Below are 72,089 nucleotides of genomic sequence, written 5' to 3' on the forward strand. Positions count from 1 at the left end.
CATAGAGTGTTCTGCCTGTGTTTTCCTCTAAGAGTTTGATAGTGTCTGGCCTTACATTTAGGTCTTTAATCCATTTTGAGTTTAGTTTTGTGTATGGTGTTAGGGAGTGTTCTAATTTCATTCTTTTACATGTAGCTGTCCAGTTTTCCCAGCACCACTTATTGAAGAGGCTGTCTTTTCTCCACTGTATATTCTTGCCTCCTTTATCAAAGATAAGGTGACCATATGTGCATGGGTTTATCTCTGGGCTTTCTATCCTGTTCCATTGATCTATATTTCTGTTTTTGTGCCAGTATCATACTGTCTTGATTACTGTAGCTTTTTTTTTTTTTTTTGGCGGTACGCGGGCCTCTCACTGCCACGGCCTCCCCCGCTGCGGAGCACAGTCCCCGGACGCACAGGCCCAGCGGCCACGGCCCACGGGCCCAGCCGCTCCACGGCATGCGGGACCCCCCCAGACCGGGTCACGAACCCGCGTCCCCCGCATCGGCAGGCGGACTCCCAACCACTGCACCACCAGGGAAGCCCCCTACTGTAGCTTTGTAGTATAGTCTGAAGTCAGGGAGCCTGATTCCTCCAGCTCCGTTTTTCTTTCTCAAGATTGCTTTGGCTATTCTGGGTCTTCTGTGTTTCCATACAAATTGTGAATTTTTTTGTTCTAGTTCTGTGAAAAATGCCAGTGGTAGTTTGATAGGGATTGCATTGAATCTGTAGATTGCTTTGGGTAGTATAGTCATTTTCACAATGTTGATTCTTCCAATCCAAGAACGTGGTAATCTCTCCATCTGTTTGTATCATCTTTAATTTCTTTCATCAGTGTCTTATAAGTTTCTGCATACAGGTCTTTTTGTCTCCTTGGGTAGGTTTATTCCTCGATATTTTATTCTTTTTGTTGCAGTGGTAAATGGGAGTGTTTTCTTAATTTCACTTTCAGATTTTTCATCATTAGTATATAGGAATGCAAGAGATTTCTGTGTATTAATTTTGTATCCTGCTACTTTACCAGATTCATTGATTAGCTCTAGTAGTTTTCTGGTAGCATCTTTAGGATTCTCTAAGTATAGTATGTCATCTGCAAACAGTGACAGCTTTACTTCTTCTTTTCCAATTTGGATTCTTTTTATTTCTTTTTATTCTCTGATTGCTGTGGCTAAAACTTCCAAAACTGTGTTGAATAAGAGTGGTGAGAGTGGGCAGTCTTGTCTTGTTCTTGATCTTAGTGGAAATGGTTTCAGTTTTTCACCATTGAGGACGATGTTGGCTGTGGGTTTGTCATATATGGCCTTTATTATGTTGAGGAAAGTTCCCTCTGTGCCTACTTTCTGGAGGGTTTTTATCATAAATGGGTGTTGAATTTTGTCGAAAGCTTTCTCTGCATCGATTGAGATGATCATATGGTTTTTCTCCTTCAATTTGTTAATATGGTGTATCCCATTGATTGATTTGCATATATTGAAGAATCCTTGCATTCCTGGAATAAACCCCACTTGATCATGGTGTATGATCCTTCTAATGTGCTGTTGGATTCTGTTTGCTAGTGTTTTGTTGAGGATTTTTGCATCTATGTTCATCAGTGATATTGGCCTGTAGTTTTCTTTTTTTTTTGGTAACATCTTTGTCTGGTTTTGGTATCATGGTGATGGTGGCCTCACAGAATGACTTTGGGAGTGTTCCTCCCTCTGCTATATCTTGGAAGAGTTTGAGAAGGATGGGTGTTAGCTCTGCTCTAAATGTTTGATAGAATTCGCCTATGAAGCCATCTGGTCCTGGGCTTTTGTTTGTTGGAAGATTTTTAATCACAGTTTCAATTTTAGTGCTTGTGATTGGTCTGTTCATATTTTCTATTTCTTCCTGGTTCAGTCTCAGAAGGTTGTGCATTTCTAAGAAATTGTCCATTTCTTCGAGGTTGTCCATTTTATTGGCATATAGTTGCTTGTTGTTCAATTATTTTTGAATCACTCTATATTTTACTTTGTTTCTTAAATTTTACATAAATGTTTTAATATTGTACCTTTATAAATATTTTATATCTAACTCATTAATTTATATACAATATTATGTTTTAAGAATATACTACAGTTTAAAAATTCCATTTATTTATGGACATTTAAGATTTTCTCATTTTTCCTCATTTTAAACAATGCTGCTACAAACATCATTGGGCACTTGAGGAAAAGTTTCTCTAAGGTATATATCTAAAAGTAGAATTGCTGATTTATAGAATGTGTGTGTGTCTTAACTGGGTATTGCCATATTGCTCTCCAAAGCTGTAACAGTTTACTTCATTGCAGTAAAGATCTCTGTATCTCCAAATCCTCACCAACACTTGGTATTGCCTGATTTAAAAATTTTTGCCAATCTGATGGTTGTGAAATGGTATCTCATTAATTCATTTTGCATTTCCTTGACTATGTTTCTTACCAATTCAGTAGACTTTTAGATGTCCTCTTTATTTAAATGCTTGTTCATCTCTTTTGCCCACTGTTTTTAAAATAGCATTTGTCTCTTACTGATTTGCAGTAGTCTTTATATATTCTAGATATTAATCTCTTAATGATTATATGTGTCGCTGATATCTTTCTAGTCAGTGAATTTATCTTTTAACCATGATTTTGATGATTTGTCTAGAGATTAACATTTTTAATGTCATCACATTTGTCAAAGGTCCCCTTATGGTTTGTATATTTTATATCTTGATCAAGAAAAACTTGAGATTATAAAGGTATTCCATGCTTTCATCCAAAAATTTCAAAGTTTTGCTCTTTACATTTAGGTCTCTTATCTGCAATTGATTTTTGTGGAGGTAGAAATCTAATTTTTTTCCCATTTGAAAAGTCATTTGTCCCAACACTATTTATTCACTAATCCATTCTTTTTCTTTTGTCACTCAATTTCCTTTATTTATATATGCATATATTTCTTGTCTCTCTATTCTGTATAATCTGTCTCTTCTTACACCAATGCCCTATTGTTTTTAACGTCTTGATATATCTGGTAAAAATATCCCCCCTTCTTCAAAATTCTTTTTTCTTCCTTCAGAATTATCTTGACTCTTCTTAATCCTTTACTGCTCTTTGTGAATTTTAGGGTCAGCTTGTTCATTCCATAAGAAACATATAACAATAAAAAAACTGTCTCAAGATTTTGTTTCAGATTGTAATGAATTTATAGATTAATTTGGAAAGAAGTGGCATTAAATGGCTTTGAGTCTTACTGTCTATATGTATTTCTTTGTTTAGGTCCTTTTTATGTCCTTCAGTAAAGTTTTATACTTTTCTCCCTAAAAGTTCTTTTCTTAAAACAGTTTATTGAGGTATAATTTACATACCATAAACTTCACCCCACTCTAAAATTCTTGCATATGTGTTGTTAGATTTATTACTAGGTACCTTTTAGTTTTTATCATGAGGTACCTTACAGTTATTGTGAATAGCATCTTCGCTTTCTAAAATTTTTGTAACTGGACTTTATTTTTAAAGGATTGGGGACTTTTTATTTTCTATCACAAAATAGGATAGGAGGTAACCTTCATTGCAACATATGATGGTAATGAAAAGGAGATCTATAAGCCCAGTCCCAGGAGTCTGAAGCAGATAAAAGGGTGACAAGGAACCCTCCAAATCTGAGACTTGTTTCTAAGTGTTCACACCAGCAGAAAGGAGGCCTGTTTTTAACCCCTCCCTTCACATTCAGTTTATAGTTAACACCACTCTATTCGTACATTCAAGCATTCATTCACTTATTCATATTCTTTTAAATTAAAATATGGGGTTCTTGCTGTATACTAAGATCTGTGCTAGGCATTTGGGATTAAATTTTTTAACTTGTAAAATGAGATTTTACAAAAGAGTGTTGTGAGAAGGACACAAAAAAGGCTAGTTGGCTAACTTCTCAACTAGGCTATCCAAAAAATGTAGCACTTTACAAAACTCTTTCACATATATTTTTATATTTAGTCATCATAGCAATCCTTAATCATTTTTATAGATAGTGAAGGTTAAGTAACTTTGAGTGGTATGGTTTTTGACAAAAAATAAGATTTAACTATAAAATGACATGATTAAGTTTTTATTGCTTATAAATTGCCTCTGATTTTTATTCCTTTTGTATACAGCTCATAATCATTTATTTTTGTTTTGTTTTGGTTTTGGTTTTTTTTTTTTTACAGAAACATTTAGTTAAAGACAATATAGAGTAAACATAATGTCTTAAGATCATAATCATTTATATTTAGTCTTCTTTGAGCACTGTATAGAAGGGCATTGTATAAAGAGATACCTGTCTCCATATTTTACAAAAGAATACTGTGTGAAAACCACTAAGAAGGCAGTGACTAAACTCCAAATGTGTATTTCCTCTTCCTAACACCAAGACAGCCATCTTAGTTTGTAGGTAGCCCGTGTGCATTGTTACTTGTTAATGATAAGTGAAAGCTTCTGATAGGCAAACTCTGAGAAATTTATATGGGACAAAAATTGAAGACATAAAGGAAATCTGCAGTGATTAACTCAACAGTGACTTAAATTTTTACTCTTAGAATTACTTTTCATTTCAGTTTCAAAGACATTCTCTTCAAGATTCTGGTCACTTGGTCTTACTTTTTACATCCTTCCCAGACACACTGGAATGTATTAGAAGGTTATGGCATCTATACAAGTTTAATAATCTGAAGCTTTTCTTCAGTTTGTAGTCTAGGATTTGGAATATGATCCTCATGAAAGCCAGAAAACACTTTCTCTTCACTAGAAAAGTTTCAGAGAGGAAATATTACTCAAACTAAACAGATTTAGTAAATAAAGCTGAAATTGGCATTTCTCCCATGTTTGAATAAAAAAGTCATTTAATTTTTTTCATTTTATTTTAGTCACTGTATATATGCCTTGTTTCCTGGGTCCACGGGAAGTATGAGCCTGTTGGGACTTGGGACAAGAAGAAAACAAGACATCTTCACAAGGAAAACCAGACACTAACAAAAAGTATCCCAAAGTCTGAAGAGATAAAACGCAAACATGACCGACAGAGGACTTAGGGATCCTCCAGAGGGTAAGACTAGTTTGTACAGCACTAGGTTTGTACTGTAGGAAACTAGGGCTGTGCTAGAGAGAAAGTCTCTGGTGACTAAAACTGAAGTTTGGAAGTAAAAAAGAAATTAACTTAATTGCTTAATTTGTTATGATTCTTATTCTTTGATATTTACTGAATTTTACCATAATACCAGACCCTAATTATGAAAAAGAGTTATATTTTAGAGACTCCCATAGTAGGAACCTATAGCGTTGGAAAAATTACAATGCATCTTAAAAAAAGATGGTAGACAGATCTTTAGAGTTACATTTTTAAAAATCAAGTAAGCTATATGCTATATATTTAGAGGGGGATCTTTCAGTTATAAGGAAAGATGAAATTTAAATTCTTCATCGTACTTACGTGTGTGTGTGTATATATATATGATATAAAATAGGCAAAATATGAAGTAGGTTTTTCAGAAGAGAAGGGCATATTTAAATATTTTATTAAGGATATTTTTAAATATATGAAAGTAGAACAGTATAATGAAGTCCCATGTACTCAAAATCTAACTTCTACTTTTACCTACATAATGGTTCTCTTGTTGCCTGCCTTGGAATATTTAAATGCAAATCCAAGACATTATATCATTTTATTTGTCAATACTTTAGTTTACATCTCTTAAAGATAGATTTAAAAAATAAAAAAAGAACCAAAATAGCATTATCACACCTAAAAAGTAAATTAGTAGTTATTCCATTCTGTCATCATATATACAGCCAGTATTCACATTTCCCCCATTGTCTCATAATTTTTTTTTCTTCACTGTTGGGTTTTTTAATTCTTTTTTCTTTACATTTGGGCCACATACTGCATTTGATTAATATATCTTTTTGTTTGCTTTTTGTTTTTTAAGCTTTATTATGGAAAATTTCAAACATATATAAAAGTAGAGAGAGGAAATGAATCCCATGTACCCATCAAATGGCTTCATCTGCTGTCAACATATGGTTAATGTGGTTTCATTTATACTCCCTTACTTCTCCTTACCCCCATATCATTGAATTGAAGCAAATTCTAGGTGTCACATAATTTTAGCCATAGATACTTGAACACTTGTCTCTAAATGATAAGGATTTCTTTGTAAAAATATTATCACAATACCTTTATCATAACTAGAAGATGAACAATAATTCCTGAGTCTCATCAAATATCTGGTGTTCAAATTTTTCTGATTATCTCATAAATATTTCTTTAACAACTGGTTTGCAGGACAGTGAATCTAAAGTGTGGTCCACACATTGTTGATGTATTCAAGTACCTCTTAATCAATAGGTTACTCCTTTTTTTTTCCTTGCCATTTATTTTTATTTCCTGCTGTTATTAAATAAACAAAGTCTTTTGTCCCTTAGAATTTCCCTCATTGTGGGTTTTGCTGATTACATTCCTGAGACATAATTTAATGTATCCCTCTATCCCTGTGTTTCCTGGAAACTGGTAGTTAGCTCTAGAAGCTTGATCAGATTCAGATTCAGTTTGGCAAGAATACTTCATAAGTGGTATGGTGTACTTCCTATTGCATTGAATTCGGGAGGTTAGTAATGTCTGGTTTTCCTTCTTTTTGTGGTGTTAAGATTGATCAGTGGGTTCAGCAGTTGTCAGTCTCATTCATCTCGTTCATAAAATTCCTCATCAGCCTTTTGCATAATGGTTTTAGTTGCTATTGATGATTATTGCCTAGGTCTGTTATTTCATTAAGGAAGAGGATGTATTTAATACTACCAAAAATTGGTTTGTCATTCAAAATAGTTTTACATTCATATTATTTGTTAGATTAACATGATAGTGAATTTGTTTAATCAGTCACCTTTAGTGAAAGTCAAGAGAAATAATGTTTAGGAAGAGTGCCTCATAAGCCATAAAAATCTATATAAATATTTTTATTAATCAGGGACCTTGTTAAAATACAAAAATATAGGGAATTTTTTTAATAAAAATTATAAATTTTTATCTCAATAGACCCTCAAAAGGATTTGGAAAATGATCCATCAATAAATTGTCAGGCACAGGAGACTACAGTCACAGCAAGTACCACTGAAGAAGCTCAGGCCCCAAACCCTGCCTCTGGTCTTAACAAAGACCACCAAGAGGTAGAAACAGTTGGTCCAGGAAGTACAGATACAGATGATCAATCAGAAAGTCCAGATGAAACAGATTATAGGAAATATCCAAAGGATACAGAAGGTGAGAACAGCCAGAGTTTCCCGGGTGGCGAACAAGGGCATCAACTGCCTTCAGAAAGTCTGGGTGAAGACCTCTTGGATGCAGAACCCAACTGTTCTCCAAGTGACAAGGTGGGAAGAACAGATGCACGCTTAGTGAGCAGCTCTGCAGCCCTCCCTGAGCATGTGAGTGACAGACCCGGAGCTTTGCAGGAGCCACCTGTCCTTGACCCTCAGGATACCCAGAGTCCTGGGCATTCCAGTGCAGGGCTGGAGAGCCAGAACAGACCGAGGAAGCGACTGCTGACACCAGGTGAGAGAACCCCTGAGCTTGTCCTGTTTTGTACTGTTCTTTTCAGAGAACTTCTCTTTCCTTCATAGGATTAAGGCCTTGGCACCTTGCCCAAAGTCACATAAAGAGATATAACTGAGTTGAGATTAGAATGAGGTTTCTCATCTCCTAAACTAGCTCATTCCACTACATTAAGTTGCTTCCCACACATAAGCTTCATTTTTTAACAATTTTTATTTACTTACTGTCTGTATTAATCCAGTATGATTTTTTTTAAAGGTGTAACTTTAAAAAAAATTTACCTCTGGCTTTTTCTTTATTTCTAATGAGCATATCTTCACTTTCACTTTTTAAAATCTTTTACTTTGGGGGAAACTAAATGCTACATAAATCAAGAGATAGGTATATTTAAAAACCAACATCAGTGGTATAGGACCCTTAATTCGGTCATCTTTCAGTTTTACAGGACTTTAAGCAAATTACTTAATTTTTCTATACCTGATTTTCCCCACTTGGATATTAAGGAGAACAGCATCGTATCATTCCTTACAAAGATAATAGTTGGAATGTGCAAAGTCTTTACACTGGAACTCAAGAGATGTGGATTGTAGTTGTAGCCCTACCACTTCCTAACTTGGGTGAACTCAGGCAAACCTCTCAACTTCCTGGTACTTCAGTTTCCTATTTGCAGACTGAAGAAGTAGGACAAGATGCTATCCAGCTGGTCTCTTCCAGCTGTTTTTACCTTCTGTGATTTTATGGATTTGGACTGTGTGGATTTGTATTTATAAGTACTCTGAAAGCTCAGTCTGAAATGCCCATTTGCCAGAGCAAAGAAATATAAAATATAAGACATTCTGTTCATCAGGGACTTGACTAAAGGCTAGAATTCCATGTTTCACCATAAGTCAATGTCTGATCTCAAATATATGTTTCACTAGTTAATATTAGAATAGCCTGTAACTTCAGGGAAGGCAAGGGCTATGTCTCTCTCATTTATTGGGTTTCTGTGGCACTTGGCACAGAGGAGTGACTTTATGAATATTTGTTAAATGAATGAATGGATTTGATTTGTATGGACCATTATCTGCCATCAGAATTTCACCGGTATGCAGGTTCACTGAGTAGAGGAAGAAAATACTGTTTTAAAAATGCAGTTTATGTGTGGGAAGCAACATAATATAATGGAATGAGCTAATCTAGGAAATGAGGAACCCCATTCTAATCTCAGCTTGGCCATATCTCTTTATGTGACCTTGGGCAAAGCCCTTAACATCCCTGGACCTTTTGTCACAATAGGTAAGGTAGGGGGCTACAGTAGGTGATCATTAAAGATCCTTTCAGTCCTTAAATTCTGTGACATGATATTTTAAAAACCCATGTTTTGGTGTGATATGACTAAATGAACTGTCGTTTATAGGTGAAGATGACTTTACTTCTTTATGTTAATAGAGTATGCTATTTGAGTTATTTCTCCAGTAAGGGTTATGGGCAATAGTCAGCTTTCATTGTTATATGAGGTACCTGGCTGGGGTCAAGCACACATCTAGACTCTAGAGTGACTTAGCTCAGAGTCTACAAAATATTGCCCTCCTTTTCACCCACACATTTTATGATTGGTGTCTCACCCCACACCTACATTTTTATATAGTTCATAAATTTTCTTAACCTTGTATTCCTTGCTTTGTATACCTCATTCACTAAGTTTCAAGCTTGCTTTTGTAAGCTATTTTGCAAAGGTAAGCTATTACTGTACAGTAATCTCTCCTGCCTCTAAACTTAATGTCTCTGTTATTTGTCTATTAGGGGGTCTTGAGGAGCCTTTTGAGATGTGAACACTGGAATTAGAGCATCATTGCCCTGTGATGTTGAGTCTTGTGTACAATATTTCTTAAATCCCTTCTTAAATCACATGTTAGATAGGTTTGGCTCCAATATTAGGATGCTTGTTTCTTTGTCCTTGATGTAAGAGCCAGTGAAGAATTGTGGATGTAGCAACAGTATCCTTAAGTGAATTTCACAGCATTTCATTTTATTCTAAGTAGAATAAAGGTAATGGTGAGCCTTAAGGAAAAGACAGGAAGTTAGCTTTGTATAAAACAAAATTTTATAAAGTATGGAAATCCTGTCAGGTAATTCTTTGCTTCGGTAAGAGGTATAAAGGTATACACACTCTCATTAGTGTACTGTCTGAAAATAATGTTCCTTTTTTTTTTTTCCCCAGAGGTTGAGAGACATCAACAAGAAACACAAAGATTGGAAGGAAACAAAGAGAATGCACAGGATACCATAAGAAAGATTAATAAAAAGGATTTTCTGAGCTATGGTGAGAACAAAACTGGTCTTACTCTAGTGATTCACATTCAGAAATCCTCAGAGAAGTACCTAGAAAACTAGCAGATTTAAATAGTTTTAACATTGTTTTAGTATTTTTTTTTAATATTTGATAGTAATATTAGAATAGAGCAATAGAGTTCTGGAGATTTTCCCCTTAGGGGTGGCGGCCAAGATTTTGCCATCCTTAACAAAATGGGAATTCCCACTGGAGGAAGCGCTTTTCATAAACAAGAAACTAAAACTGTTTTTTTTAATTGAAGTAAAGTTGATTTACAGTATTGTGTTAGTTTCAGGTGGACAGCAAAGTGATTCAGTTATATATGTATATTTTTTCAGATTATTTTCCATTATAGGCTATTATAAGATACATGAATATAGTTCCCTGTTAAAGCTGTCTATGAAAAAGAAAGTATTAACTTCTCAGTATTCACATTCTCAGCCAGTATTCACATTTCCCCCATTGTCTCATAATTCTTTTTTCTTCACTGTTGGGTTTTTTAATTCTTTTTTCTTTACATTTGGGCCACATACTGCATTTGATTGATATATCTTTTTGTTTGCTTTTTTTTTTAAGCTTTATTATGGAAAATTTCAAACATATATAAAAGTAGAGAGAGGAAATGAATCCCATGTACCCATCAAATGGCTTCATCTGCTGTCAACATATGGTTAATGTGGTTTCATTTATACTCCCTTACTTCTCCTTACCCCCATATCATTGAATTGAAGCAAATTCTAGGTGTCACATAATTTTAGCCATAGATACTTGAACACTTATCTCTAAATGATAAGGATTTCTTTGTAAAAACATTATTACAATACCTTTATCATAACTAGAAGATGAACAATAATTCCTGAGTCTCATCAAATATCTGGTGTTCAAATTTTTCTGATTATCTCATAAATATTTCTTTAACAACTGGTTTGCAGGACAGTGAATCTAAAGTGTGGTCCACACATTGTTGATGTATTCAAGTACCTCTTAATCAATAGGTTACTCCTTTTTTTTTCCTTGCCATTTATTTTTATTTCCTGCTGTTATTAAATAAACAAAGTCTTTTGTCCCTTAGAACTTCCCTCATTGTGGGTTTTGCTGATTACATTCCTGAGACATAATTTAATGTATCCCTCTATCCCTGTGTTTCCTGGAAACTGGTAGTTAGCTCTAGAAGCTTGATCAGATTCAGATTCAGTTTGGCAAGAATACTTCATAAGTGGTATGGTGTACTTCCTATTGCATTGAATTCGGGAGGTTAGTAATGTCTGGTTTTCCTTCTTTTTGTGGTGTTAAGATTGATCAGTGGGTTCAGCAGTTGTCAGTCTCATTCATCTCGTTCATAAAATTCCTCATCAGCCTTTTGCATAATGGTTTTAGTTGCTATTGATGATTATTGCCTAGGTCTGTTATTTCATTAAGGAAGAGGATGTATTTAATACTACCAAAAATTGGTTTGTCATTCAAAATAGTTTTACATTCATATTATTTGTTAGATTAACATGATAGTGAATTTGTTTAATCAGTCACCTTTAGTGAAAGTCAAGAGAAATAATGTTTAGGAAGAGTGCCTCATAAGCCATAAAAATCTATATAAATATTTTTATTAATCAGGGACCTTGTTAAAATACAAAAATATAGGGAATTTTTTTAATAAAAATTATAAATTTTTATCTCAATAGACCCTCAAAAGGATTTGGAAAATGATCCATCAATAAATTGTCAGGCACAGGAGACTACAGTCACAGCAAGTACCACTGAAGAAGCTCAGGCCCCAAACCCTGCCTCTGGTCTTAACAAAGACCACCAAGAGGTAGAAACAGTTGGTCCAGGAAGTACAGATACAGATGATCAATCAGAAAGTCCAGATGAAACAGATTATAGGAAATATCCAAAGGATACAGAAGGTGAGAACAGCCAGAGTTTCCCGGGTGGCGAACAAGGGCATCAACTGCCTTCAGAAAGTCTGGGTGAAGACCTCTTGGATGCAGAACCCAACTGTTCTCCAAGTGACAAGGTGGGAAGAACAGATGCACGCTTAGTGAGCAGCTCTGCAGCCCTCCCTGAGCATGTGAGTGACAGACCCGGAGCTTTGCAGGAGCCACCTGTCCTTGACCCTCAGGATACCCAGAGTCCTGGGCATTCCAGTGCAGGGCTGGAGAGCCAGAACAGACCGAGGAAGCGACTGCTGACACCAGGTGAGAGAACCCCTGAGCTTGTCCTGTTTTGTACTGTTCTTTTCAGAGAACTTCTCTTTCCTTCATAGGATTAAGGCCTTGGCACCTTGCCCAAAGTCACATAAAGAGATATAACTGAGTTGAGATTAGAATGAGGTTTCTCATCTCCTAAACTAGCTCATTCCACTACATTAAGTTGCTTCCCACACATAAGCTTCATTTTTTAACAATTTTTATTTATTTACTGTCTGTATTAATCCAGTATGATTTTTTTTAAAGGTGTAACTTTAAAAAAAATTTACTTCCGGCTTTTTCTTTATTTCTAATGAGCATATCTTCACTTTCACTTTTTAAAATCTCTTACTTTGGGGGAAACTAAATGCTACATAAATCAAAAGATAGGTATATTTAAAAACCAACATCAGTGGTATAGGACCCTTAACTCGGTCGTCTTTCAGTTTTATAGGACTTTAAGCAAATTACTTAATTTTTCTATACCTGATTTTCCCCACTTGGATATTAAGGAGAACAGCATCATATCATTCCTTACAAAGATAATAGTTGGAATGTGCAAAGTCTTTACACTGGAACTCAAGAGATGTGGATTGTAGTTGTGGCCCTACCACTTCCTAACTTGGGTGAACTCAGGCAAATCTCTCAACTTCCTGGTACTTCAGTTTCCTATTTGCAGACTGAAGAAGTAGGACAAGATGCTATCCAGCTGGTCTCTTCCAGCTGTTTTTACCTTCTGTGATTTTATGGATTTGGACTGTGTGGATTTGTATTTTATAAGCACTCTGAAAGCTCAGTCTGAAATGCCCATTTGCCAGAGCAAAGAAATATAAAATATAAGACATTCTGTTCATCAGGGACTTGACTAAAGGCTAGAATTCCATGTTTCACCATAAGTCAATGTCTGATCTCAAATATATGTTTCATTAGTTAATATTAGAATAGCCTGTAACTTCAGGGAAGGCAAGGGCTATGTCCCTCTCATTTATTGGGTTTCTGTGGCACTTGGCACAGAGGAGTGACTTTATGAATATTTGTTAAATGAATGAATGGATTTGATTTGTATGGACCATTATCTGCCATCAGAATTTCACCGGTATGCAGGTTCACTGAGTAGAGGAAGAAAATACTGTTTTAAAAATGCAGTTTATGTGTGGGAAGCAACATAATATAATGGAATGAGCTAATCTAGGAAATGAGGAACCCCATTCTAATCTCAGCTTGGCCATATCTCTTTATGTGACCTTGGGCAAAGCCCTTAACATCCCTGGACCTTTTGTCACAATAGGTAAGGTAGGGGGCTACAGTAGGTGATCATTAAAGATCCTTTCAGTCCTTAAATTCTGTGACATGATATTTTAAAAACCCATATTTTGGTGTGATATGACTAAATGAACTGTCGTTTATAGGTGAAGATGACTTTACTTCTTTATGTTAATAGAGTATGCTATTTGAGTTATTTCTCCAGTAAGGGTTATGGGCAATAGTCAGCTTTCATTGTTATATGAGGTACCTGGCTGGGGTCAAGCACACATCTAGACTCTAGAGTGACTTAGCTCAGAGTCTACAAAATACTGCCCTCCTTTTCACCCACACATTTTATGATTGGTGTCTCACCCCACACCTACATTTTTATATAGTTCATAAATTTTCTTAACCTTGTATTCCTTGCTTTGTATACCTCATTCACTAAGTTTCAAGCTTGCTTTTGTAAGCTATTTTGCAAAGGTAAGCTATTACTGTACAGTAATCTCTCCTGCCTCTAAACTTAATGTCTCTGTTATTTGTCTATTAGGGGGTCTTGAGGAGCCTTTTGAGATGTGAACACTGGAATTAGAGCATCATTGCCCTGTGATGTTGAGTCTTGTGTACAATATTTCTTAAATCCCTTCTTAAATCACATGTTAGATAGGTTTGGCTCCAATATTAGGATGCTTGTTTCTTTGTCCTTGATGAAAGAGCCAGTGAAGAATTGTGGATGTAGCAACAGTATCCTTAAGTGAATTTCACAGCATTTCATTTTATTCTAAGTAGAATAAAGGTAATGGTGAGCCTTAAGGAAAAGACAGGAAGTTAGCTTTGTATAAAACAAAATTTTATAAAGTATGGAAATCCTGTCAGGTAATTCTTTGCTTCGGTAAGAGGTATAAAGGTATACACACTCTCATTAGTGTACTGTCTGAAAATAATGTTCCTTTTTTTTTTTTCCCCAGAGGTTGAGAGACATCAACAAGAAACACAAAGATTGGAAGGAAACAAAGAGAATGCACAGGATACCATAAGAAAGATTAATAAAAAGGATTTTCTGAGCTATGGTGAGAACAAAACTGGTCTTACTCTAGTGATTCACATTCAGAAATCCTCAGAGAAGTACCTAGAAAACTAGCAGATTTAAATAGTTTTAACATTGTTTTAGTATTTTTTTTTAATATTTGATAGTAATATTAGAATAGAGCAATAGAGTTCTGGGGATTTTTCCCTTAGGGGTGGCGGCCAATATTTTGCTGTCCTTAACAAAATGGGAATTCCCACTGGAGGAAGGACTTTTCATAAACAAGAAACTAAAACTGTTTTTTTTAATTGAAGTAAAGTTGATTTACAGTATTGTGTTAGTTTCAGGTGGACAGCAAAGTGATTCAGTTATATATGTATATTTTTTCAGATTATTTTCCATTATAGGCTATTATAAGATATATGAATATAGTTCCCTGTTAAAGCTGTCTTTTCAAGGAAAAAGAAAGTATTAACTTCTCAAATGGCATTTTTACATTTTGACTGTTTAAGAAAAAAATGGCCCATCTACAGGTAGGTAGTAGATACTTTTGAGACGGTAGAAGAATATACTGATAGTTCATTTCTAAATCACATCAGTAGCTACAGCAAAAAATATATAAACTTAGATTTTACCTTTTAACAAAGATGTTGTTATCTTCAAATTTCTTCCTAAGAAATTAAAGAATAAGTATTTCCAGTAGATTTCAACAGCTGAAAGTTTAAAGGACCTAGGCAAAAGAAACACCGCAGGCCAGTAAAATCTAACAGCGTATCTGCCTCTTTTCAGTTTACCACAGGCTTTATTTCTGACTCACACTTTCTCTAATTTTGTCTTTTATTTTCTCTTTCTCTGATAGGCTCCATCTTTCTTGGCTTCCTGGTTCTGACTTTTGTTTTGCTAAGTTCTGTTAATAGCTATTATTCCTCTCCGGCCCAGCAAGTGACCAAAAATCCAGCTTTGGAGGCCTTCTTGGTTCATTTCAGCCATTTGAAGGATAAATTTCCAGGCCAGAGTTCCTTTCTGTGGCAGAGAGGACGCAAGTTTCTCCAGAAGCACCTCAATGCTTCACACCCCACTGAGCCAGCCACCATCATATTTACAGCAGCTCAAGAGGGAAGAGAGACCCTGAAGTGCCTCAGCCACCACGTTGCGGATGCCTACACGTCTGCCCAGAAAGTCTCTGCCATTCAGATTGATGGAGCTGGAAAAACCTTTCAGGACAGTGATGAGGTCAAGCATTCAGTTGACAGGGAGCTGAGCTCTGGATTTGAGAAGGGCCAGAAGGCTGCTGTGGTCCACCGCTTTGAATCCCTTCCTGCAGGCTCCACCTTGATCTTCTACAAGTATTGTGACCATGAGAACGCTGCCTTTAAAGATGTGGCCCTGGTCCTGACCATCCTACTGGAGGAGGAAACATTAGAAGCAAGTGTCGGCCCAAGGGAAACTGAAGAGAAAGTGCGAGATTTACTTTGGGCGAGGTTTACCAACTCTAACACTCCCAGCTCCTTCAACCACATGGATTCAGACAAACTGAGTGGACTGTGGAGCCGTATTTCCCACCTGGTGCTGCCTGTCCAGCCAGTGAGGAGCATAGAAGAACAGGGCTGCTCTCTAAGCAGCTAAGCACAGAGTTGGTTATGTTCAGCATGGGTTTATTAAAAAGTCAGTTTAAAAGCCTTCCATTTATATGGAAGGAGGTTGACGAATGTGAGGAAATAGCCTGGAAAGCACAAATGAGCTTATTTGAGAAAAGAAATTTTCATTTTTTACTTTTTGTAAAATCTTTCTAATCTAAGCTTGACAAAGCTAAAAGTTGACCTGACTTTTTTTCCTTGCCTTTCAAGCAAATCAGGTATATATAACTGAGGAATGTTCTTTAGTCCAAAAGTAGAGCAACAGAATCATTACATGGGAAGATAATCTTCTCAGTAACTACAGAGTGATTTTTGTTTTCTTGAGGCTCTAAGGAGCCTTTTGGATAGTATTTGGATGCAGATTAAAGCAATTACAATTATAAAACTGAAAATTTTTTTAAAAATTTCTATCACATGTTAAATATTTTTAAAATTCATTTTAATAACCTAGTTGTGGGATTACATCTTATGCTTTTTTGCACTTTTGAATAGTATGAAAAAGGAAACAAGAATTCATATTATTTACCTAAATACTATATGTAAGGCACTGTGTTTTTGTTCCGTTAATGAGCCCTGAGGGAAAAGCAGCTGTGCTCAAGAAATGTTCTTAAAAATTGAAAACAATGGGGGAATTGTTTATAATCACTGCAAATGAAGAAATTCCAATTGGTTGTGTCTTTGCTTCAATTTTCTTGAATGATTTAGAGCAGTGGTTTTCAGGCTGTCTACTGGCACCCCTCCCCTTTGTATCAAAGAAGTTCTTCTTTTTCCCATTTTATATATTGGGCTCCTCCATAAGATTTAATTGGAATAAAGAGTTCCACTGATAATGAAGTTTGAAAATCACTGATTAAGTGAAAAAGCATCTTGGAAGATAGGGAAAAAATGAAAATATTAAAACTCATGAGTAGGTTGAAAATAAAATACAGGTTTATCAAGAGACATGCTATTTATGAAGAATAAAGACTTACAGATGAATAGCAGAATGTATAAACTAGTATTTACTAGCATATTTCTATGCTTTTGGTTAATCTCTGTTATCATTTCTGTCTCCCCTGAATGGAATTTTATAATTGTCTACAATGAGAGTTTGAGTGCTTTAAGCAGAACAGATTTTAATAACCAGCCGAATCGTAGATTTTTATATAGGTACATTAGCATAACTTTACCATACTATTTACTTATTATACAGTGATGGAACATTTATCTAATGCAGTTCATTTCTTGACCAGCTAGTTAGAAGTATGATTAGGTTAACAATTAGAAAAATGCAAGAGATGTTATACTTAGTGAGAGGAAGTGGAAATGGTAGATAGATTCTAAGAGGTTTTAACAGCTAGTATTAATTGTTGGACCATGTTCTGTGATTGTAAGAAAGCTTGAGAAAGATGTTTATGGAGACAGTGATTGTTGATTTGCATCTTAACCCCAAAGGCAGAACTTTAGTAAAATGATCTTGACCTAATGAAGGATTTGTCCCATTACATGGCATACCTAGGAACTATCACCATGAACCTGGAATATTTCAGTTAGGTTTTGGCCTCAGAAGTCATGTGACTAAAGTATGGAAGAATTTTTGGAAACAGTAAGAAGATACAGGGGTCTTTGTTGATCCCTAAACAGAGAGCATAAAGACATGGGGGGAAGAATCTATTTGAAAGTGTTTGTCACAGGAAAAACATAGATCTGTTCTAACCAAGACCTGACATTGTGCTCAACTGAGCGTAAGGCCATACCTAAAGGAACTGTTTTCATTTGGGACTTTGTGAAGGACTCTTCCGCTAGATTTGAGGAGAGACCTTCCTGAACAAAAAGTTAAAGCATAGTGAATATAATATCAATCCAATTTAAAGTCAGCGGAAATTGAAGAAAAATCTATATGCCATATTCAATATTTTTTGATATTTCTAGATCTCAGATGCTAGCATTACATCACACAAAACCATTGGTGCCTTGTAGAACTGGTGCCTGCTGACCTGTGCTACCTCAGATTTATAAAGAACCAGTATGAAGTGTGCACATCTAATCTGTCAGTGACTCAGATCACAGCTGAGACAAAGATGGTTTCGTCATTCAGTTGAATATGGTTTTTCATCATTTCCTTTCAGTATAATTTAGAAAATATTTCCAAATGTCACAATTTTTTTTTTTTTTACTGTTCAGCCTTTGTTAAAAAAACATGTCTCCTTCCATGTATAAGTGCAATGAACTGAAACTGTTGTCAGTTTTCTGTCCACTATTTCAAAAATCATTTTTAAAAGGAGCAGTATATTAGCTCTGTCCTCATGAATAAAATGATTATTCTTAAAGCATAAAACTTTATATTTTTTAAATGTACAAATAAAATCTATTATCTAATGTACCCTTAGGTTAATTTCTATTCAGTTGTACCTATTTTTTTACATTTTTCAAGTTTCTAAATTTTCTTCTGTGTGTCTAGTAGTTCATCTTTCATTACTATAATAGATAGTTTGCTTGTTTGACTTAGAACAATGACTTGTGGGCATTTGATACGATATATGATACCCAAACATCACCATTTAATTATTATAGAACAACTCTAATTATGTTATATATTAATATAAATCACTTCTTGAGTGATACCAGAGTTCTAGAACCAACTGGTGGAATTATAAACTGTCTCTCGACTTGAGTTTTTTCCCCTGTGGGGTAAATTTTAGGTTTCCCACTTAGTTCCCAAGGGTTGGCAGAGGAGTTCCAGGGGATTCATATAACTAAAGGTAGCAATGCTGTTGTTTCTACTTCTAATTTTTAAATCAATAAAGTAATTTAAATATATTTCATTTGAAAGTTGCCAAGCTTATGTGTTCAGCAGGCCTGTGACCCACCATCCTCCAGGTAATGACACAGTTGAACAGTGTTAGCAGCTGAGGTGGTTTTGACCCTTTCACAGTTTTTGTTTGTTTTATACAGGAAACATAAGGAGCATTGATGATAAAATATAACAAATTCAGCACGTAAAAGTGATACTAATTCAGCAAGATGATCTTCTCCGGGACTATATTTGCATACATCTGACCAGTTTCTATGCAGCATAGCCAGGTGTCTAGTACTTCAAAAACTAATGTTAAGCAGAAGATATAATCATTATAGCTGATTATCATTTATCGGGAATAAAGCTTATATCCATACACAGTTTATTTGTACAGAAGTACTTTCAAATAGAAACATGATACCTTTTTTCTTTTATCATCTGAAAATAAAACATAGCAATTATAAAAATAAACCAAGACATCTTTGTAAAGCCCTCAATATGTCATTTTATAAAAGCAGTTTTTAGTCTGCTTTTCGTGTTGAATGTATGGTGAAATATTAATCTTCATTTTAATATTTTGTCCACCAATCTGAGCATAATACATTTCATTTTGAAATTTGTTGAAAAGTTAGTGGTTCTGTTTTCTGTTGTTTTTGTTTTTTCAAAAATTAAAGTACCTTGAACACTATCACTTGTTCAATGGGAATGTTGATGTTTGTCTTTATATATGTATTGTGAATATTAATGATTATGAATCACTATCATAATCCATAGAAATATGATGAAATGATTATTTTAAAATATTTCTAAGGGTATGAGATTATGAAATACTGAGGCTTATGAGTCATGTGGGAAATACTTGCTATGAATAATAATATATTTGCAAAGGTGTTACCAATTCTAGAGAGAACTAAATTAAGATATCTGTGTAAAACAGTTTTTCCAGATGACTTTAAAATATGCCTTATTCCTATTATGTTAAGTTTTAGGTATTAGGTTGTAAAGTAGCTGATGATGTGGGCCTAAATTTGCCTCATTCAGACTGAGACTGAGCTACTGAAACTCATTTCCAACTAATACACGGCCCTATCAGTTCTGTATATGGCAGTGCTTCTCAATCTGTTTTTAAAAATATATATACAAACTAGTTAAGAGCACTAGCCTTATCCAAAGGGCCTGAGAACACTACCAGTATCCCCTAATCTGTAAATAATTGGTAAAGATATAAATAATTCAGTTTTCAATGCCTTTCCTTCTAGGATTATATGCTGTGTTTACTTCAGCTTGTTTTGATGTCTTTAAAAATCCAGGTTGTGGGCTTCCCTGGTGGCGCAGTGGTTGAGAGTCCACCTGCCGATGCAGGGGACACGGGTTCGTGCCCCGGTCCGGGAGGATTCCACATGCTGTAGAGCAGCTGGGCCCGTGAGCCATGGCCGCTGAGCCTGCGCATCCGGAGCCTGTGCTCCGCAACGGGAGAGGCCACAACAGTGAGAGGCCCGTGTACCGCAAAAAAAAAAAAAATCCACAGATTGGTTCCTATACTGGGAAATGATCTCCCACTTTTCCTCATTGAGGCTTCATAAACTAAATTTGCCCTTGGCTAAGAGCAGTTACCTGAACCAAAAAGAACATTTTTGGACTTGGGAAGCAGTGGGCTCAGCAGGTAGGGTAGAGCTGGCAAGAAGATGTGAAGGCCCGGCAGGTCCAGCCTGCCTTCTCCCCGCGCCCACACTAGCCTCAGCCTTCTCAGCCCAAAGCTCCAGGCAGCTGCTTCTGGTTGAGCGGATTACAGGAGATTGAAATGTTTGCCATCCCTGTCATAAAAGAAACAGCACATTGACTTTCAAACAACTGCAATGTGCTTTTTTTTTTTTAACCTAACAAAAAGAAGCGGGCTTTGCCAGTACTAATGTCAAAATTCTTGGCATCCCCCTTCCTTATGTAACCATGATTGTGTTTGCATTTGTTTCTTACGGATGTTGAAGAATGTGCCTTATTCAAATTAGTTGTGTGGTTTTACAAAAAATAAATCTCCTTAATTTTTCTCCGTTGACTCATTCTTGATTATAGTTCCCCAAATAGCAAGTTTATAGAAATGGGCATATGGTCATTACTGATGGGAAAGGAAACTGTCCTCCTTTGGTAATAAATTCAAGAGCCAAAGAATCCTGTGAGCGTCAGGAGGCACCCGGCCATCAGTTGCAGGCCTCATTTAGCATTCTTCGAGTGCTATTTCTACTTAACGAGGTTTTCTTCAGTAGGAGAGAGAGACAGGGCTTGTAAGTAGAGCTCTGGGAATTGCTCCTAACCTAGGTGTGCTGATTGGGAATGTGTTAATCTTAAGAGTGGACATCTTTCAGTTGTGTGTTGGGGTGGGAGAGAACAGAGTGTGTTAAGAATAAGAATTTCTGCTGTAAAATGTCAAACCAGAGTTGGAGCGCAGAAGCACCTGAATACCCATCTCAGCCCCTCACCCACCCTTCTCCCAGCTTTCTGTCCCCACTGTTTGTACCCGACTAAAAACAGACCTATCGACATTTTATTGAACAGTTTTCCACCAAATCTGAATTCAGTTTTGAAAATCTGATTCATTCCTGCAGTTTAGAAAAATAGAAACTCTTGGGAGTCAGCATGTCTTAAATAAGAGCTTTCAGTGGAATGGGCTAAAGTCAAAGGACAAGATAAGCCTGAAGGCAAAGAACATAGGGTTTTCAGCAACATGATTTTTTAATTCATAAACTCACCACTAGAGGATGTTATACTTCTCCAAATACGTTGCAACAGACTTAAGCCTCAATACTGTGAAAACTGCTTAATAAGGCAGAGAGGTGCTATGGGTTATTTAGTTACTGTAGGAATTGTAATTTTAAATAGTATACAGTAAAAATGATGTCAAGTCTGAAGTTGCAGTCTGGGTCATGGAACGTTTGATGCAGAAGCTGACAATGATTTTTTGCTTGACCAAACTTTAGTCAGGCTCCTGAATATTTTTCTAGGCCTATCTGTGCACTTCTTTGGAAAACACAGTCTTAGCAAGAATCCTGCTAAGTCAGTTTAACTAGAACCCCACACCCTCAATATCCTACCTGGCTCCTCATCTTCCAGCATCCCCTAGGTGATGTCTGATCACTCTGGCCTGCCTTCAGCAAGAATTCTGATAGGTCAGTTTAGACAGAACCCCCGTTTCCTTGGTGTTTCCTCTTAGTTGTTCTCCATCCCTACTCCTTGGTTATAAATTCCTCCTTGCCCAGGCTGTATTTGGAGTTGAACCCAATCTCTCTCCCCACTGTGACATCCCACTGCAGTGGTCCCTATACCTATAATGAGGGTCCTGAATCAAGTCTGCCTTACCATTTTTAACATGCGTCATTGGATATTTTTTTCTTTAACAAAGTAGCTTCATCAAGCTAAACTAGGGAATGATCTTAGCTACTTAAGGAGATCCTGTTTCATATATGGGCAGGGCACACTTTACTGAGGAATCCACCCACACGATACATGAATTTAGGGCCTGCGGAGGCCCTCATATACACAAACAGTACAAATGAGACACAAATCGTCTTTTTTGACCTGCAGCCTGACACTTTGTAGGATCCCTAATTTTCTAGTATACAAACCAGTACTTAAGATGAACCGTCAACTCTGTAATGCCTTTTATTATTATATTACCTAAGATGCCATTTTAACATCTTTTTGTAACTCCAAACATGTAACAATAATAGATAGAATAAATTCAAGGGAAATTGAAAAACACAGAGCCATCATCATCACTAATCATTAGAGAAATGCAAATCGAAGCTACAATGAGGTACCACCTCACACCAGTCAGAATGGCCATCATTAAAAAGTCGACAACAAATGCTGGAGAGGGTGTGGAAAAAGGGAACCCTCCTACACTGTTGGTGGGAATCTAAGTTGGTGCAGCCACTATGGAAAACAGTATGGAGGGTCCTCAGAAAACTAAAAATAGAATTACCATATGATCTTGCAATCCCACTCCTGGGCATATACCCAGACAAAATTCTAATTTGAAAAGATACATGCACCCCCATGATCATAGCAGCACTATTCACAATAGCCAAGGCATGGAAACAACCTAAATGTCCATTGACAGATGAATGGGTAAAGAAGATATGGTATGTATATACAATGGAGTATTACTCAGCCATAAAAAGAATGAAATAATGCCATTTGCAGTAACATGGATGGACCTAGAGATTATCATACTAAGTGATGAAAGTCAGAAAGACAAATACCATATGATATCACTTACATGTGGAATCTAAAATATGACACAAATGAACTTATCTACAAAACAGAAACAGACTCACAAATATAGAGAACAGACTTGTGGTGGCCAAGGGGGTGAGGGAGGAAAGGATTGGGAGTTTGGGGTTAGCAGATGCAAACTATTATATATAGGATGGATAAACAACAAGGTCCTATTGTATAGCACAGGGAACTATATTTAATATCCTGTGATAAGCCATAATGGAAAAGAATATGAAGAAGAATGTATATATGTATAACTGAATCAATTTGCTGTATAGCAGAAATTAACACAACATTGTAAATCAACTATACTTCAATAAAGTTAAAAAAAAAAATAACACAAAGCCAAGAGATGCACCTTCGAGGATCAGAAACAGTACAAACAAAGTGCTGAGTGGGGCTAAAGCCATAGGCCTCCTGGGCCTGCATCCAGTCAGGCAGAGGTTCTGGTGTGCCCCATGTGAGGCACACCAGTTTGGTTATATAAGCAAGATGGCTGCTAGGCAAGCCCTGCAAAATTAGTATTGTTATCCACAAAAATTCAGTAATTCTTTTGTTTCAAGCAACTTTTTAAAAAACATCTTGTTTGAATGCCTCCTATAAGTATGCTACAAGTTAGTTTCATAATTTCTTCTATGCCATGTAGTTTGGCTGGAGAAAGATAATTTGAATATGCCCCACTATCTTTCTGATTATAGCCAGTAATTTCATCACATGATGTGGGGCTATAATTACTCGTCAGACACATTACTGAACAGTGCAAACATATGCTTCTGGTTACTAAACCACCACGTTGGCCTATTGTCAATGATATTGCACAACATTTTATCAACTTTTCATCCATTTGTTTATGAGTTTCACTGAGAAAGTAAGCTGTATGTAAAATATTCTCCAGGTAAAATCTAGATGGTTTTTAGAAGAATGTCAGTATGCTTACTGGAAACTAACGAAAAAGTAACAAAACAAAAACTTTAGCTACTGCATTTGATTTGAAAATTTAAGTATACAGCAGCAGTCAGAATAAACAGGAGCCACAACAGAAGAGCTGGTGCCATTTTTTACATTATACTCTTGGTAGGTATAGGAAGAAAAATGATTCTCTCCCTTTTTTTAATTAAAAAATATCACCCCAAATAATCACTACATGTGATAGTCTTTATTCCTATAGAGTTGTCTTTAAACTTAATGCCTGAATTAGCAAATTTAAACAAAGAAGGAAAGTACCTTTTACAAGAGCCATCAGTTCAATGGTTATTATTTAGTGGTGAAAGTCTGAGGCAGGATTACCAAGTGGTTAGCTATTCCAATTACAAAAGAAACAGCATAGATAAGGTGTATATTTCTTCAATCAGATTTTCACCATATTGCTTTCTGAGTGATCAGGAATTCTCAGAAATTTCTCAGAAAGCAAGAAAAGCAGAAGCACAGATGAATTCATCATCAATCCAGCATGCTGTCAAAACCATTAATGTTCTTTTCATATGACTAAATGTCCCTTTGTATTATTAAATAATAATGAATATTATTATTATTTTTTTTTTTTTTTTTTTTTTTGCGGTAGGCGGGCCTCTCACTGTTGTGGCCTCTCCCCTTGCGGAGCACAGGCTCCGGAGCACAGGCTCAGTGGCCATGGCTCACGGGCCCAGCCGCTCCGCGGCATGTGGGATCTTCCCAGACCGGGGCACGAACCCGTGTCCCCTGCATCGGCAGGCGGACTCTCAACCACTGCGCCACCAGGGAAGCCCAATGAATATTATTTAATAAGAGTTGTTAGGGCTTCCCTGGTGGCGCAGTGGTTGAGAGTCCGCCTGCCAATGCGGGGGATGAGGGTTCGTGTCCCGGTCCGGGAGGATCCCACATGCCGCGGAGCAGCTGGGCCCGTGAGCCACGGCCGCTGGGCCTGCGCGTCCGGAGCCTGTGCTCCGCGGCGGGAGAGGCCGCAGCGGTGAGAGGCCCGCGTACCGCAAAAAAAAAAAAAAAAAGAGTTGTTAGCATTTATATTGTACTTCTTTTCTTCATACACTCTGTTCTTTATTATATCTGATTCATAGGTGTTCTTATACATAATTTTGGAATTATTTCCTCCCCATGATAGTTTGAGGTGGCAAAGTTGACATCTTCTTTTTAATGCATCTGTACAAGATGTGAAAAATTCCTAAATTTCTAATAAGACTTTAAAAAATAGACTCACGACCTAAATGGAAATAAATACCTGTTACCGAGTCCAAGCTCGTACTGCTCACCGCACGACAGGCCAGTAAGTCGAGAGACGAGTTGATGAGGCAAAGAATAGCAACTTTATGCCGAAAGCCAGCAGACCAAGAAGATGATGAACCCGTGTCACAAACGACCATCTTGCCTGAGTTAGAGTTCAGGCTTCTTTTATACTAAAAGGGGAGGGCGCAGAGTCAAGCATTTCCTGGTTCCCATCAGCCTCTGGGAGGATGTGATCATTGCTTTCCTCCCGCAGTCATTCACATGTGGGCCTGGTCAGGATGATTCCTGCAAAGCATTTTAGCTTAATGCTCATTACCTGGGAGGTAGGGTTCCCAGAGATGGGCCATTATGTATAATTTAAGCTTATAGGCAACATTCCTTTAGTGATTAACCTGTAATAGAATACGAAGGTTCTTCCCTATTACATACTTAAAAATTAAATACAGTTTTTAAAGACTATTTTGTTAACTAATAGCACCCCAAATAATCATAGGAAGATTAAAATTATGATATCTAATCTCTTATCTCTTTGAATTATTTACATTTTTCCAGGTTTATTGAGGTATAATTGGCAAATAAACTAATATATATTTCAGGTGTACAACATGATGATTTGATATAGGTATATTGTGAAATATCACCACAATCAAGTTAATTAACATATTCATCAACTTACATAGTTACCCTTTTTTGTGGTGAGAACACAAGATTTACTCTCTTAGCAAATTTCAAGTATACAATAAAGTATTAGTGGCAGGCACCATGCTGTACCTTACATTTCCAGAACTTACAGCTGAAAGTTTTGACCAACATCTCCTTATTATTATTTACATTTTAATAAGTGGTGTTTATCTCAAAAAGAATGTCATGTTATTCTCCTAAATGTATCTTTCTTGATATTCATATCAACTGTCAATTTATTTCCCTATTAAGTGTTTTCAAGTTCATATTTTTACATAAAATTAACAACTTTCACAAACATAAACGAGTCAGTATTTTACTCTTACAATGACAACTGTTTATTAAATTAAATGATAGATTTTTCAAACCTATCACATATGGTGATTTTAACTTTGAGTTACATTATAGACTTCGTTTACATATTTGAAAGTGAATATTCACATTTAACAAAAAGTCTGAGTGACCTACTTCACTGAATTACTGTAGCTGTTCAAACATCATTTACTGAGAATCTATCTTTCCCCCACTGATCTGAAGTGCCACTTTGTCACAAACTTAGTTCCCATGTGTGTTTGTGCCTGTTTCTGAATTTTCTTTTCTGATCCATTGAGCTGGTCATTAGGCATAAACACCACAGTTTTAATTACTGGAGCTTTAATACTGGTGGTGGCTCATTTATTTATTTTTAGAAAGTTCCTACCATTATTACTTATTTTTTCAAATGAACTTTAAAATCACCTTGTCTAAAAGAGATTAGTATTTTTCATAGGGATTGTATTAAAATTTTTAATGATCTGGTGGGAAATTGGCATCTTCCTGACATTTACTCTGCATATCCAAGAAGCAAATAAACTGCTTAGTTTGGGTTGCCTTGTTTTTTTTATTACACCGTAGCTAGAAGAGGCTAGAAAATGTGCTTCTCAAATCTAAAAACCTACCGTACGCTGAAGTTCTTAGCTTTTGCGCTATAAAAACATCAATTTTATTCACACTCATATATAAGATAAGAGTGATCCCTCCCTCCCTCCGTCCCTCCCCACCCAACCCCCAATAGTGGGAGAGTTTATTCATCTTTCGAATCACTCAGTTCACTGAGGATCTTCACAGAAAACAATACTGCCTGTGCTGCTCGCTAACTACCACAGTTCTCTGTGAAAGGAAGCCCGTCTCCCATGGAACTCTGATTATTTTGCAAATAATGATGAATAATAGAAGTTCTATGAGAATATTTATTCCTGGGCTAAGGCTGTAAATGCCCTCTTACCAAGGCTACTGGTGGTCTTTAAGTCTTCTCCTAGTACCCCCCATCCTGTAATGCTCTTGTCTCCTCCCCTGACTTTGCTTTCTGTAATCTTAGGCGTGAGGCTACCTTCAGTTCAGTGAATATTTCCCAAGTGCCCACCTTGTGCCGAGAACTGAACAGAACATTGGCTATCTCAATGACTTTTAGGAAAAATCAAAACTTTCACCTGGTTTGGGAGACTATTTCCTTCCACCCCAAAAGTTGGTCATCTTGAATAGGATCTTGCCTCTTCTATCTGTGAGAAGTATGACCAAGAATTTATATTTGGCAGAATGTCCTTCTTGCTGACAGTCACATACCCATAAACAACATGCTGTCCAAAGTCTGAAAGAAGGAGATTGATATTTGGGGGCTTAATAGCATCGTGCTTTCAAGAGGCTACAGGAGGGGTCACCAGCCCTGCATTAGAGATGATCGACCCCACCTGAGCCTGCAAATCACTCATTGCAGCAGACTATCTTCCCAGCTGTGTTTTGGGGCTGGTTATTCCCTGACAGGGTTTCATCTGACAGCACCCAAACACAAAACACAGAAAGAAAATGCAAGTGTTCCTCTGAGGGGGTGACCCTATCAGGCCCGGTGGGAAGGTGACAGGTGCCCTTCAGAAAGGTCTTGAAGAGATATGATCTAACGGGGAGAGCAGACTGGGTGCACAGCACGCACGGGTATGGTCCAGACAGCACTCAGTCCCCATAATTTGCCCCTCCCTACATCCTGGTTCCCTACATCCTGGTGGGCAGCATCGAGCCTAAGTTTACGGCACACAGAACACTAAATAAAGACTAGTGGGATGGCTTGTTCAAGTCCGTGGATGGCCTTTTGCAGAGGAAGGATGCAAACTTCTAGATTTATGTTGTTTAGTGTTTTAAATAACTCTCCATACACCAATCCCACCTGGTAGCATCAGCTGTCAGGAATTTTCAGTCATATAGCAAAAACACACTATATTAAAACGTAAAAATAGACAGTTTTCTGAGTTCTCAGATATACTTGGGAAAAATGAGTAAATGACTTTTGCTTACCATTCTCACTCTGTTTTCTAATGCCCAGTGGTCTTGGGATCCCATGTTCTGTCTAAAGTTTAGAGCGGATGTCTATGGGAGGAGTAGAAATGCCCCTGTGGGAAAAAACACAACTAGGCATTGTAATTTAAAATTTGCTCTAGTTTAACATTCTTAAGATATTGAAAAGTGGAGTGAGCACTGGTTCCATTCATCAGGTGATGCTGCGGATATCCTGTGGGGGAAGGGAGGCTTGATGAGCAGTGCCTGCCTGGTTTGCTCATCCCCATCATGACTGCCCTGCCGAGGTCTACCAAATTCCACATTCCCCTCCTCCTCAAAGCTGCCAAGGGCTGGTTGTCACCTGGCCACCACCGTTGCTGAGGCGATGAAAGGACAGGGCTTTGGCTCTGTCAGCCACGTGGGGAACAGACACAAATGCATGCATGACCAAGCCCTGTTACATTTGGCCCAGAAGCTGTAAACATACTTTCTTGTAGAACCACAAAGCTGTAGCAAGTCCTGGATCCTCCACTTCCTTCTTGCCCTTCCTGGAGCCACTCCTGGCTTTCCTAGACACTTTCTCCAGTGTCTAAGAAGCTGACACTCAAGGGGGAATTATGACTCCCTTTTTATTTGTAAGTGCCTCCCACTTAGATATTTTCTGTAGCTCAGTCCTTTTCTTCCCCTTGGTAGAGAAGCAGCAGGGGCTTAAGTTTTCTGAGAATGAGAAGATAAATTCAAGCTCTTGCCCTTGAACATTTACCTGTGATTGACTCAATCACAGTTGCCAAGCACCATCAGGTCATGCTCTGCCAGGGCTGGCTTTGCTCTGTAACGATCACCTTAGACTCCAAAGTTGTCTGGTTATCCCTCAAAACAGGACACTTTTTCCCCCTGTCAGATGGTTTCTAATGGCCGATGGAAGACATGTTCTCCTATTGAGGGATGCGGAAGTCATTCCAGCTTGTACAGGATTTGGCTTGAACTTTATGCCAACTAGGACAGTCTGTCTGTGGCCCATCACACATACATTGTACATCTGCCCTAACCATTAAAGAAAAGGGTGTGCTGTGCAGAAGTAAAGAATGTCCGTTTTGAAGATAAAGATAAATGCCTCCCTTCCTGGGACATCAATGCTAGTACTCCTTTGATGATAAGGCTCCCTTCCCAGGCGCCAAGGCCAGACTGACTCACTGTGTACTTGCTAATCTATCTTTTTTGGAAAACTTGAAGGAATGTACCCGTCATGTTTGTTGTTCTTCGTTCTGATAAGATATAAAACTGTGCTGAAAACCATGTTTTCTGGAGCAATTCCTCAGAGCTACTGAGAGGCTGTCTCCAGGGCTGTAGTTCTCAGTTTGGCTTGAGTAAAACTCCCCTCTATTTTTAGATTGGTTATCGATTATTTGCGTTGACAGTGCATTGAGGTGGGGTTGACTATGTGACCTCTGACTGTCTTCTAGGACTCTGTGATCCTGACAGCTGGGATCGAGTCTTAGAGTCTATCTTCTTTCTTCTTGTGTCTCTTTAATTCACCACATTATGTATCTTCACCTTCTCAAGGCCTTTAACCTAGCACATCCTCTGCATGTCTGTACCTGCCTCTGCTTGAATTTCAGTCTGTCTTCATTGTCTACAAATTGCCTTGATCAATGGTTTCCTGTCTCAGTGACCTGAGACCCATCTGTAATGGACTGAATGCTTGTGTCTCCCCAAGATTTATGTATTGAAATCCTACCCCACAACGTGATGGCATTAGAGGGTGGGGTCTTTGGGGGGGGCAGTGATTAGGTCATGAGGGTGGACCCCTCATGAATAGGATAGCGCCCTTATAAAAGAGGCCCCAGAGAGCTCTCTCGTCCCTTCCACCATATGAGGACACAGTGAGAAGATGGCCATCTATGAACTGGGAAGTGGGCCCTCACCAGACGCCAAATTTGAAAATACCTTGATCTTGACTTCCCAGCCTCCAGAACTGTGAGAAATAAATGTTTGTTGCTTAAGGCACCTATCTATAGTAATTTGTCAGCCTGAGCTGACTTAGCAATTTCTCTCTTTCTAACATGAGGACAAAGTATGGCAGGAAGGAAGTGCTGAGGCTGGTATCAACTTCCTAAAGTAATGGTGCCACATCTGGCAGCCGATGAACACTGCCCCTTCCCATCTTTGACCACGCCAGTCTGAGAACGATGAACTCCATCTTCTACCCTTTGAGTCTCCAGTCTCTGTTTTAGTCCAGGGCAAGTAAATACCTGGAGGGTTTAGTATTTTACCTGTGAAATATGTGTTAATTTTCTACCCTGGAGTATAAGCCTCTTGAGGGCAGGGGTGGTATTTTCAGTTATATTTCTCCAGCTCCTAGCACAATGTTTGTTACCTAGTGTTGCATCCCCAGCAAATGTTAGTTGAATGAACAGTTTTGCCTATGTTAGCCCTTCTCTCTCATGGCTATTTTCCACAATTTGTGCCCTTTGGCCTTCCTGCCTAGCTCAGCTTGGGAGCACTTTGGTTCACCCTTAGAATTGGGTCACATGGCTCAAAGCTGTGGACACGGCTGCAGACGGAACCACTTGGGTCACCAAAGAAATGATGGTTTCTGGCCCCTGAACTTCATTTATAACTTTCTGCAACACATGGATTCCTGAAAGTTACAAACGAGTCAGGTTTCTGACAACCAGGTTATTTTGTCTTTACCGAAATGTTCTGACGTCATTTGATTGAACTTAGATAACGAATAGGCTCCTTACACTTTGGCTTTGAGTTTCATTGCCTAGAAGCTTCTAAAATAAGGGGGTGTAAAATACCAAAATGAAATGATTGGAATAGCTGTATAGTCTAAATCCCTCATTTTACAGATGGGGAAACTGAGGGACTAAGTGACCATCTAATGCCACGTGGTTATTAGTGCAAAACTGAGACCAGAGCCTAGATCCTGAGCCCTTGGCTACTACCTTCTCTACTGGAGAAAGCTAGCAAGTGAACTGGAGAAGCACAGTATTAAAGGAACCTACTGTGACAAAAAAAACATAGCATGGCGGGGCGGTGAGGGTAAAAAAGTAGCTTTAGAATGCATTTGAACTTAAGTTGTTATCAAATTTAAAAAAGTAAAACTTGCAGTTATAAGATAAAAAGTCCTGGAGATGTAATGTACAGCATGGTGACTATAGTTAACAATACTGTATTAAAAAATATATATATTGTATACGGGAAAGTGGCTAAGAGAATAGATCTTAAAAGTCTCATCACAAAACAACTGCAAATGTGTACCTATATGTGCTAATGGCCTTTAAACTTATTGTGGTGATCATCTTGCAATATATACAGATATTAAATTATGTTGTACACCTAAAATTAATACAATGTCATATATCAATTGTATCTCAAATAAATAAATAAATAAATCAGTCCACTGCTGAACTAATGCCACTGAATCATACACCTCGAAATGGTTAAAATTGTAAATTTTTATGTTACAGATATTTTACCACAACAAAAAACATTCAAAAAATATTTATCTGATAGGAACCTATGCTGGCTGACACTGTTTCTCCCTCTAGCCTTCTGCCTGCTGACCTTGTGGGGAGAAGACTGCTCCCTACCTGCAGCACAGAAGCCTCTTTGCCTGCAGAGAGTGTGCACTCACGGGTCCCCAGGCAGAAGCCGTGACCCAGCCCCAGGGCTGGGAGGATCCAAATGCGGCAGCATCTTAGGAGACTCAGCCTCTCTTCAGTTAGGCATCTGAGCACAGGCCTCAGCAGGCTTCCCCCCAGGGGCTCTGCTCACAGCTGGGTATGTACCTGCATGTGACTGACGCGAAGGTACTCACTTATTCTCAGGCACAGTTTGGTATAATTTAACAGATGAAAAAGCTTTTCAAAATGTAGAGTTACAAAGTCAAAATAATATAACCAGGCATACACTGAAAAGCTTTGTTTCTACCTTCATCTTCATCTTATTGATTCCCCACTCCCTCCCAATAGGAAGCCATTTTTATTTGTTTTTTATGTATCCTTCCGATGTCCAACATTTTATATTACCACTTTTTGACCTCATTGGAAATTCTCAATTCTTAAATTTTCTCTTTTGGGTTCCTCCTCATTTGTTGTCACCTGCTCATGACTCCTCCTCAGATGGGGGTACCGGGGCCACATACGGTGGGAAGGAGGCAAGAGGAGGGTGAGGGTCTGGTGAGACCCTCGGTGTCTAGGCAGGGGCCTGGGCTGGGGTCTTCTGACCATTCTGGATTCCTTTGGTTGGGCCCTATATGTTTGGAGAAAGAATTCAGAGGATGTTGTGAGGAGGGTCAGGCCTCTGCTGTAATTTCAGGATGTTTGATTAGACCCTGAACACAGATCTTCTCAGGGGAATGATCTTTTGATAGAAATAAGGATGGAATTCCCAATGGGTAGAAAGAAAACCTCTGGCCCAAGGCAAAACGCAGCCCAGGAGGATATGCAGATATTGGGATGGGTTGGCGTGGATGTGGGACCTGGCTTGTACCTGCAGGCAGGCCAGCACAGGAGCCCTGTGTGCCTCCAGGGCCTCAGGTGCCCAAGGCCGGAGCTGGATGGATGAGCTATGTCATCTTCTGTTGAGACTTGGAGGGGAAGGTGATCTCAGATGCCCAATGAGATCCAGCCACCCGGCTTCTGGATGTTCACCCCTGTGAAGACTGGAACTGTCCTGCCCACTGGGTGGAGTAGGCCTGGGAGCCAGTGAGCTCAGGGAGAAGCCTGCCTCATCTACCTGCCAACTCCTGGCTGTGGCTGTGGTTCCTTGCTGGGGGTAGTGGTGGTGATGGTAGTGTGTGTAGGAAGGAGGTGGGGGGGATGACAGGATGGAGAAGAAGTTGGGAGCCAAGTACTCCCCTGGAGGCCTGGGCAGATTGTCCCCAAGATACCAGCCACCCTTGGTAAAGGACATCCTGGGGAAGCAGGCTTGCCTGGGACCGTGGGGGGCAGTTTGCTTGAGAAAGAGGGACTTTCGCCTTGATTAGGGCAGGGGCCCCGAGTGAATGTTCATCTCCTAAGCTTCAGGAAGAGTTCACGGCTGCCCAACAAATGGGTTAAAAGGCAGAAAATATTACCCTTAAGAATATTCATGATAAGTCTGTTATTCCTGAATGTATTTGAATTTGTTTGTTGGACAATGCTTTCACAGATTTGGAGAACGTTGAGATTTTTCAGAGCCTGTGTGTGGTTGCTTTTGATGATCTTGCCTTTTAGAGATTAGAAGGTGGAGGTGCCATTCTCCACCCTCCTCCCACCCTCACCCAGGACCCTGCCCTGCTCAGGAGTCCTGCCTGAGGAAGAGTTCGAGAGAACCCTCCCTGGGGGTTGAGTCATGGCCTCCTCAGCTACACTGTTACTGTGGGTAACAGTGGGTTGTCTGGAGATGGCCTCTCCCTTTGGTTGGGCCCTATGTTCGAGAAGAGTTCAGAAGACTTTGTGAAGAGGTTCAGGCCTCTGCTTAACCTTGAGTTGTGTAGTTAGATCCAGAACAAAACTCATTATCAAAGTGTCAACATTATACTTACAGGTTCTCTTTCCTCCCATCTAAAAAGTACCCTGTAAAAACCCTTAAGCAAAGAGGAAAGAGGGAAAGGCAGGGGCAGTATGATGTGGCCCGATGAAGCCCTTTCCCACCCACAGCAAGACACAGACAAGGGACGAAGGCAGACAGGGCAGGAGGTCAGTGGGTGATGCTTGGTGGCTGTCTGGTTCCGGCTGGCCGTCTCTCTCTAAGGGCGCCTGTGGAGGGGGCCATGGGAATGGTTGGATCTTCTTCACAGAACTAGCAAAATTAGGCCCCAGAGTCTTATTTCCTAGATCTCAGTTTCCTAGCACCAGCTGCCTTAGCCCAGCTGCCTTAGCCCATCTTGAAGTGGAAACAAGTCTGTGGATACATTTCCCCAAATAACTTAGAATTATATAGAAAACTTACCTAAAGTCACACTTTAAGTATTGTGGCAAAAACAGATGAACAGCAACACAGCAGGGTTGCAGAGTCAGCTTGGCCTTTTGTAAACTGAATAGAGAAAGAGGACTTTGATTTTCTTTCTTAGGAAGTTTACACCCGCAGATAGGAGGGATGGAAGTGATGATACAGTGGTTAGCCAGGGAAATGGGAGTCCCCTGTGGCCTGTGGGTTAGGGTGTAGCGCTCAGCCATCATTTCTCTTTGTTCTCCGTGGATCCAGGCGGGGTTGGGGGGGTGGATTCAGGGCCAAGTGAAGGTGGGTCTATAGCGCTGGCACTGGGAGAGGCAATGGGGATGTGGCAGGTCCAGTTCTCCTGGTTTCCTAACTCTGTGAAGATGCAGGTGGTGTCCTACAGAAGCACATTCCCACCCCTCCCAGCCAGACACTGGGACTCCCTCCCTCCTGCTCTTTCTCCCGCCCTCACCTCCCCACTAACACCTGGGAGCAGAGCAGCCAGAATGTCTAGCAAGTTCTGAGGGAGGCTCAGCAGGGCCAGGGATGGACAACCTGGGGAGTCCAGGCTCAAGAGGAGGAGCTGGATGTCCTCTGGACCCCTTCTGACCTGACTTTCAAACCCAAGCCTTGAACTTGGAAACCAGTGAAATATGCACAGCGCCAAGCTGAGAGCTGAGCTGTTGTGTGTATGAATATTCTCTCCCTCATTCGTACAACTTACTGGTGCAAATGTGAGGCCAAAATTCGTCCTAGGTTGACAGGACCCTTGGTCCCTCAAAGAGTCACAAGCAGTTATGAGGGAGTTTCCAAATGAAGGGAGAGGCAGTTATGGGCAGAGAGGTGGTCCTGGCAGCATCTGGAACAGGCAGGGAGAAGTGGTGAGGGAGGAGAGGCTCTGGAAGGCTCGGGGGAGAGATGAAAAAGAGCCCAGAGGAGGCTTCCACCCTGATGCCTGAGCAATCCCAGCTGCCTCCACAGCTCAGACTTGAGTCCCCACCAAATCCTACTAACAACAATGGCTACCCTGTGCGCCAGGCTCACCTAATTTTCACAGCCATGGAATAAGGTAGGTGTCATGAGCCCAATTTCACAGATGAGGAAACCGAGACACAGAGAGGTCCAAAAAGTTGCCTAAAGTCACACGGTAAGTGGTGGAACCAGAGTTCAAAGTGAAGTCTAACACAAAACTCCACCCACCCCCTGGCCACCAGGACTAGATTGCTGGGATGTTAGGTCACAGGGAGAGAGGAGGCTTTGTGACCCAGCAGCTCTTCCTTCCCTGACTCCTGTGCTGCTCAGCACGACACCAGCTGTGGCTGGGGGATGAGGGGCTGGATGGTGCTGTGGGCTGGGCACCCTGAGACACCCAGAGGCCTGAGGGGCAGACAGCATCTTTCAGAGGCTCGCGTGCTACTTGGGAGGGAGACGCTAGGCGGTGGAGGAGGGATGACCATTGGGGCTGGGGGACTAAGGTGGAGAGAGAGGCCAACAGACAGGGGAGAAGAGCAGTCTACACCAGGCTGAAGAGGGAGGGAGAGGTTACTAGTGTCTGGGGCTAGGTCGGGCCCAAGGTTGGGCCATTTCCATTCTGAGCAATTCGAGCTGGGAGGAGAGCTCTTGGTCCTTCCTTTTCTTGCTGCTGCGTTGTTCAAGAACCCTGGCCTTAGATATCTATGGTTTGGGGACTTCCCTGGTGGTCCAGGGGGTAAGACTCCGTGCTCCCAATGCAGGGGGCCCGGGTTCGATCCCTGGTCAGGGAACTAGATCCCACATGCATGCAGCAGCAGAGTCTGCGTGCCGCAGTGAAGATCCCGTGTGCCGCAACTAAGACCTGGTGCGGCCAGAATGAATGAATGAATGAATGAATGAATAAATAAATAAATATATATTTTATAAAGAAGATATTTATGGTTTGGTCTTCTCGCCCTGGAAATGATCAGCAGTCTCTGAGCAGCACTTCTAAGCACGAGGGTAGAAAATGGCTGGGTGTGCTTGGGGCTGTCAGAGAGAAGAGCTGGGGCAGGGCTGTCACCCCACCGCATGGCCTGAGGTGCTGGGTGACAGGCTGGCATGGGCGTGGCCACTCTGGGGGGGGCAGGGGGATGCTTAGGGCTGGGGTAGGTGCAGCAGTGATGAGAGGGGTTTGCCTCGGGGCTTTTGTTTCCAGGGGACAACTGGTGACAGAGCCGCAGCCAGCTGCCCCCCAGCTGAGGGTGAAAGGCCTGCCGGGCCTCTGACTCCAGAGGCCTGGGTGCTGCACGGCTGAGGCCAGGCTGCCGGCTGCCCAGCCGGCTGTGGAGGTGCGGAGACGGGGAGAGTGTCTCTTCCCCACACACACGCATGGGCGCCCCCGCAGCCCCACCTGCACCCTCATCCTCCCCGAATCCTCCCTTTCACTCGGAACCTGTGTCCTGGTTCTCCGGTCCTCACTCCACACTGCTCCCGTTTCTCCCATCTCTGCTGGGGCCTGAGCTGAGGAGCTGGTCCCCCAAATCTCTTCTCTTCCCTCCTCGGACTTTAGAGCGGGGACTTTGACCCGAATTACAGGTAGGACCCCAGGGGCCTGGACAGTGAGGGTGGAGTGGAGGCAGGTTGCTCCCCAGGGCTCCGCATCATTGCCTGAGCTCCTTCCAGCTCGGGGACAGCAGTGGCTACCCTTCAATCCCCTTTCCCAACAAATGCCACATCCTTCCTGGATGAGAGCTCCGACTGAGGCAAGGAAAGGGATGGGGGGGTCGGGTGGAGGACACGGTGTCGGGGTGGACATGGCAGAGGGAAGCAGGAAGGGGGAGGAAGCTGGTAGATCTCAGTGTTGAAAAAGGACATTCTGGGCGATGAGAAGGGGCTTTCACGCTTACATCCATGCCCAGCTGCCCCTTCCCCAGGTAAAGAACAGAGGACCCTGTGGGATTTCTATGTCCAATTCCTCCTTTATTTCGACATTCACTTAGTTGTGACTCCAAGTTATCAAAGATGCAGGGCAAGAAATCTGTAGCAGGAGCAGCGAAGTGGGGGTGGAGCGAACAGGCGGAGAGAGCAGGGTGTCCCCTGCCTCTCCTCTTCCTGTTTAGCGTGCAGTTTGAAAAGTGTCCACATAGTGTCCCAGAGCACAGACTCGGCAGCTAAAAAGTACAGTGTGGTTGAGTGGGGTGAGCTTCCTCTTCCACAGGCAAGGCCCTCGTGGCTGCAGGGAGGCGGGCAGGCAACCTTGAGCCTGTGCCCTGAGCAACGTGCGGCTGTGTGGGGAGGGCCGCGGCCACCATCTCTCCAATGCCCCAAACTCAGATTTTGATGTGTGGGTTGATTTAGGCTGGGAAAGCGCTAGGAGGAGACGGGATTGCACGAGATGCTTTTCACTCAGGGACCCCGACAGATCAGGGCCACGAAGCAGGTGAGAGTTGACTGGATCTTGATCTCTCCCAAGGCGGGCGGTACTGGAATGTCTGGGTGAGGAGGGGCAGCCCCTGCTGTGGTTGTGTGGCCGTGGAATCAGAGGGCGGCAAGCAAGGCCCTGGGGCTGGTCATCAGGAAGTGGCGAGGGCGCCCAGGCCCAGCAGCTCGTGTCAAGGGGGCGTGCTTAGCCCAGTAAGGGCTGGTCCCTCCCGGCTCTGAGACAGAGCTCATTACCCCACCTAGAGCTGTCTCCTGGTAGCAGAGAAATGTTATCATTTGAAGTCACTCAGTAGGACGGTCAAACATGTCTGCTTTCCACTGACAGTTAAAATGGTTTTGCCGGCGAACCCTGTGTTTTACTGTGGTCTTTCATCCATTAACACACATCCCTGCACACAGGATCAGGCAGCTGGCAAGTGCATCCAGCCCCTGCCAGGACTGGGGCAAGAAAGTGTGGTCTGGCCGGCAGAACTTTTCAGGGAGTGCTGGCTTCATGGAGCATTAAAGGGTCCTCAGAGTCCACCTGGGCAAGTCTCATTGCCCTGGAGAAAATGGAATCTCAGAGGAGATAAGAGACTGGTCCTAGAGCTCCTCTGATTCTCAACCCTGTGAGCCTTGATTACAGATTGAGATGCAAGGTGACAAGTGCCCAGAGTGATGCAAAAGGTGCGGCGCATTCTCTTCCCCTTCCCCAGCTTCACCCTCCCTGTCGCAAATGCAAAAATCAAGATCTCAGCAGAGGGGCCAGCTCCCTCCCTGCCCCACGCCCTGCAGCATTCAGTGACGCAGGAGAGTCCGGGGGACTAATGCCCTTAGGAGGTGGGGGGACAGCCACCCCTTACTGCAGAGGCAACTGGGAAACTCATCAGATGCATTCACTCAAGCAGCATAAGGCCACAGCTGAGTTATAACTGGGAGTTGGACCGGGGCTAGAGTGACACAGCAATAAACAGGCCCCTGTCCTGTGACTGGAGGGTGGGTCAGCGGAGGGAGGGCAGCCAGCACGGAATCTGATTGCTAAGTCAAATCCCTCCCATCCTCAGAGAGAGGGGTGCCATCCGTGGTGAAACGAAGGGGTCCTGCTCTGTGGCCTCATGGCTGGATGCCCAGGGAGAACACCAGGTCTCTGGAGGGGCTTCCGTGGCTTCCATGTGGCAACATTATCCCAGGGGGAGACTCCGCAGGCTCTCCCTATACCAGCCAGCTGGCTGCCGTGCGGATTGGCCGCCACCTTGATCACCTTTCGCTCCTGCTGTCTGGAGTCAGATTTTTCTTTCTAGTTGGTACATCAGAGACCCTTCCGCCCTGCAGCTCCTGCAGGTGGCAAAGTCCTGGTGTGCGCTGTTGGTGACAGGCCTGTGTGCACACACCTGGGAATGCACACGTCCTCGCAGGGCTGCATCCACACACAGTGCTCAGCATGGCGGACCAGGGCCCCAGAGAACATCAGCAGGCTTTCCTTTGCTAAGCTACTCAAACTCTAGTAACATAACTTGCAAAAGGTTCTCCAGCCAGGGCAGCTGGTTCCCGAGGCAGAGAAAGAGGATTTGTGGGGAGACAAGGCTAGACATCCATTTTGGGTGCATTCCTCACAAATAACCTTATGCCACAGCCTTCAAAGTCCAGTCAACGTGTTCTGTGAAGACAGAGGCAGATGCAGATGTGACGTGTTCAGGAAGCAATATCCGTGTTGGAACAGCTACAGGGAGTGCAGTCTCTAGAACAGGCGAAGTACAAAACTAGATTGTGAACTAGCTCTTGGATTCATTTCAGCAAGCAAGTCCTGAAGAGTCCCTTTAACCTCATCCTCTCCCTTCTCGAGTTCTGGCCTCTCCCTTTGCCCTACACCCCACTTTCTCCTTTCATCCCCCAAGGACTCCAGAGACCTCCAGAGCCTTTGCTCAGCTTTTCCCTGGTCCGGCAAAGCCAGGGGACTGAGGGAAGTGAGAAGTTGGTGGCAGTGCTGGCACTGGCCAGAGGACAGTCCCAACAGAGAAACTGTCTAAGCTGCCAACACGACCTGTCAGGCCGCCACCTGTGGACCGCGGGGCCAGGCCCTGCCCTGGTTCTTAATGCCCTCAATATCCTGAATCCAGGTGAGCCCTCCACTGTGGGAAAAGGAAAGCCAGGAGAACTGAGACAGTCCTTGTGGGCCGTGCTGGGGGGGTGTCGTCCGCTGTCCCCATTGCTCCTGCTGGGGCAGCAGCGTTGGTGCATGGTGCGGGTGGAAGGGGTTACACGTCTGTACTAATAGCCCTTGGATTGGTGAAGGCCTCATGGCCAGAGCCTGGCCACGTCATCGGGTAACTCTGGGGCGCTGCCACTTGGAGGGATGGGGGTCCCCCCTCCTTGTAGTATGTGGGAGCAAAGGAGAGCCTCTCGCCTCCGCCCCCGTTGGGCAGCATGTCAGCCGTCCGTATGTAAAAGGGAGAGCCGTATGGGGAGCAGGCAGTGCAGTGGCTGGCCGCCACCCCGCACGGCTGGCCGCAGGGCTCGCTGGTGAGGGGCGCCAGGCCGCCTCGGTCGTCCAGGGCCCGGGAGCTGCAGGCATTGCAGGCGGGCCCTCTGCGGTGTGCGGGCAGGTGGTGGTCCTCCTCCTCTTCCTCGCGTGCATCCTCGGCTCTGCTCCTCCTGCAGCAGTAATACTGAGGGGAGAGTGGGGAGGGCCGCCTGAGCGCCGAGCGCCCCGCTCTGGGCGTGCACAGGTGCCACTGAGGACCCGGCGCCGGGCGCTTGGCTGGCCCCAGAGAGAAAACTCAGCACCAGAGGCCCACGGTCCACAGCGATGTCCTCCCAGCCCTGCAAGACCAGTTCCTTCCCTCTTCCTCCCCCTACTTCCTAGTGCATTGACTGCAGGCGGAGGCTGAGAGAGGCGGGGAGGCAGAGAGGGAGGGACATACGGATCCTACTAAGCACAGGCGGGGGTGCGGGGAGCTGCTTTCAGAGTCTCCCCACACGGTGCCCTTCCCAGCATTCTTGAAATCTCAGACACGCGGGAGACACAACACAGTGACCCGGTATTTTCCCAGCTCACCCTCTTGGGTGCCCGAAGTGTGCAGGGCGTGAGGTGAACATATAGCTCCCTTCTGACAGCCCCCCAACTCCCAGCCCCCTTGACTTACGCCTCCCACATTCCACGGCTTTGGGCTTTGTCGCGCCCGCAGTGGGCCTCCAGGTTCTGCCCCCATGGTGGGGAAGTGGTTTGCTGGTGGCCTCTGGCCACAGGCCCAGGGGACTGACCTGGAGCCTACAGTAGCACAGGACGGCGATGATGCAGAGGAGAATGACCGTAGCTAGGATTCCGCCAGTGATCACAACCGTTCCCGCTGTCATCCGCCCGACGCCCCATCAAACTCTGCAAAGACGTGTGCGGAGAGGTGAGGGGCAGCTGCCCCCCTGGGCATGGGGCCGGGAGCCCTCCTGGAACTTTCTCAGCTGAAGGCATGGGGGACCCGAGAGCAGGGAGGGCCCTGGGCACTGGAACACCAGGGGCTTCCTGAAGACAGAGGGTAGCTGTGGCCTGGGCCAGCCTAACCTGGGGGGCTTATAGCTGCGGAAGGGAAGAGAGGCGGCACAGAGCTAACTGAAGGTGTGATTCTGCTCCCTGTTTCCATCCAGTTGCAAAGGTTCTTGCTGTCTTTCTGCTTTAATTCTCTTCTCCCTCTCCTCTCCGCTCTCCCCTCTGTTCACATCAGGCTTAACCCTCACCTCCTTCCCCTACCCCACGGGGCCGAGACACAGAGAATAATAACTTCTGTTCACTGAGGCCTTAGTCTGTGTGAGGCACTGTGCTAAGCACTCCCCTGGTTATCTCAGTTAACCCTCAAAATAACCTTTTGAAAAAAAAATAACCTTTTGAGATAGTTATTGATTATCCTTATTTCACTCACGATGAACTGGGGCTTTGACTGATGTGGCTGAGAGTCCACCCAGCCTGGTTCACCCCGGTGGCCACGCTCTTAACCACTGCCCTCTGGGGCACAAGTGCTGATGGTCCCCGAGCCCTTGACCCAGGTGGAGGGGACAGTGTCTGAACCTCAGAAGTTCCACCCTGGCTCCAACTCATTTGAGGGGCGTATCTCCTCTCTTTCCAATTCTTGGGGAAAACAAGGGAAAGGCGAGCTCAGAGGGAGCTGGCAGGCACATTCTGGCCCCTGGAAGGTTGGGGCGAGGCTGGCCAGACGGGTCCTGCTAATGGGGGCTAACAGGTGGAGGCGCGCTCTGGACGTGAGGCTGTCTGAGGGCCGACTCCCCTTTCAGGCCACTGAACGGGGATTCCTGACCCCCGAGGCACACGGGGACCAAGGTGGGCTGTGTCAATGGAGCAGGAACGTGTGAGGAGACTTGACATCTTGAGGACAGAATGACCGTGAGCACTTACGTTCATAAAGGGAACGGTGACCTGCAAGACAATGAAAGGGACGGAGATGTTGTTAGAAGAGTGTTAGCCTGAAAAAGGCCCCAAGGGTTAGATTAATCCCTGAGCTCCACCTCACCTCACCCTGCTCTCTCACCATGGGCTGTATCATCAACAGGCCTAGAGGTCCCAAATCTGCAGCTCCAGCTGTGTCTCCAACTGCTTAGTGGACACACTCGTTCCTCAGATGCCCACACTGGCACCTCAAACCCAATTATGACAGGCTGTCATCGCCCTCTCTCCAAGTGGGCTCCCCACCTCCAACCCCTCTGTTAGTGGTTCCACCAGGGCTGCCACAAAGGGTTTTGCAGGCTGTTGGTTACTCGAAGGGTAAGTGAGGGCTGGAACGCCAGCTGCTCAGGAAGCCGGACGGCCTGCTGTGCTCACCTGGGGAAGGGGCACCTGTCTTCACCCAGAGACACCATCTCCTCCTCACCATGGTGCTCCTGGAGCCCTGTGTGCACCTGGCTCTGCCTCTAAATCACTCAGAGTGCTCACAGGGCGGTCTGTGGACCACAGCCTGGCAGCACCTGGAAGCTGGTTAGAAATGTAGCATCTCAGGCCCCACCACGGGCCTAATGAGTCAGAACCTGCATTTTAACAAGGTCCCGGGTGATTATTTGCATATTAGAGTTTGACAAAGCTGTGGCATGTTCCCCTAGATGCCCAGACTTTCAAATCCTCAAATTCTTCTTCGGTTTCTTCCAGTCTTCTGTTCTTCACACCAATTATGACTCTGCACCGTATACCTGCACTGGTGCAAAGGTTTCCTAACAGATCTCGCTGGTTTTGTCTCTGAGCACCCTTCACGTCACCCACAGTTAGCCCTTCGTCATGCCCCTGCACGCCTCTTACTCTGGAGACTTTGTGGCACCACACTGCCTGCAGGACACATTTATCTGGGCGCAGACTTTTAGACTGAGCTTCAGAGGCTTTGCCCTCTCCCACCGCCCTGCATGCTCACCACCAAGTATCTTTTCTTCCTCACCGCCCATTGTCCCCCCTGCATGAATCCCCTGCCCATCAGGTAGTCTCAGTTCTTAAGAAGCTTATAGCCAAGTGATGAAAAGACACTTAATATACCTTATGAACCAGAGATGCACAGACCAGGGGCTGTGGGAACACAGAGGAGGGGGCAGCTAACTACTTGGGGGAAAGTTCCATGGAACATGTTATATTTGAGCTGACTCCTGAAGACTGAATGGGGGCTTGTCCGGTAGACCAGGTGGAGAGGGCAGAATGCACGGTCCAGGAGTGTGAAAGAACACAGAGGCTCCGGGAACTGTAAGGACTCTGGGAAGGCTGGGGGTAGGAATGAAGCTGGAGAGGCTGTAAGGCAGGCAAAGAATTAGGATTTAACTCTCTTGAAGACAGTGGGGGTTCCTGAAGGGTCTCAGTAGGGGAGAGCATGCTCTCACTGTCTCCATCTATTTAAATTCTGCCCATCCTTCAAGGCTCCGAGAAGCCTGCCCTGACTGCCTCATCGTGGTGCACTCTCTCCTGCTGGAATTCTACTGTAATGCCTTTCCATGTGCCACTTTTCAAATCCTGTCTTGGTGTGATGCTTGTCAACTTTCATGTGGGAACATCTTGACTCCTGTGCTAAATTATGAGTCCTCTGGGATCAGGAGTTGCATCATATACTGTATCCTATCCTCCTGCAGCATTATACACAGTGCCTGGCACACAGCGGGTACTTAAAAGTTTGGTAATCATCTCACCATACAGCGTTTCTTTCACGGGCCTGGCAGTAATGACTCTGATCTGCTACCAGAGGGCAGCAAGTTGCATCTCTCCTCTCACATCTGATCTGCAGACCAGAGCATCCTTGTTCAAGACCAATTTGACTTTGCCCAAATGCACAGTGAGCCATGCTTCAGGGTTCAGTGGGTATTTGTTGGGGGCGGGCAGGTGAACCTCAGCCTTGGGAGGACTTACATACCATCACAGCCACACCACTCCACCCTCCCCTGCTTCCCCTGCATGCTCACCCCTGAGGGCTGCTCAGGAGACAGAGAGGCCTAGTGACCTGAAGCTGGAGGGGGCAGCAGTGGTCCACTCTACTGAAAGTCTTGGCCTAGTCCCCTGGGATGTGTCCAGGAGGCTGTTTTAGAGAACGGGGGATTATGAAGCCATACAAGAACAGTGCCCTCCCTTCTCTTTGCCTTCCATGCCTGGCCTCCCTCTTTCAGTACCATGAAGACTGCACAGCAGAAGTGGCCTGGAAATGGGGAGCACTGCAGTGCAGGCAGAGCCACAGGGCTGAAGGCCCATTCAGGGCCCAACTGTGCCGCTTAGTGGACATCTTGGAAACGGACCTTCTTTCTCATGGTAAAAGAGAGATTACCAAAAAACTCAGGAAAAAGATTCATGTATGTGAGGGCCCCTTGTAACCTCTAAGATATCCTTCAAACATAGTTATTTGTGGGGAGAAGGAAGGCCCAGACCTTCTGTGATCACTTAAGTCTGGCCTGACAGTCATAAACCAAGAAGGCACATGTGAAGTGCATGTGGTCAACTAGCCAGCTTCCCAGAGGGCCCAGTCCTGGTGGTGCAACTTAGCATTTAAATTCCCACACCCAGTGGCTCTCTATGATTTCAGGGGTGCTTATTTTCTCTTTGCAACTAGATGCAAATGATCACAATAACTCCCTGAATCTAAACAGCATTCATTGTACAGTTTACAACGTGTTTCCATTTCTGTCCCCATTTATGATGGGCAGGTTCTAAGATGGCCCCAAATGAGCCTCTCCCCTGGCAGTCATGCCTTGTGTACTCCCCTCCCCTTGAGGAGGGGTGCCACCTGCGACTTGCCTCTAACTAACAGAATACAGCAGAGGGGATGGGATGTCACTCTGTGAGTAGATTCTCAAAGATTCTGACTTCCCTCTTGTGAGCCAGCTCTCGCCCTGGCTGGTTTTGATGCACGAAGTTGGATTCTGGGGAGGCCTATGTTGCAGCAAGGAACTGAGGATGGCCTCTGGCCCTCAGTCCAATGGACAGCAGGGTGTTAGAGCCATCAATCCAATGGCCCAAAAGGAACCGAATGACCACTTAAGTGAGAGTGGAAGTGAATCCCTCCCCAGTTGAGCTTTCAGATTAAACTGTAATCCCAGTGGACACCTTGAATGCAGCCTCATGACCAACCCTGAAACGGTGAACCAGCTGGCGTAGCTTGGTTTCCTAACTCACAGAAACTGTGAGATAATCGATGTGTGTCCTTGCAAGCTGCTAAACTGTGGTAGTTTGTTATATAGCAAAAGATAACTACCACACCTCCTTTGAACCATACAAAAACCCCACTCACAGGAGGGAAAGCCAGACCTTTATACAATTTGCCTAAAGTCATACAATAGCAAGTGTCTGAGTCAGGACCCAAGGGCCAGTGCTGTGGAGTTTCTGTCACACCAGTTGCCTGATTAATTTCCTGAGGCCTTGAGAACAAGGTCCCTACGTTCCCTCACAGGGCCTAGGAGCTCTAGACAGAATGGATTCAGTAGCGACCAACTCAGGGGCTGAGGGCAGCCAACGAGGACAAACCTGTTGCCCAATGCAGACCCCCGGGGCCCGCCCTCTGTGACCAGGACTTTCTGGAGCTCCCTCTCCACCAACACATCTCTCTACCCAGCATCCGGGCACCTTCTCCTGTGCCTCACACTTACGTGAAACAGCTGGAGCAGCGACGGCCCAGTCACGCAGGCTGTACCTGAGCAGACAGCAGCTGGGGGCACGTCATGGCCAAGGGTGTCAGTCCCTGACAGAGAAGAGAGGGGAAGGTCAGTGAGAGCTGGAAAGGGAGGCTGAGAGGACAGACGGGCACACGCTGGCACCTGGTTGTGACCCCAAGACTCTGGAGTGGACATCCCCAAGGGGGCTTGTTTCCTGACCTCCACGGCTGCCTTGGTCTGAGGTCCCTGAGCCTGAGAACCTGAGATCAGACCTCTAAGGCCACATCCTATCCCGTCCTCGTTTCCTTCCCTCAGTGTCACTGCCCGGAACCCTTGCCCAATGCACCATCAGGACAAGAGCCTCTCCCTGCTCTGGGAAGCGAGGCTCAATGGGGGAAGGGAGTCCAGCTGCCTCTTTCATGCTCCACTGGAGAATGCTGACCTGTTCCCTGGCAGATGTGTCCTTGTTGGCTGCATGGCCGATCCCCCTCTCTCTGGCCCCACACGCCTCTTTCCCATCTCCTTCCCTATTCTTTCCTGGGCCTGTCCGTATTCCCAGTGCCCAGAGCTGATCACTCCTTTCTCTTACTCCAATATCCCGACATCCTCAGGCCAACCCACCGACCAGAAAGTTGGATGGGTAAGTTCACGCTGATGTACTGATGGAGGAGGGGGAGGTGAGACCCTACTGAGGAATCCAGTGTAGTCTAATTACTGGGGGGTCCCTTCAAGCCAAAATTCTTTACCCACTCAACATGGAGCGTCTAGGCCCTACACTGGGAATGGGATGGGGGTGGGGTGGAGGAAGGACGCCCCCTGGTGGTGATGCTGGGCCCCTGCTCACTGTCCTGAGGAGGACATGCCCCACTGGGTGTATTTGTATTGCGGAGGGAACTCAACCATTAACGGGATGCACTGAGTCACCTTCCACAAGGACAGGGCCAACCACTTCCAGGTTCTCTGCCTCAGCCAGAAGCTGGGGTCAAAGGACAGGCATTTTCATGCCTCAAGGATTGGCACCACAACTACTGAGCCTGTGCTCTAGAGCCCGTGAGCCACAACTACTGAGCCCGCGAGCCACAACTACTGAGCCCGCGAGCCACAACTACTGAAGCCTGTGTGCCTAGAGCCCGTGCTCTGCAACAAAGAGAAGCCACCGCAATGAGAAGCCCGCACACTGCAACGAAGAGTCACCCACCCCCGCTCGCCGCAACTAGAGAAAGCCCACATGCAGCAACGAAGACCCAATGCAGCCAAAAATAAATAAATTAAATAAATAAATTTTTGAAAAAGCAATGGGGCTGGCACAAGTTTTAATCTAGGGGCAGGGGCAGATTTCTCTCACTAAATACATTTTAAAGTAAAGGGATACTTGGATCATACATCATGATCAAGTGGGATTTATCCCAGGGATGCAAAGATTCTTCAATATATGTAAATCAATCAATGTGATACACCACATTAACAAATTGAAGAATAAAAACCATATGATCATCTCAATAGATTCAGAAAAAGCTTTCGACAAAATTCAACACCCATTTATGATAAAAATTCTCCAGAAAGTGGGCATAGAGGGAACATATCTCAACATAATAAAGGCCATATATGACAAACCCACAGCAAACATCATTCTCAATGGTGAAAAACTGAAAGCATTTCCTCTAAGATCAGGAACAAGACAAGGATGTCCACCCTCGCCACTTTTATTCAACATAGTTTTGGAAGCCCTATCCATGGTAATCAGAGAAGAAAAAGAAATAAAAGGAATCCTAATTGGAAAAGAAGAAGTAAAACTTTCACTGATTGCAAATGACATGATACTATACATAGAAAATCCTAAAAATGCTAGCAGAAAACTACTAGAGCTTATCAATGAATTCGGTAAAGTTGCAGGATACAAAATTAATACACAAAAATCTCTCGCATTCCTATACACTAACAACAAAATATTAGAAAGAGAAATTAAGGAAACAATCCCATTTACCATTGCCTCAAAAAGAACAAAATACCTAGGAATAAACCTACCTAAGGAGACAAAAGACCTGTACTCAGAAAACTGTAGGATACTGATGAAAGAAATAAAAGATGACAAAAACATACGGAGAGATATACCATGTCCTTGGATTGGAAGAACCAATATTGTGAAAATGACTATACTACCCAAAGCAATCTACAGATTGAATGCAATCCCTATCAAATTACCAATAGCACTTTTCATAGAATTAGAACAAAAAATTTTACAATTTGTATGGAAACATGAAAGACCCCGAATAGCCAAAGCAATCTTGAGGAAGAAAAATGGAGCTGGAGGAATCAGGTGCCCTGACTTCAGACTATACTACAAAACTACAGTAATCAAAACAGTATGGTACTTGCACAAAAACAGGAATATAGATCAATGGAACAGGATAGAAAGTCCAGAGATAAGCCCATGCACCTATGGTCACCTAATCTATAACAAAGGAGTCAAGACTATACAGTGGAGAAAAAACAGTCTCTTCAATAAGTGGTGCTGGGAAAACTGGACAGTTACATGTAAAAGAATGAAATTAGAACACTCCCTAACACCATACACAAAAATAAACTCAAAACGGATTAAAGATCTAAATGTAAGGCTGGCTACTATAAAACTCTTAGAGGAAAACATAGGCAGAACACTCTTTGACATAAAGCGCAGCAAGATCTTTTTTGATCCACCTCCTACAGTAATGAAAATAAAAACAAAAATAAACAAATGGGACCTAATTAAAAGCTTTTGCACAGCAAAGGAAAACATAAACAAAATGAAGAGACAACCCTCAGAATGGGAGAAAATATTTGCAAATGAATTGACCAACAAGGGATTAATCTCCAAAATATGCAAACAGCTCATGCAGCTCAATATAAAAAAAAAAAACCCATTCAAAAAAATGGGTGGAAGATCTAAATAGACATTTCTCCAAAGAAGACATACAGATGGCCAAAAAGCACGATAAGATGCTCAATATCACTAATTATTAGAGAAATGCAAATCAAAACTACAATGAGGTATCACCTCACACCAGTCAGAATAGCCATCATCAAAAAATTTACAAACAATAAATGCTGGAGATGGTGCTGAGAAAAGGAAACCCTCCTACACTGTTGGTAGGAATGTAAATTGGTACAGCCACTATGGAGAACAGTATGGAGGTTCCTTAAAACACTAAAAACAGAACTAACATATGACCCAGCAATCCCACTCCTGGGCATATACCTGGAGAAAACCATAATTCAAAAAGATACATGCACCCCAATATTCACTGCAGAGCTATTTACAATAGCCAGGTCATGGAAGCAACCTAAATGTACATCAACAGAGGAATGGATAAAGAAGATGTGGTACATACATACAATGCAATATTACTCAGCCATAAAAAAGAACAAAATAATGCCATTTGCAGCAACATGGATGGACCTAGAGATTGTCATATTGAATGAAGTCAGTCAGACATAGAAAGACAAATATCATATGATATCACTTATATGTGGAATCTAAAAAAAAATGGTACAAATGAACTTATTTACAAAACAGAAGTAGAGTCACGAATGTAGAAAACAAACTTATGGTCACCAGGGGATAAGGGGGGCGGATAAATTTGGAGATTTGGGATTGACATATATATATTACTATATATAAAATAGGTAACTAATAAGGACTTACTGTATAGCACAGGGTACTTTACTCCATACTCTGTAATGACCTATATGGGAAAAGAATCTAAAAAAGAGTGGCTAGGACTTCCCTGGTGGCACAGTGGTTAAGAATCCGCCTGCCAATGCAGGGAACACGGGTTTGAGCCCTGGTCCGGGAAGATCCCACATGCCGTGGAGCAACTGAGCCCGTGTGCCACAACTACTGAACCTGCGCTCTACAGCCTGTGTGCCACAACTACTGAAGCCCGCATGCCTAGAGCCCATGCTCTACAACAAGAGAAGCCACCGCAATGAGAAGCCTGTGCACCGCAATGAAGAGTAGCCCCTGCTCGCCGCAACTAGAGAAAGCCCGTGCCCAGCAACAAAAACCCAATGCAGACAAAATAAATAAATTAATTAATTTTTTTAAAAAAAGAGTGGATATGTGTGTATGTATAACTTTGCTGTACAGCAGAAGCTAACACAACATTGTAAATCAACTATATGTCAATAAAAATTTTAAAACAATAAAGTGATAGACCTTCAGTGAGATTCTGATCAATAAAAGTGAGGGAAAACACAACTACAGACTAGGAGAAATGAAAATGGATATTACCACATATGCTGCACACATAAGGAAACTAAAGGGTATTAAAAACAACCTTATGCCAATAATCTAAAAATACAGATGAAATGAATGCATTTATGGAATAATGTAACCTACTAACATCTCATCAAGAAGTAAATTACTTGAAACATATTATAATGTGAAGAATCAAATATCAAAAATTGACTTTCAAAAAAAAAGAAAATACCTAGGCCCAGAGGGCTTCACCAGAAACACCTACCAAACATTTAATAAAGAAATCATTCTATCTTACACAAAGCATTCCAATAACAGAAAAAGAAGAAACATTCTAAGTCATCTTATTATCATTTTTCACTAGCAAAAAACAGTAAGAAAATGTAATTTTAAAGACATCATATAAAATGATGATAAAATTATTAGGTCCTAGGTATACACATAACACAAGCTATACAGAGACTTTATGTAGAAATCTATAAAATTTTACTTTTATAAAGACTTTTAAAGGTTACTAAATAAATGGAGGGGTATGCTAAAAAAATTAAAATTAAAAAATAAAGGGATACTAGAAGAAAAAAAATCAAAGTTGCTTTTTGAGCATAAACCATGCAATATGCTTCTTTAACAAATCAGTTACTTATACAAAAATGGTCCATGGAAATAGAAGCACTCTAAGAGATCTGGCCCAATATCTTTACTTTTCTAGATGAAGAAACCAAGTTCAGAGAGGACAAGTGACTTGCTTAACCACACACAGCAAGACAGAGATGGAACTGGAGAGGTGGTGGGAGCAAAGCCTCCTGGCCCCAGTCCAGGGCCCTGCCATTAGGATGCTGTCTCTCCTCCTAGAACATCTGCACTTGTCTCCCCAGGAGCTAAGGTGTCCCCTGAAGTAGGGTTTCTCAAATTGGCTTGATGGTAACAATCACCTGAGCCACATGTTAAAGCAGAGACTCCAGACCTACTGAAGCAGCATCTCCACAGGAGGGGCCCAGAATCTGTGTCTTTAACAGGTTTGAGTCTTATTATCTGGCCCTTTCGGGAAATGATGCAGGAATGAAGGTCTTTGGGAGGATTTCAGGCTGGAGGCAGCAGGGGAGGTGGCTGGAGGCAGCAGGGGAGGCGGGTGACCTTGCAGAGTCTGTGGCATCATCTGCTGCCCATAACAAGACTGGCTCTGGATTCTGTGTCCTCGGGCCAAGCAGGCCAGAAGGAGGAGGAAGGGAGTGCAAGGAGAACCAAAGTACATGGTGTCTCTGGGTGGGTTGGAGCCAATAAAGAGGTCAGGATGTGGAACCTTAAGGCCATTCTTCTAGGGCCTGTGTGTTGGGAAGGGGTTCACTTTTCCTTTCCACAAGGTGCGTTGCTCTGCACCACACGCTTGGATTTCTCTCCATCTGTATTTGATCTCTACTATTGTTTGGAAGGTGTTCCGAGATCCCCAGGCAGCAGGCCTCCAGCCTGATGACTACTGAACAGGCTTGTTAGGAAAGGCAGAAGCATCTATGGGGTTTGTTTCTCCTTGCTGGCAAGATGTCAGGAGACTGGAAGAGATCCAAATAAGAACCCAGGCCACTGAAGGGACAGAGAGTTTGATTTCTGAGGCCAGATGGAGATAAGGAGGGGCAAGGCATTAGGCTAATGAGTGGGCCAGAGGGAGCTAGCCTGTGAGGGGCTGGTCACAGGACCCTAGAGTCATCTAACTCAGAGTAGCAGGAAGGGGGAGGCTTGCTCAACATGCTCCAAGGGGACAGCATTTGAAGTAATGGGATAAAAGTAGACCAAGGAAAATTTAGACCAAATCTAAGGCAAATCTCACAGGACACAAACAAATGTAGCAGGGAGATTGGAAAACTGTCAACCCATGTGGTACAGGGAGGTGTGGGAAGCATTACTGAGCTGCCCCCTCTCCAGTCCTCCAGCCCAGAGACCTGGCCCATTCATCCTGCCCGTCGGGTCTGATGGAACCAGGCTGAGGGCAGGATGAGGGCGTGACGAGGCAGCTACAGGGTTTGGGGGCCTTAACGATTGCACCAGGATTTATTCAGGATCCTTAATCACTTCAATGAAAACATTCTAAAATGGGCAAGAGGGCCCTGAGGACTCTCAAAAGTCCATTTGCAGGTGATGAAGTGATGCAGGCAGCAGACCTTCTGCTACTTGTGCAGGTGGGCGCGGGACTCCACGAAAACCACAGGAGAGCTCCTGGCAGAACCCCGTGGGCTTAGTGAGCAGAATGGGAAATTCACATCCAAATATGCCTCCTATTCTTAACAGTTGAAACACACACACACTCAAGTCAACTGCATCCCACAATATATATGGTTCCTATTCCACATTCTGGGTTTGCTAATTCTCAACTAATTCCTTGGGTGTCTTTGTGAAGTTCCAAGTTAAACTTTTCTAAAAATTGACCTACTTATCAATATATTGTCGTCCAGAGGGAGCAAAACTAAGCAAACAGTAGTTATATCTCGATGAATCGTAATTCTCTCTGCATTACATGCTCTAATTTCTCTGGCCATGGGAGGGGCCTGTGATGGCTCTTCCAGATGAATCTCTCACTTTGCACCCTGTAGATGCGGTGCGGAGGCTTGTGCTGATTCTAAATTGAGCTTCCAACTGCCCCCCAGAAGTGAAGATGGAGACAGGAGTCCCATTTCATCCACTGGCCCCTGAGGGCTAAAGCGGGTGAACACTGCATGTGGCCAGGTTACCCATCAGGGAAGCCTCCAGAATAGGCTGATCCAGATAAGCCATGCTTTCTCAAAAGACAGGTTAAAAGAGAGCAACTTTACACTTTTTGGTGCAATAGGAAAACATATTGTGCAATAGGGAAACATATAATGTTTATATCCTCTGCTTTCTGCTAAACTCTGCCTACCAGCTCATCTCCTGGACTGGGGAGAATAAAAGATTAAGTCGGGAGATACCATGCTGTTTGAACTGATATGACCTGACCTGAATACACTTAGACAATGAAAGGAGAAAAGGAGAAGTTCAAGAGTTGGCATGAAAGGTACGTGAAAAACATTCTGGAGAGACTGCAGGGAGGAGTAGACTCGAGGTGGCTGCTGTGTGTGTGAGATATTGGGAGAGATGGAAATGGGAAAGAGACTTTTTAAGTTTTTTTGTATATTATGAATGAAATTTATCCCATTGGGACTTCCCCCAAATCTTCAATAAAGGTTTAAATTGCTTTCCACATATGTTTTGCATATTGGATTTGAGTTTCTTTAAATAAGACACCTTGAAGAGACTGAGCCCACAGGCAACTTTTCCTGTTCTTTCAAGGGTTATCATCATAAAGGAGGATGACTTGTCCAAAGAAAAATGATCGGTAGGAATTACCAGTAACTCTCAGAGATGGGAGGATGCCAATTTAGGTAAAGTTGAAAAGAGACAGAGAGAGTAGCATTTATGAACTTCCTAAACAGAAAGACACAAAGAAGATAGGGATTTGGTAGGAAACATGAATGATAAACAGTTTCTCAAAATGTTCCTAGTAAGTAGCCCCTCTGGGACCAGCCAACATAAGCCCCACCCTACGGCCAAGGCACAGCCTGCACCTGGGCCTCTGACCCAGGGGGATCAGGAGGATATTTTTTTTTTTTTTTTTTTTTTTGTGGTACGCGGGCCTCTCACCGTTGTGGCCTCTCCCGTTGCGGAGCACAGGCTCCGGATGCGCAGGCTCAGCAGCCATGGCTCACGGGCCCAGCCGCTCCGCGGCATATGGGATCCTCCCAGACCGGGGCACGAACCCGCATCCCCTGCATCGGCAGGCGGACCCTCAACCACTGCGCCACCAGGGAGGCCCTAGGAGGATATTTTTTAAAAACCTCCTCTTGGGGCTGCCCTGGTGGCACAGTGGTTGAGAGTCCACCTGCCCATGCAGGGGACACTGGTTTGTGCCCCGGTCCGGGAAGATCCCACATGCCGCAGAGCGGCTGGGCCTGTGAGCCATGGCCGCTGAGCCTGCGCGTCCGGAGACTGTGCTCCACAACGGGAGAGGCCACAACAGTGAGAGGCCCGCGTACCACAAAAAAAAAAAAAAAAAAAAGATTGTTCTATTTCTGTGAAAAACGCTGCTGGAATTTTGATAGGGATTGCACTGAATCTGTAGATTACTTTGGGTAGTATGGACATATTAACAATATTAATTCTTCCATTCTATGAGCATGAAATATCTTTCCATTTATTTGTGTCTTCAATTTTTTCATTAATGTCTTGTAGTTTTTAATATACAGGTCTTTCACCTCCTTGGTTAAATTTATTCCTAAGTATTTTATTCTTTTTGAAGCAATTATAAATGAGATTGTTTTCTTCATTTCTCTTTCTGATAGTTTGTTATTAGCGTACAGAAACACAACAGATTTTTGTGTATTGATTTTGCATCCTACAACTTTACTGAATTCATTTATTAGTTCTAACAGCTGTGGTTTTTTTGATGGAATCTTTAGGGCTTTCTATATATAATATCATGTCATCTGCAGATAGTGAGAGCTTTACTTCTTCCCTTCCAATTTGGATGCCTTATATTTCTTTTTCTTACCAAATTGCTCTGGTTAGGACTTCAACACTATGTTGAATAAAAGTGGCAAGAGTGGGCATTCTTATCTTGTTCCTGATCTTAGAGGAAAGGATTTCAACTTTACACAGTTGAGTATGATGTTAGCTGTGGGCTTGCCATATATGGCCTTTTATTATGTTCAGGTATGTGCCCTCTGTACTTGCTGTTGAGAGTTTTAAATTATAAATGGATGGTGAAAACTGTCAAATGTTCTGCACCTATTGAGATCGTGATCATATGATTTTTATCCTTAATTTTGTTAATGTGGTGTATCACATTGACTGATTTGCAGATGTTGGAACTATCCTTGCATCTCTGAAATCCCACTTGATTATGGTGTATAATCCTTTTAATGTACTTTAATTAAATCCTTTAAATGTTGAATTCAGTCTGTCAATATTTTGTTGAGGACATCTATATTCATTAGGGATAGGGCCTGTAATTTTTTTTCTCGTGGCATTCTTGTCTGGTTTGGGTATACGGGTAATGATGGCCTCATAAAATGAGTATGGGTGAGTTCCTTCCTCTTCTTTTTTTTTTTTTGGAAGAGTTTGAAGAGGATTGGTATCAATTCTTCTTTGACTGGAAGAATTCACCAATGAAGCTGTCTGGTCTGGGCTTTTGTTTGTTAGGAGGTTTTTGATTACTGATTCAATCTTCTTACTACCAATTAGTCTGTTCAGATTTTCTATTTCATCATGATTCAGTCTTGGTAGGTTGTATGGTTCTAGGAATTTATCCATTTCTTCTAGGTCATCCAATTTGTTGGCATATAATTTCACAGTGGTCTCTTATGATCCTTTGTATTTCTGCGGTATCAGCTGTAACATCTCTTTCATTTCTGATTTTATTTGAGTCCTCTTTTTTTCTTTGTGAATCTAGCTAAAGGTTTGTCAATTTTCTTGATTTCTTTCAAAGAACCAGCTCTTAGTTTCATTGATCTTTTCTATTATCTCTTTAGTCACTGTTTCATTTATTTCTGCTCTAATCTTTGTTATTTCCCTCCTTCTACTAACTTTGGGCTTTATTTGTTCCTTTTTTTAGGTCCTTGAGGTGTAAACCTTCACTGTTTGAGACTTCTCTTGTTTCTTGAGGTAGGCACTTATTGCTATAAACTTCCCTCTTAGAACTGCTTTTGCTGCATCCCACAAATTTGGGTATGTTACATTTACATTTTCATCTGTGTCAAGGTAATTTTTTAATTTATCTTTTGATTTCTTCTTTGACCCATCGGTTGTTCAGTAGCATGCTATCTAAATGCCATATATTTATGAGTTTTCCAGTTTTATTTCTGTAATTTCTCATTTCATACCATTGTGGTAGGAAAATATGCTTGATATGATTTCAATCATCTTAAATTTATTAAGGCTTGTTTTGTAGCCTAACATGACCTATCTTGGAAAATGTTCCATGTGCACTTGAGAAGAATGTGTATTCTATTGCTTTTGGGTGGAATGTTCTGTAAATATCTGTTAAGTCCCAACTGTTCTAACATGTTGTTTAAAGCTGATGTTTTCATATTGATTTTCTGTCTGGATGATCTATCCATTGATGTAAGTGGGGGTATTAAAGTCCCCGACTCCTATTGTATTGCTGTCTATTTCTCCCTTTAGGTCAGTTAATACCTGCTTTATATATCAGTTGTTCCTATGTTGGGTGTATAAATATTTACAAATGTTATACCAACCTGTTGGATTGACCCTACATCATTATGTCTGTCATAAATGTCCTTCTTTGTCTCTTATTTTAGTCTTGTTTTAAAGTCTATTTTGTCTGATATAAGTATAGCTACTGCAGCTTTCTTTGGTTTCCCAGTTGCATGGAATATCTTTTTCCATTCCTTCACTTTAAGTCTGTGTGTGTCCTCACATCTAAAGTGAGGTAGCATAGAGATGAGTCTTGTTTTTAAAAAAATATTCAGCCATTCCATGTCTTTTGAGTGGAGAATTTAGTCCATTTACATTTAAAGTAATTACTGATAAATATGTACTTGTTGCCATTTTGTTAATTGTCTTCTGGTTGTTTTTATAGTTTCTGTTTCTACTCGCTTTTACCTCACTATGAGAATTTCTTAAAGCATGCGACAGAAACACTGAGTATGCTAGTTTAAAATCCAGATTCCTGGTAACCCCTAGACCTAGTAAACCAGACTCTCTGTGGGGGAGGTCTGGTTATCTGAATTTAAGTAGGGTGATTGTTCAATTTATGGCCCAAACTGGAACACTTCTGAGTAAAACGGGGCACTATTAATAACTATGCTGGGACAACTGGCATAAACCAGGATAGTCACCCTCATTTCAAGTATTTCCTTTCACAGTGAAGTGTGAGAACCACTGCCCAAGGCTCTAATTCTTTCATGATGGAAACCAGGTGTCTTCCCTCCTTTAATTCCCTAGTAGGCCACAGCAAGGACAAGGCCCCGAACTGACAGGCTGAGCAGGCAGCTGCAGTACTACCATTGGGGTAGGCAGAAGCAGAAGATGGCTGAGAGTGTGAGCAAGGACAGCTAGTGTCCTAGGTAGATCTTGTCCCACAGTGGCCTCCTGCTACCTTGAGAGATGCTGGCTGTGGCCACCGTGAATGAAACAGACAGGACTGGTGCCAGTGTACCCCTCCAGCTATCCTTCAAGGACTAGGCTCTTTTCACCCAGAGATGGGGCTTTAAAGGGGACTTCATTTACACAAATAATGCCCCATATTCAACAGTGAGAATGAACACCCATGTTAAGTCAGACAGCCTGGGGCCAACAACAGCCACCTAGCTTGTGGTGGGGCTCTGCCACCTGCCCAATGCCCAGTGTGATATTTAAGACAGCAGCAGGGCCTCCAGCTCCTGTGGCTGGGCTGTTGTTTCCTTCCAGGGGAACTTTCCTTCTGTTCATTTTGCTTTTCCTTTTAATTTACAATCATGCAAAAGCACCCAGTTCCATCAAAGCCAATTCTGAGAACTTTGAGTCTAAGAGAGTTAAAAAATGACACCTGACCTAGTCTCTGACCTATTCCACCAAGATCCCTTGAGATTTAATAAGACACTATCTAGAACTGAGGTTTTTATTGTCTCCTAATAGCATTAAGCCAGCAGTCCACAGAATCTCTGAATGAGCATGTACACATTCTTTTCCTCTTTTCTATATGCCTTATACTCTCTTCACACACATACTTTTTCTATGTCCATGAGACAAGCCCATACACCACTATGTGAATAGATGACGAACCTCCTGATTTGTAGTGTAGCTTACAGACTCCTGGAATTTTGGAAAGTATAAATGGCCTTAAAATAAGGTTTTAATTATTCTACAGCTAATAAAATGGTTATGGTGATTATGTGATATATGTAGACCTTTAAGTATTCCCTGCCATTGGGGCATATAGGGAATGGACCATGTTCACAGCCAATCAAGTGAACAATGGTTGAAGAAACTGGGCTTGTTGAGCTTGTGTAAGAGAAGATGTTGGAGAAAGGATGGGAGGAGAGGCTATGATAACTTTTGTCAAATATCTGAAGACCTGTCTCTTAAAAGAAAGACTTATTTTTGTGCTGTATTTCTGCTCCATTAAATAATGTGACTCCACACTTTCTTTTTCATAATATTCCCCTCCCCACCTTTAATGCCTCCACCTCTTTCAAGCGCAACTTCCTCCATGAAACCTTGCTGAGACAGAGCCAATTGGCCCCTCCATCAGGCTGCCAGCATTTATCACACTGTATTTTTTTTAAAAAAATTATTATTATCTCTTTGTCTCATTCACTAGAGTGTAGGGCCCTTGAGGGCAGGAGCTGGGGCACACTTTCCTATTTCAGCACCTAATACAGAGTAGACCTTTCATGCATGTTTACAGAATGAAAAACTGAAAAATGACTGTTTGGGTAGGAGCTTTTTAATATAAGAGCTCTGTGAGGTGATGGAGTTATCATCAACTCCATTTCGTTGATGAGGTAAATGAGGCTCAGAGAGAACAGGTGACTCATCTAAGGTCACACAACTAGTAAGTGGTGTTGCAGACTGCTTCTCTGGTCTTCTAGGTCGAATGCCAATTTCTTTTTTTTTTTTTTTAATTTATTCAGAGGCTTTTATTTTTTTTTTCTGCTTTATAACAAATTTAATCAGTTATACATATACATATGTTCCCATACCCCCTCCCTTTTGCGTCTCCCTCCCACCCTCCCTATCCCACCCCTCCAGGCGGTCACAAAGCACCGAGCTGATCTCCCTGTGCTATGCGGCTACTTCCCACTAGCTATCTACCTTACGTTTGGTAGTGTATATATGTCCATGCCGCTCTTTCGCTTTGTCACAGCTTGCCCTTCCCCCTCCCCATATCCTTAAGTCCATCGAATGCCAATTTCTTACCCATGAGAAAAAGTGTAAGAGCACCTAGGCAACAATAACAAGCAAGCCGCTATTTATTGGCACTAACTATGTCCCTCCTCACTGGGACTGGGCCTTCTCTTAAGATATCAAAGCTGGATACTGTCCTCATAGAAACAAAGAACAGATTGGTGGTTGCCAGTGGCAGGGGGTTGGCGGGTGGGAGAAATTGGGGAAGGTGGTTAAAAGGTACGTACTTCCAGTTACAAAATAAATAAGTTGTGGGGATGTAACATACAGCATGGTGACTACCAGTTAATAATACTGTATTGCATATTCAAAAGTTGCTAAGAGAGAGTGGATCTTTTTTTTTTTTTAATTGGGGTATAGTTGCTTTACAGTGTTGTGTTAGTTTCTGCTGTACAACGAAGTGAATCAGCTATATGTATACATATATCCCCTCCCTCTTGGACTTCCCTCCCACCCTCCCCCATCCCACCCATCTAGGCCACCACAGAGCACCGAGCTGAGCCCCCTGAGCTGTACAGCAGCTAGCTGTACACTAGCTATGTGTGGTAACGGATGTTAACCAGACTTATTGTGGTGATCATTTCGCAATGTATACAAACATGGAATCATTATGTTGTACACCTGAAGCTAATATAATGTTATATGTCAATTTTACCTTAAAAAAAGGAATGAATAGTGTCGATCATAGATATTTATCAACCATGACAATCCTTTGAAGTGGGAATTATTATTTCCATTTCACAAATGAAGGAACTGAACGTGAAAGAGATTAAGAAACTTGCCCAAAGCACACATCTAGTAAGCAGCAGAGTCAGGACTTGGATCCCGGTCTATGTGACACCAAAGCTCATCAACCTCAGCACCCTATTACTTGGCAGAGTAAGCCTTCAGTTAGTACTGCTAAATGGTATTTCTGGAACAGGAAGATGGACTTTCACTCAAAAGAAAGGAGCACTTTTTAGAAGTGAGAAGCTGCTGAGACAGAGTAGTCTAGTGACTCAAGGGGCAGTGAGACCAACGCCAATCATAACTGGAGGTGTTTAAGCATTTAATGGGATCCCAAGCTTGGCTGGGTGATTGAAACAGATGACTTTTATGGTTTCTTTTATCCAAGTTCTTCCTCCTAACATCTGTGGGGCCCAGGGCAAGATGACAAATGGAGGCCACAGACCATATGTCTAAATATCTCAAAGTTAAAAATCAAGCTAGCACCTGTGAGATAAAAAGTGTTCTATCCTCCTGCCTTGATAAATATACTTGGACACCTGGACATCCTGTTTCAATTTTAGAATGCCAAGACTACTTGGAGCTCCATGCTGAAATGAGGCAGCATGGGGATAGCTGGCCCAGCTGTTAGCCTGTAGCTCACCCCCCTCCTCTTTCCACTCCAGACTTGCTCCTGTACCCATGAGGGACCTCATGTGCGCAGAGTGTGGACACTCCAGCCTAAAAGTCCAGGCTCCATTCACTGTCCCCAAAGAATTGCCTCTTGGCCACCCTGCACAGACGTCTGCATACCCGTGGAAGGACAGACAAGGGAGAAGAGGTCTGAACAGGTCCTGGAAGCAGCTCAGGGCTGTTTGGACAGGGAAAAGGAATGGTTTAAAAGAGAAGGCACAGACACGTCCTTTTGACCCCACAGACTTGTCCTCACAGAGCAGGGGCATGGCCAAGGAGACCCAGGGCAGAGGCCTCTCTTGCCTGGGTCTAAGGGCTACTTCCAATATGAGAGTTCCATGATGTTAAGTTCCTTGAGTCTTTCCTTTCTTTTGGATGTTTATATTATCTAAGTTTAAGAGCAAAATCCTCTGTCTGGGACAAAGACATCTACGGTGGATAATTCTGAGCTGGGCATTAGGGAAGCTTTGCTAGGCTGTTAGACTTTGGGTGCAGTGGCCTAAAAGGGAATATTGCTGGAGAAACCCAGATAAAATAACTGGTGGAAATGAATTCATTTCCTTTTGTTTTTGCTCTTTTCTCCCTGCCTGGCTGCCCATACAAAGTCCTTTACTTAAAAGAATGTTTTGGGCTTTCGGGAATTTTCCTCCTCTATCCCACAATTTTCTTCCACTGATCTCTTCTCTCTCCTTATTCTTTTTTTCTCTTTTTTATTATTGAAGTATAGTTGATTTACAATGCTGGGCCAATCTCTGCTGTACAGCAAAGTGACTCAGTTATACACATATATAGATTCTTCTTTATATTCTTTTCCATTATGGTTTATCACAGGATACTGAATGTAGTCCCCTGTGATATACATTAGGACCTTGTTGTTCATCCATTCTAAATCTAATAGTTTGCATCTACCAACCCCAAACTCCCAGTACATCCCTCTCCCTCCTCCTCTCCCCTTTGGCAACCACAAGTCTGTTCTCTATGTCCACGAGTCTGTTTCTGTTTTGTAGAAAGGTTCATTTGTGCAATATTTTAGATTCCACATATAAGTGATATCACTTGTCTTTTTCTTTCTGACTTACTTCACTTAGTATGATAATCTCTAGCTCCATCCTCTCCTTATTCTCTGATGTTCCAAAGGCCATTATCTTCCCAAGTCTGTCCAGAATCTGAAGTTGCCTTCTTCCCTCACCCCCACACTCCCAGTCTACAGTACACCTTTTCTAGAGCAAATATCTTAAACAGAAATCCCAGTTTCCATGAGAACTGACTGCCATCTACCCAGATCAGTGGAAGGGTGAACGTGATCTCTTAGGGGTGACAGCAGCTACAGAGGCCAGGTTTGCCTAGCTCACCAAACCAACTCTCCCTTTATCCCAGCTTATATCTGCAGGTGGGTTGAAAGTGCTATTCAGTGCTGGGTTAAGAATGTGGATTCTAGAGACTGTGAGCCAGACTTGGGTTGAAATACTGGTCCATAGCTTACGAGCCTTGTAATCTTAAGCAAATCATGTAATCACTTTGGGTCTCAATTTTCTACCTTTAAAATCTCTAAAATGGGGATGATAATTTTAGCTATGTTACAGGGCCAATAGGAGGACTTAATGAAAAGATTCACAAAAAGCTCTTAATTTTGCAGTGGCTAGAACATTACAGCTTCTCAAAAAAATGTCAGCTGTTATTAATAATACTTCCTACTTCTGTTGATGGTATTCCTTCCACCCCAAGGCTTGGAGCCTTGGTACTATCTCTGACATCCTTTACTTGTCTCCTGCATTTAATCTGTCTCTTCCTTTCTATGCCTACTGCTACCATCTGCGTTGAGGGTCACATTTCAAATAGTTTGTCCCCATTTGCAGCAACATGGATGGACCTACAGATTATCATACTAAGCAAAGTAAGTCAGAAAGAGAAAGACAAATACCATATGATATCACTTATATGTGGAATCCAAAATACGCCACAAAGGAACATATCTACGAAACATAAACAGACTCACAGACACAGAGAACAGACTTGTGGTTGCCAAGGGGGAGGGAACGGGGGAGGGAAGGATTGGGAGTTTGGGGTTAGCAGATGCAAACTCTTATATATAGGATGGATAAACAACAAGGTCTTACTGTATAGCACAGGGAACTATGTGGCTCAGAAACTGAGGCTCAGAAATTTAAATTACCTGTCCAAACCCATGCAACTGGTAAGAGGCAGGACCAAGATCGGCACCTAAATTTGCATGCCCCAAAGCGTCACACACGACGAGTTTATCTGGACTCAGCCCATTGGAGATCTTGCAAGCTTTGGCCAGTACAAGACGGTAATAGGGTCAGTGTAAGAGCAGGTCTTGGCCAGAGCAGGCTTTGCCTGTGAGGCTGAGGTCAAGGAAGCCCCCCAGGAGGAGGTAAATGGACTCTGGATGGTTAACAAGAGCAGTCTGTGAATAAAATGGTCTTATTTAAAACCAGGGGAATATCATTTGGATTTCCCAAATATATGAACAGGTGAGTGAGTGGTGGGAAAGAGAGAGGATTATTTACTGTCAAAATTATCCCCTTTTTGTTTCCCTTGGCTGAAGAAGAATTCTGTTTTGCCTGGACTGTTAGAGGCTGGAGGACCAGAGAAACAGATGCAGAGTGTCAGAGACTGAAGGTCAAGCCTGCCACTGATTACACACTGAGAGAAGTGATCAGGTGGTGTTTGGTAAAATTACTTCCACCCAGAAAATCCTGAGAAACATATCACTCATGTTTGCATAACATTTTACAGCTTACAAAGCCTATATATTAACTCGTCTCCTAGAATATCCAAGCTGGAGGACACATGGGCCAGTAGTTCCTAAGCTGGCACTAGCGTTATCTGGGGAGTTGTGTTACCATGCAGGTCCCCAGATTCCACCCAGACCAACGGAATCAGAATTCTGCAGGTGGAAGCTGTATGGTTAAATGCTCCCATGGGGCTTCCCACGGGGAGCTGGGTTTGAGCCCTGCTGCTCTCAGCCAGGCCAGTGTCCACTGCCAACCATCACTCTCACCTGGGCCCTGCAGTGGGCTCCTCACTGGGCTCCTGTCCCCAGTAATTCCCCTCCCAGTCCCTTCTCCACTCTGCCACCAGACCGAGTTCCCTAAAACGCATCTGATCCCCCCCCTGCCTCCCTCAGGCTACAGCCTGGAGCTTTGGGGGAGCTATAGAGTGGTGTGCCTAGGCCCCACTCTCACCTCCACCCAACTCCTCCTGCAAAGCTCCTCTGGGAAGTGTTTCCTGATTTGGCCCCAGGCCTGTAGCAGGTGCTGTGTGTCTTCTATTAGCACCACTCTCAGGGATTACAGATCCATTTAACTGCACAAGAATTTGGGGGAGGGAGCCCTCGGTGCAGGGGGCTGTGCCTTTTCATTTCCAAATCCCGCATGCCTGGTTAGGGACCGGCACATGGTAGGGGCTCTATAAACACCAGCTGAATGAATGAATGCATACATGCATGCAGGTATCTCGAGCTGCCATTTATGTTCACTTTAGATCAAGCATGTTTCAAGAATAGATATGTTTATGAGCTCTCCTTGCTCAAAGACCTAATCGCACAGCTAAATAGCTTAGTGTATTTACTACAAATTAAGAGGAGCCTTGGACTAAAGAGATTGCTTAGGAACTGGAAGACTCGAGATTGCTTAGGAACTGGAAGACTCTGCTTTGGGTTTGATGCCACTTGTTCCATGACCACTTAATGTTTCTGAAATAATCTCATTTCAAACATCATCAATAATATTGCGTTGTAAGTCAAAGGATGTCAAGGTTTGCCTAATGGACTTTAATCCTACCACAGCCCTGATGGTTAAGGAGATCTCGCTCCCTTTTCCTGGCAGCAGGCCTGACGTGGCCAGGGTGCAGGCAGAACTGGCAGGGAAGGGGGTGCCAGCGACGGCTCAGGCACCCTGCTTTCCCAGCCAGCACGTTCCACAGCCGGACCTTCGAGAAGGAGCTCCTGGGTCCTGAAACTCACACAAGTACGTAAGGATGAGGACAGTACTGCTGGGCTGAGAAATACCAGGGGCCAGATATGTTATAGGTCACCCTGGAAATGCTTAGTATTTGGGGTCTGAAGTCTAGATTTAAATCCTGGTTTTCCTTCCAACCCTGGGAAAATTACTCAATCTTTCTGAACCTTGATATTTTCATTTGTAAATGGGGATAATATTTGTATCTTCCTTCCTGGGTTGTCTTGAGGATTAAATGACACAATTATGTCAAAGGGCTTAGCAGGTGGTTATGTGCTGCACACACATGTGGCTGAAGAGACTGAGCCCCAAGACCCCTCTTTGTTGCTGAACTGAAGGCTCTGGTAGGGAAGGAGAAAAGCCAGGCCCTGGGCCTGAGCCCACAGTCTAGGTAAGGTTCCCATCCAAATTTGTGCTTCACTTTGTACGTGACTCTCAGGCCTGCAGCCCAGGTTGGTGGCTGGCCCTGAAGTGTCCTTCTTCTTCGGAATGATCAGGACTGGCACCGTTGTGCTGGCTCTGGATCTGCCCTGGGGGAACCTGGGGCCCCAGTGCCGTCACTGCCACCCTCCTGAGGGTGAGGACCTCAGAAGGCCTAGCAAGGGTGGGAGGAAGGGGCATCCGCTCCAGGTCAAGTTCCTGGTGGTTCTGGGAGCCTCTGTGATGTGCTAGTAGATGCTAAGTGGCTTTTAGGTTAAAACCATATGACATCTTTTTTTCAACCCAACAAAGTGGTCAAGATTTTAAAAATATATAACAAGGGTCAGTTTTTGGCAAGGGTGTGGGGAAATGGTCACAAGCAAACACTGGTGAACCGGAAATAGGTTCAACCTTTCTAGAAGGCAACTTGGCAACATGTACCAGTCTTAAAAATCAAGGGCCCAGCAATTCCACTTCGCATATTTACCCAAAAGAAGTAATTATGGCTATACGCAAACTCTAAGTCAGTAATGTTCACTGCAGCATTATATATGAGGGACAATCTGGAAGCAATCTAAATGCTTAACAGCAGGAGAAAGTTAAATACATTCTGATACACAGAGAATACTATGGAAAAATAACATTAACATAAATATTGCTGAGTAAGCAGGCTCCAAAACAGTATCACTAAATGATACTCTTTAATCATGTTTTTGTAAAGAAAAACAAATATGGATATATACATATATAGCCTAGGGAGAAAAAAGCCTGGAATAATATATCCTAAAATGTTAGATTTGTTTTAAGGGGTGGAATTATGGGTTCTTATTTCCCCATTATGCTTTTCAGTGTTTTCTAAGTTTTTACCTTGAACTCATATATCTTTTATGTATTGTGAAGAAGTGATTGTTATGAAGAGAAACAAAATAAAACGTGGAGTCCGGCTGGGGTGCCTAAGGCCTACAGTCCCACCAGAGTTCAGAATTCGCAGGTACACTATAAACGGCAGGCTGCAGAATGAAAACCCAGGGACTGCCTTTCTGATCCCGGGCTGGATGTGCTCTCCGTTTATCAAAGGAAAACCTCAGCTGGAAGACGTGGGTGTGGAGAAGAGAATGGGCTTCAGATAGACTTCCATTCACAGTTTAGAAACGCCTGTATTTATAGCCTGTGCAGTGACCTTTGGAGTCCACCACAATATATGGTTTCTTAATTGGTTTTCTTGAAACAAGCTGTAGTAACTTACATCCCAGGCAAGGGAGGAGCAAATCTGGTCAGAGGCGGGGGTGAGGGCTGGGGGTGAGTGGAGGGGGATGAGGACGGGGGGGACGGCAGGAGAGGGTGAATCTGTTCTCTTCCCAGCCTCCCTGACACACTGAATTACGGCATCTTGAATTGATCTGGTGAATCACAGCAGGGAGATGTTCGAGGAGCTGGGCTCTAAATGAATAATCCCTTCACGTTCTATATTTATTTGTGCTCCCGCAGTGACGTCCATGGCCAATTTCTAAGGTTGGGCAGCTTTTTTTTTCCACATTTGAGACCACCTGCCTGGTAGCCAAGCAACAGAAGAGTCCAGCTTGCTTGGCAGAATTGAAAGGACAGGAATGGGGAGGATTCAAGTCACTTCAGTCAGTGAAATACAATAATCACAAGGAAAGGTGACTGGAAGGAAGGTCCTAAACCCCTAGCATCTAGCTCTCATACACTGTGAGTATCTCAATTCTGGGCTATCTTCTATATCAAAGCAATGCAGTATCTTTTTTCTTTCTCTGCATATAACAGGAATTCAGCAAATGTTAGCCTACTTTTCTTTCCAAGTTTCATATGTTTCATAAGGCAGGGTTTTTGCCTTCACAAGATGATAAGCCCCTCAAGGGACGATGCCATGTCATGTTTTCTCTGGTTTGGGTATGTAGGTATTTGGGGCAATGCTGGACACAGAACAGGAAGGGAACTGCGGAAGGTTACAGCAGAGGGACAGCCTCGATGTGCCAGGCACTGTGGTAACTGAAAATTTAGCTCATCCTCACAACAAATTCTATAATGCGAAATTGTCTTTATTTTCAGACAAGCATTTCAGAGAGATTAAAGTAACTTTTAGCCCAGGTCACTCCACTGGGAAGCGAGCTGGGCTGTGAACTTAGCAGCGTGGCTTGGATCCCACACTCACCTCTTCCACCACTGCTCTCAAAGAAGAGGCACTGGCCCAAGGGGAGGACAGGGACAAATAAGTGTAGTTGTGGCCAGGTCATTCTTGGAGAGGACAGGAGGTTCTGGAAGGCCCAAGGTTCTGGTGGGTATAGAGCGGGCCTGTCTTCAATTATGACCAACTCTGCCCAACCCTGACCTGCCCCAGCCTTCCAGGAATCCTCCAGCCTGGTCACTGCAGACCAAGCCAACCTCCGGCTCCTACATAGATGGACGGGCTTTAGTAAGCCCAGGGGAGGAAGGAAGCTCACTTGCACATCTCTCCTTAGGGACTTTTATTCCAAATGTGTCCTTGAGGGTGAAAATGGCCAGTGTTTGAGCAAATTCTGGAGTCGGGAGGTATAATCAGAGAGATGTTCCTTACAGCCACCTAGCCTAGCCCATCAGGAAATACAATTAGGTTTTTTATATGCTCGATTGTAAAAATTTTGGAAAGTATAAAAAGGTACAAAGCATGTGGCAGTCCCTCACAGTGGTTGAGGGTTCATATAGACGTACGATCAGATTCTAGATTTGCTACTTATATTAATACTTAATACCTATGTGACCTTGGGCAAATTTTAAAACCTTTCTGTGCCCTGCTTTTCTCATACATAAAATAGGATTATCTCTTCCTATTTCTTCTATTATTTCAATGGAATGTTGAGGGATAGGAAAGATAGACTTAGGGAGGCCTGGATTGCAACCCTCCACTGCCTCTGATAAACTAGGTGGCCTCAGGCAAGTTCCTAAACTTCTCTAGGAAACAGTTTCCTCCTCTGCAAAAGGAAGGTGTGGATTCAGGACCTTTAAGGATATGAATGGTGCTCATGTTCCTTGTTCTCAAAACAGGAGGCTGCCTGATGGGACGGCCTAGAACTGGAGGTTCTGGAAGGGGGAGGAGACAGCAGCAGCTGCAGGTCCCTGGGAAGGCAGATGGGCACAAGACACTGTCCTGAACCCTGGCAATGGCCTTTGAGAATCCAGTTCCCCACAAGCAGAGCGCTCCCAGGCAGCCCTATGGGTACCAGAAGAGGCTCCACCCCACACCTGGTTGCAGAGCTTCCTCGCCAAATGAGGAGGCATGGAAAGGCAGCCCCCCTGACCACATGGCCAGGCCTTACTTGTGTGTCCCTGCTGACCCACCCTTCGGGTCCCCATCGTCCCTTCCCCGTCTCTGCTCCAGCATCCCTCACACCAGCGCCCGTCTCAACCCCTCTCCACTGGCTAATTCAATGAGTGTGGGTCTGTTACATTAAGCCCACTGCTGCCCCGCCAGAATCCTCTAACAGCCCTAATTGGAAAAATGCCTCAGCCTCTGCCCATCAAAGCTGATTACATCTGCGAGCAGAGGGGCCTGGTCCTTGTCCGTGATGCCCTCTCGACCCAGAACCGTGAGATCATCCCGCCAGGTTCCCTGGGGCTGTCTGCGGCTGGCAGGAGTCAGCCCAGGAGAGGCGCCTTCTCCACATCAAGGATCAGCAGCTGGCCTCCCAAGCTTTGCCTCTGATGGCATAAACAGATTTGTGCTCAGCACAGGGAACTGGAAGCAACTTGCTCTCAAAGCAAGAAGTCATTCTTCTCTAACCTGCATTCACTTTTCCCCTCCATGATCCCAGTGGAATCTCTCGAACCAGAGGTGAGGATTTATTCCAAGAAAAGGTACGCTTGCCTCAGGGACCGCAGTCCAACCGTGTTAATCCCCAGGTACCTGCTCATTTGAACCCCCTTCTCAGGGGTCAGAGCAGTCAGCCAACTAACAGAGAGCTCTAGAGCCCGTGAGCCACAACTACTGAAGCCCGTGCGCCTAGAGCCTGTGCTCTGCAATAAGAGAAGCCACCGCAATGAGAAGCCTGCGCACCCCAACAAAGAGTAGCCCCTGCTCACCGCAACTAGAGAAAAGTCCGTGCAGCAACAAAGACCCAACGCAGACAAAAATAAATTTAAAAAAAACCCAAAAACTTTTTTGAGATAAAATTCACATAACAAAACTCAAATTTTAACCATTTTAAACTATACAATTCAGCAGTGTTTTAGCATAGTGACAACGTTGTGCAACCATCACTACTTTCTAATTCTAGAACGTTTTCATCACCCCAAAAAGAAACCCCATACCATTCTCTTCTCTTCCCCAGGCCCTGGAAAACCACTAATCTACTTTCTGTATCAGTTAAATCACTGGATTTAAGAGCCATCCTGCACACCTACTTCTCCCTTCCCCATCTCTACATTTTTTCATAACTGGGTACGAAGAGACCTTTGCATGAGACACATCAGGTGCTTTTACTCCTGAGATCTCAAAACACTTAAATGCTGCAGGTTCCTGGGTTCCTGCCACACACTGTGATTGACAAGTGCCCTCTGTTCCTGCACTACTGCACTCCTGGTTCTTTGGTTTAAGCCTGGGAATATAATTCTAGTCTAGCTGATATAAGCAGTTAGCGTTAGAAGTTTAACCAATGTCAAGAACCTTATTTTAGCATTTAGAATAAGGCATTTTAAGCAAACATGAGAAACCACAAAGATAATTAATGCCAAATGTTTAGGGGACAAGTACCTGTACAGGAATCATGTAACCTTCAGCCAACATGAGAATCCCCTGGACAGCTTGTTAAAATGCATTGCCGGCCCCAGCCCCCGAGTTTCTGATTCAGCAAGCCTGGGGTGGGGCTTGAGACCGTGTATTTCTAATTAGTTCCCAGGTGATGCTGATGCTGCTGGTCCAGGACCACACTTGGAGAACCACTGACACAGTACATGCATGGTTACCACCCCTGTATTGACTAATGGCCATAGCAAAGAAGAAGAGTCGCCCACCTCATGCATTTGGTTTATTTAGATGTCACTCCTTCAAGCTAATTAAATTGACATCTTGTCTTGAATATAGTCATTGGTAAATAACATTGCTTGTATCTTCATAAGTGTGTTTTATGGTCAAAGTTTTCCATTTCACACTAGGCACCCAAGATCAGCAACTCCTTAATGTGCTTGCAAAGGGCATGATCAAATAGTAAATAATTTCCTTTCTGAACACAAGGTGACTGTGAATTTACAGATTATATTCTCCTACTAGTTACGGTCATCTTTGAGATGTCTACCCATAACATAAATATACATTCGCATAGTCCTGGGCCCTTTTGTTCCATCATCTATAGGGCTCTCCTTTGAACATGTGTGTCATGGCTTGTATCATAATATCCATATGAACCTGCTTGGCCCTAGCCCCTTATGTGTTTTGCTTCAGAGATGGAGCCAACATGAGACTTTGGGTCATGGCCAGGCATTCTTAGGGGCATGTACTCTTTATAAAAACAACCACATCTCTTCCGGGAAGAAACTGTAATATTCATATCAGTGACTACACACACACACACACACACACACACACACACACACACACGACTCTTCATACTTATATAGTATGTTCACATCATCTACTATAAAGCTCAAGCAACACTATGACACAAGAATGGCATTATTATTCTATTTAACACACAAATAAACTGCAACTCAGTTTACTGAGGTGATTTTCCCAAGATCCCCAGCCAGAGGTGAAGCCAGCCCTCTAACCAAGGCCATGGCCACATATTACCACTTTATCATTCACATGGATTCCTAGAGTTAAAAACCCCACCTGTCATTATTAAGGCCTTGGGACCTCCACTTGAAAACAACATAAATTTGTTTATCTACAGGTGGACAGCAAAAACCAATGGGAGCAGATAAGCAGGAAATGTGAATGCATATTAGTATTCAGTTTTTAGTCTTAAATGCCCGGAATGAATGACCATGTTCCCTGGAACATTTCAGTCTATTCATTTAGCTGAAACGTCATTTCGTCACTGCCTGGCCTTCTTCTCTGAGACCCACTAACCAAGTCCCACTGGGGCTTTTAAGGCCTTTGGGAGGAAGCAGCTCTCTGTGCCAGCTAAGAGCTACCACAGTCCCCAACCTCACTAATCCTCATTAAAGTAGCAGGGGAGCAGGGACACTGATGGGCCAGGGGGGCACTGGGGCTCTCTAGGGGCTGCTTGACCACAAAGGACTGCTGCTCCAGCCCATGTTCAACCCTTTCCTCTCTCTCTCTCTCTCTCTCTCTCTCTCTCTGCCTAGGCTAACTCCCACTTCAAAAAAGGCTCACATTCACCCACGTCTTTCTACCAATGTCCTGGTTACCAATGTCCTGGTTCAGAGCCTTATGACCCCGTGCAGATTACTGCCCATATAAAATATTTTAAATGTTTATTTTGCTATAACTTTTATTGACTCCATTTCTAATCATATAAACATGAGTAAAGACAAAAAGTATAAGGAAAATAAAAACCACCCAGATTCTTAATATCTAGGATAATCACTGTTAATATTTTCTATCATTTTCAACACATGAGTGTATTCTGAGAGCACTGTTTTTGTTCCTTTTTTAAAAAATCTTATTTATTTTTATACAGCAGGTTCTTATTAGTTATGTTTTATACACATTAGTGTATATATGTCAATCCCAATCTCCCAATTCATCCCACCACCCCCGCCCCCTGCTGCGTTCCCCCCTTAGTGTCCATACGTTTGTTCTCTACACCTGTGTCTCTATTTATGCCTTGCAAACCAGTTCATCTGTACCATTTTTCTAGATTCCACATATATGTGTTAACATACGATATTTGTTTTCTTTCTTTCTGACTTACTTCACTCTGTATGACAGTCTCGAGGTCCATCCACGTCTCTACAAACGACCCAATTTCATTCCTTTTCATGGCTTAGTGTGAGTTACTTTCTAAAATACAACTATATCACTCTCCTGCCTAAATATTTTTGAAGGCTCCTCCTGCTTCTAAGATAAAAAAAACCTAAACATTCCCTGAATTCCTGGGTCCATCTAATCTCTCCTTATGAACCTCCTTCCTAAACCCTGTGATCCTAGCCTGCAGCCTGAGTCACACAGCCATCAGACATGTGTCTGATGGGCTGGTTCATTACGCCCCACAGCGTTTGAAAGGACAGTGTTACAAGGTGCGGTGGTTGGTACCTGGCTCCACTACAAGCCTCTTGGCACTTACTACCACACACACACACACGCATGCACGCACACACATGCACACCCCTTATACATGTATGTTAACTGCACACCCATGCAGGCCTTTGAGTTTATAGCCTGTGTGTCTAGCTACACTAATCTATGTACCTCTCCCCACATCTGCCTATAAGTCTTTGCTCAAGTGATTCCTGCTGTCTGAAATGCTATTATTCTTCCTACTACCACTTGTCCAAAAACTCAGAACAAATCTTCATTTTTTCAGATCCCATGGTCAGAAAAGTCTCTTTCTCCCCTTGCTTC

The 72,089-nt window shown here is 42.9% G+C and overlaps 2 protein-coding genes across 2 annotated transcripts; one reads left to right on the forward strand and one right to left on the reverse strand.

Moving 5' to 3' along the window:
• Positions 1-4,994: 4,994 nt before the first annotated feature.
• Positions 4,995-15,940, forward strand: LOC307048846 (torsin-1A-interacting protein 2-like; the record flags this gene model as incomplete). Its single annotated transcript, XM_079698082.1, has 4 exons — positions 4,995-5,043; positions 11,536-12,051; positions 14,256-14,357; positions 15,174-15,940. The coding sequence occupies exons 1-4, from the start codon at positions 5,010-5,012 to the stop codon at positions 15,938-15,940; spliced, it is 1,419 nt and encodes a 472-aa protein (XP_079554208.1). The 5' UTR covers positions 4,995-5,009.
• A 23,825-nt stretch (positions 15,941-39,765) lies between these two features.
• Positions 39,766-40,864, reverse strand: FAM163A (family with sequence similarity 163 member A; the record flags this gene model as incomplete). The annotated part of the gene is made up of 2 exons (XM_079696495.1): positions 39,766-40,176; positions 40,772-40,864. 2 exons carry the CDS (start codon positions 40,862-40,864, stop codon positions 39,766-39,768), a joined length of 504 nt encoding a protein of 167 aa, XP_079552621.1.
• Positions 40,865-72,089: the final 31,225 nt, after the last annotated feature.

The sequence above is a fragment of the Hyperoodon ampullatus genome (assembly GCF_949752795.1).
Source record: "Hyperoodon ampullatus genome assembly, chromosome: 2".
NCBI classification, from domain to species: domain Eukaryota; kingdom Metazoa; phylum Chordata; class Mammalia; order Artiodactyla; family Ziphiidae; genus Hyperoodon; species Hyperoodon ampullatus.